Source organism: Zingiber officinale, chromosome 2A (assembly GCF_018446385.1).
Source record: "Zingiber officinale cultivar Zhangliang chromosome 2A, Zo_v1.1, whole genome shotgun sequence".
Classification (NCBI taxonomy): Eukaryota; Viridiplantae; Streptophyta; class Magnoliopsida; order Zingiberales; family Zingiberaceae; genus Zingiber; species Zingiber officinale.
Window position 1 is genome coordinate 174,213,880 of NC_055988.1, and position 71,692 is coordinate 174,285,571.

Here is a 71,692-nt window from a genome sequence, read left to right on the forward strand (position 1 = left end):
TCATATGGCAACACATCATCTGTCGGTTCGGCATCCCCCGTCGACTTATCTCCGATAATGGGCGGCAATTCACGGGAAAGTTGCTCGAAGATTGGTGCAAAAGCTATGGCATCGAGCAACACTTCACGTCCGTAGCATACCCCCAAAGCAATGGTCAAGCTGAAGTAGCTAATCGGGAAATTCTTCGTATTTTGCGCGCTCGGCTCGACCATTTGGGAGGAAGTTGGCCGGATGAAGTGTCGGGCGTCTTATGGGCCATCCGAACGACTCCAAAGGAAGGGACGGGCGTCACGCCGTTCCATTTGGTGTATGGCGGCGAGGCGGTCATTCCGGTTGAAGTCGGCGTTGAGTCCGTCTAGATCCAGAGCTATGATGAGGACAACGCCGAGCGGAGGAACATGGAGCTGGACTTGGTCGAAGAAGAAAGAGCCAAGGCGTCCGTTCGGCTGATGGCGTACCGGCAGCGGATGAAGCAAAACTACAACCGCCGCGTAATCCCCAGATCATTCCAGATCGGCGATCTTGTCTGGAAGAAAGTCAAGCCGGTCGGCGACGTCGGCAAGCTGGAGGCACCATGGGCGGGCCCCTTCAAGGTTATTGAAAAGCTCCGCTCGGGCGCCTATTATCTGGAGGATGAAGACGGACGTCAATTGGACCGGCCGTGGAGCGCGAATCATCTCCAGCCTTATCGGGCTGGGTGAAAGGTGCACTAATGTAACTTATTTTTGCATATATTTTGGTCACCCGTACCCTTGTAATGCAGGAAGCAAAATTAATTCAAAGGATGGCCAAGGGTTCCGCCGATCGACAGTATCGAAGTTAGCCGTAAAGACCGTCGAGCTCCGACGTTAAATATCGAGAGACGAGCCGGCGCCTATAAACGTCCGAGCGGAAGACCGTCGAGCTCCGATGTAAAATATCGAGAGACGAGCCGGCGTCTATAAACGTCCGAGCGGAAGACCGTCGAGCTCCGACGTTAAATATCGAGAGACGAGCCGGCGTCTATAAACGTCCGAGCGGAAGACCGTCGAGCTCCGACGTAAAATATCGAGAGACGAGCCGGCGTCTATAAACGTCCGAGCGGAAGACCGTCGAGCTTCGACGTTAAATATCGAGAGACGAGCCGGCGTCTATAAACGTCCGAGCGGAAGACCGTCGAGCTCCAACGTAAAATATCGAGAGACGAGCCGACGTCTATAAACGTCCGAGCGGAAGAGCGTCGAGCTCCGACGTTAAATATCGAGAGACGAGCCGGCGTCTATAAACGTCCGAGAGGAAGACTGTCGAGCTCCGACGTTAAATATCGAGAGACGAGCCGGCGTCTATAAACGTCCGAGCGGAAGATCGTCGAGCTCCGACGTTAAATATCGAGAGACGAGCCGGCGTCTATAAACGTCCGACCGGGGAATGCCAATAAAAAGAATACAATTGTCCCAGAAACTCGCCCTCAATATCATTAAATCGTCTCTACGTTCCGCTCGGCCCATAGCCAAAAGGTACTTGCTCGGTACATAGCGAAGGACCTCTGCTATCAGAGCAGAAAATTAAGTAGGCGAAGTATTACATGTTTAGTCGAACGGCAGGACAATGCTAGGCACTTAGTAAAAATCCCTTTCGAATACCAGAAGGGTGATAATGGGAGAGCGGATGAACACATATTTTGGTTATGTAAAAAGACAACAAATATAAAGAAAACAGTGCATTAAAGTCAAAGCTTTAGGCCGAGTGGCCTAATTACAAAAAAGGATGGTTCAGTCAAGTGAACAAATTACAGAAACTACTCAATATATTCATTAAGGGTCTTGGGGATGTTATCCAGAAGTGCCACCTGGTCGCCGGCCGGAATAGAAGTGGACTCGGGGAGAAGGCCTTTCGACTTCAGATAAGTCATAGTGGCAGTCATGGCCAAGTCGAAAGCTGTGTACATCCGCTCGCATATTTTCTCCGAGAATTCGGGCGAGCGGATATAGCCCTGTCTTAGAGCTACAACTCGACTCGGCTCGGCCTCCTGGTACTCTTTGAAGGCCAGTTGAGCTGCAGAGAGGGATTCTTGCAAAGCGGTCAGCTCGTCCTTATGCTTGGTTACGTCGGCCGAGCGGCTTACTTTCTCCTGGTCAAGCTGTTCCATCAACTCCTTGACCTTCAGCTCCAGGCCTCGAGCCTCCACATTCTTCTTTTCTAAGTCAGAAATGGTCGTATTCTTCCGAGTGGTGGCCAGAGTAAATTTTTGGTCGAGCGACTTGACTTGTCGCTCGAGCTCGGCCAAATGATGAGCCTGGTCGGTTGTTCTCTTCTGTTCGGCCGCCAGCATATCTTGGGCCTTCTTCAGCTCCTTCTGCAGGTCGAAATATGAAGGGCCCTGAAGGCCGGACGGACCAACCGCAGCCTTCAGTTGTCGCAGCTCTTCATCCACCAAGGCCAAACGATTGGAAACCGCAATTTCTTCTACCCATCTCTGACGAGAAGAATTAGAAGCTGTTAGTGGCCGATCGGGAGGAAGGAAGACAAAACTTGGTAGATTACAAACTTACTCCCGTGGCCTACTGCATATGGCTGTTAGCCAAATTCCCGATGGGGATCAGGGCGACGCGTGCCCGAGCATCGGCCCACATCTCAGCAAGAGGCCCCTTCAGGGTGATAGTGTGCTCGGGCGTAGTCGGTTGATCGGCCTCTGGCAGCAGCTCTTCAGTCGGGAGATGAAGAGTGACCCGAATGGTACGACCATGACCGGGGGTCGTCCGACCGGCTGTCGGGAGGGGATCAGAAGCCGGCACTGAAAACTGCGAATGAATGGTCGAGCGTTGGACTGGTTGACGAGCGGGCGGGAGAGTGCTGACCGGAATAACATCAATTGGCGTGGCCGGCTCGTCCCATTCAGAAGGTGTCCGGTTGGACGAAATGGCTTCAGCCACTGGCGCCTTGCCTCGAGCGGTTGCAGTGTCCCGCTCGGAGGGTTGGACAACTGAGGTAGCCGAGCGCAGGGGAGTCTCCACTCGACGCCTCTTTTGTAAGGGCTGCTCCTCCTCTCGAGCGGAACCTTCCTCGGGGGCAGTTCGTTCTCTTGAGGGGGTGGCTCCGCTAGCCACATTTTGTTGGGAAGCTTGAGCGGCCGACTCAGCCTAAGTCCCTCTCTCTCATTCATGGGATCCGACCGGCTGGATACCCAGTGCTTCCATTTCTTTGGCGGCCGCGGCTTCTAACGCTGTCGCCCTTCTCTTCAAAACGCCGGCCATCACCGAATCCATGACGATGTCCGCTGCAAAAGAAAGAAAAGAAATCAGTTAGCGATCAAAGCAAATGCCCAAGTAAAGTTCTTACCGAAGCCGGTCGGAAGAGGAATCCGTATAGGACTCAGGCCGAAGATGTACATCACTCCTTCATGAAGGAGCTTATTGATGTCGAGTCGCAGACCGGCTAGTATGTTTGCAGCATGGAGGTAGTCCGGTCGGGTCTTGAATTTCTTCAGCTCGGGAGTAGGAGACAAGTTGACTTGCCACTTTGTCAGGAAGGTGGCCTGATCGGGCATATGGATGTAGAAAAAATAATCCTTCCAATGTTTATTAGAAGTAGGAAGTTTGTTGAAGAAGACCAAGCCGGGCCGAGCTTGGAACATAAAGGTGTCCGGCTCGGCTTGCTTGGGGTAGTAGAAATAAAAGAAGACCTCCGGTCGGAGGGGGATGTTATGAATCTTAAATAAAACAACAACACCGCAGAGGAGACGGAAGGTATTGGGTACTAAACTGCCGAGCGACACACCGAAAAAATTACAGACATCTATGATGAAAGGATGTACAGGAAAACGCAGACCGGCGGTAAACTGGTCGCAGGTGCGGCCGAGCGGAAGGACCGGCTAAAAGAAGTTCAAAATCTTCGGGGATGTCGAAATTGTCTGTCAGAATATCAAAATCACGCTGGTCGAATCGGGACTGCATGGTGGTGTACCATGGGCCGAGCGACTGGTCTTCGGGATTGGAAGAGCTAGCCATGGGCCGATCGGAAGGAATCAAAAGGCACAAAGGCAGGAGAAAAACGACAACAAACGAAAGGAGGTTTCAAGGATCGAAACTGAGAAAGAAATGCGGAGGAAACACCGGAAAGGAGGAAGGAAAGATATAAAACCTTACAGCGAGGAAAGGGATCAAGGAAAAGGCGCTGGAGAGCATCGAAGAGCAGAAACAGGATCGTCGGAGCTCCAAAGCGCAGGGGGCAGTGGTTGAAATCGCAGAGGCAAGTGAGGGAGAGAAGGAAACGAAGAATTTATAGGGTGGAGGTCGGGCAGCCTCCACCGTTGGATCCAGGTCATGGGAATCAAAGCATGCATCGAGCCGTCCATTTCGAATCGCTTCGATCACATCAAAACACCATGCCACCGCCGCCGTGCGCCGATGGCAGTGCTCCACGTGGCATTCAATCATTCGGAGCATTTAATGAAAGCATGCTCAACCTTAATGTTTTAGATTGGCGCAGAACACGAGGAGATCCGGTGAATGCCATTGTTGATTCGCTTAAGGCTACCTCTATGGTTGGCCGAGCGGAGGATGCTAGCACGGAGGAGCCGCTCGGCCAGATTCGTAGTCCAGTCAGTCGGACTATTCGCCTCCTTCGACTTGACTTGAAGGGGAGGCAAGTGATCCGGTAGTAAGAACAGGGGACCTCGCCCTGTGTAGTCAACGCCACGTGGAAGTCAAAGTGGCAGTCGTCCATCCGGAGAGGGCCGGGTCCGACCGGACTGCCGGCCGGCCGTCCGGTGGAATCAAACGTCCGGAGAGGGATGGGTCCGATTGGATGGCCTACCGGACGATGTTCGGCTGATGGTTAAAGGCGCCCTGTCGAAATCAGGGTTCCGGCGCTCAGTGGAAAAGGTCGCAGGGCCGAGCGGACTGCACGCTCGGCCAAAGCCATAAGGTAACATACTGCTAATAGTCTCCACAAAGCACGTGATGGAGAATCTTCCCAAGTAAACCATCGCATATGTCCGGCCGGATGTTGAGGGAGCTGTCCGCCCGGACGCCAGATCTGGAGCAAAGGGGAAAAGGACAAGGGACGTCTTTTTCTGACAGCAGTATGTTTCATGTGTAGGCCATGCTCCAAATCTTGTGACAGGGGATTCCGCTGTCCCATCGAGGACATGCTTAGACTGTGGCAGTATGAGCTCACTGACAAGCCCTTACTGGGGTATGGGCCATGGACACGTGTACACCTCGGTAGGTGTACACTCACTCCTTCGCTGCCCTATATAAAGGCCCTCATTCTTCGGCGGAGGTATGTATTCTACGATCTTCGGAGCCACTTTCTCATTAAGCTTCGCCTGACTTGAGCGTCGGAGGGTCGCCGCCGGGAACCCTTCCCGGCCGACTTCTGTGTAGGTTCGCCGGAGATTCGTGCGACCAGACGGAGGCCTACGCCATCGACTAGGAGAGCGTCACGTGCCTAGCGTCCTTTGGTTTGGCGATTCAGACAGGATCAATTAGCGTCAGCTCATGTCCCAACAAAGAATCAAACTATGACATTTCCTTTAGTTCCGCTACGTCTTAACCGCTACGCTATACCCGCTGGGGCAACTTTATTCATGCTTGGGTCATAGTTTCAGTACTGATAAAAGGATTTTCTAGGACTCATTTGAGAGTGCAATTTGAGTTAGGAGTGGCCATCACTCCAAAAAAAATAATCCGCATCGAAGGTACTCGATTTATTATCCACGAATGCGACTTCTATAATATTACCTTCGAAGAAGATGATCATCCGCAATTTCAAGAACCTTGTCCCTAAAGTGAAGCATGCCATCAGATTCTCTATCCAAAATTTAAAATTTAAGGTAGAAGAACTATTTTATTAAATTTAGATATCCACTTTTCATTATATAATATATCAACTTTCTTATAATTTATCATAGTTTTATTATTTTTCTCTATTCTTTATATTTTTTTTATTATTATTTATGAAATGACAAATGTGGAAGTGGAAAGTGATAATGAGAGAGAATAATATTTTAATATTTAGAGAATATATTTTATTCTCCAAATTTTAAAAATACTGGTTATAAAATTTAAATTTAGGGAATATGTAAAGTAGTTGATGTAAAAAAATTTTTATTTAAAATGTAAAATTTAAGATAAATCTTTGTTTAATAAATCTAATGTGGATGCTCTTAAAGCATTCACAGTGTATTCATGACGAGAGCTCTTGAACCCCATTTATTAACATTGGGAGAAACTCCCCAAATACTCCCCATTTGAGGAGCCGTTCAATTATATCATGTTTGAGTTGGCTTGATTGAGTATATCTAGATGTCTTATGATTGCGATAAAAAAACGATTTATTAATTGCAATACATATTTTATGAATGATTTGTAAGAACCCGAAACTTAATATTGCACTCATTCTTTTTAAATTGTATAAAATTTTAATTATATTTTATAAATATATATAAATCTAAATAAATAATATAATAAATGTGCCATCTATTAAAATATAAATAATAAATAAAGAGTGAGATCGTAAAAAAAAATTTATTGGGAGGTTTTTTTTATAATGAAAAAATGAGTTTTGTTACGACATTAACACATGTACGTAGAACTGCCAATTCAATCAAATAACTATAGTTTTGATAAGGAAAATTCAAATGTACTGTTTCATAATTTTATTTTTTTCTCTGTATATTTAAAATTAATTAACTTATGTTTAAATAGGAGTTTTAGTGCAATGATAAAATACTTATAATTTTTTGTTTATAATTAAGACAGTTGGATTTTCAGTCTAATTAATTTTGAAGATGGACGACTCAACTTCACCGACCGGCTATAAATAAATTCGAGAAGCACACATGGAGCCTTACAGGACACTCTAACGTCAAATTTCGCACCCTCGTTGTGAGAAATCATCCATCGTCCTGGTCTAATACTATAGCACTGTGAAGTAGTGCAATGGAAAAGCATCACACCCACAATTCACGTTCGATCGATCACTACTCTTTTAAGCCTTTACGACGATGCAGATGAAAAAGTGGAAGGCTTGGGAATCGGCGACTAGAACAGCTGAATACCAAGTCACAATTCACTCATGGCGTGAGTGATTAAGTTTGTCTTAAAGTTAAAGCAAATTGTCAATGCACCCTTTTTCACATCAGCAAATCTGATCGAATTAGCAAGGGATGCATCGTTCGGCCACTGGCACTTGACTTCTGGAGCAACTTGCCGTTTCTCATTTGGATTGTCAGATTTGAGTCCATTCCATTCTACTTAATGTCACTCTAGCTCTAACTTGTCGCTTTTAAAAAGGACGAACTTACGCTGCCGTCAGTGCGGATGCCAACGTGAAATTTGAAAGCTGAATGATTCGTCCTTGTCTTATTACCATCGATCTGTTGGTGCAATAGAAAAGTACGTACCATGATTAACGCAGAGTCGTACTTGTGTACGAAGGGACCTGAAACGCATACAAAGAAAAATTGACTCTTCTATTGCGATAAATAATAATAAAGATCAATTTACAAATAATATATATATTAAATATATAAATAAATTAAAAATAAATATATTACATCAAAAAATAATAATAAATATTTAAAATAATTATATAAACACTACTTGTATAGCTATTTTAGAGATAAAAATAATTATCAAATCTGCATAATTCAATTATCGAACTCTTTCTTTCTCAATAGATAACATTAGTAGCCCATTTAGTGTATCCTATAATACTGATACCAATGCGGTAGCCACAGGCAGTAGCAAGACGACAAGTAGTAACCACCATACAATTAGGTCGCAGTTCGCACAAGCGACTGAGGTAGCGTGTGACAGCCCCGTGCTATACAATTAAGTCACGCGAACAAAGGCCAACTGCCAACCCGCGTCGAGTGAGATAGCCACTGTGATAATCGACACGATTAGGTCGCACAAACGATCCTTGTTGCATGATTATGTTACAATTAGTGTCACGTGTTGCAAGACGAAGAAGATGGTCGAAGAAGAAGATTATGATTACCTCTTGTTCCGTGGATCTGTTCCTTAGTAGAAAGAATACCGAAGAAGAAATCACGTGCAAAGAAGAGCAACACCGAAGAATAAATTATGTGCAAATAAGAGTCATGCGTCAGTGTGTGCCTCGGAACCGTGAGAATAGGTTTAACGGTCATTTAGGGTCCATATCTCTCATTTTTTTAATAAAAAAATAGGTCCTTCATTGGGCTAGGCCCTAAGGCGATCGCCTCTCTGGCCTCATGGAAGTTACGGCCCTGGATAAACGTTTTAGAAATTAGAATTGCTCGTTGCCACGTGTTAATTAGTGGAACAAAAAATGGATGTAACACATGGAAATCAGTGTACACGTAACACGGACCGTCCACCATGCGACGAATTAAAGCATGTTTGCTTCGTCACCAGATAGGACAATCGCTATTGTGCCTGTTGTCGAACATGGACTCAGAAGAAATAACAGGAAAAAATAGAGTGTACTCTATGATGGTTTGTCGTTCGAAAATAGAAAGAAGAATATTTCATAATCAAGGGAAAGTTCATAAGCGGATTTCAAGTTTTTAGTATCGCCCCCATCGAATTTGGATTTAATGGAAGTGTACCAGAGTCCAAGGATGGAGACAGGGATTGTGAAGAGTTTGCCATCGAAAAATAGAAATTGAAGAAGTGCAACGAAAAGATCCGATTGAAAGGAGGAGGAAATTTACTAGAAGATCGTCGGAGAAATAGAAGGAACGAAACGTCGTCGGAGAACTCGAAGACAAAGGTGCGCGAAGTAAGGAAGAAGGCAACGCACGCGAGGTTTATAAACCTCGCGGCCGATCGACCTGAGCCGTCCTATGCAGATTGTGAAACCCTAGGAGAAGATCCAGCCATTGAATTCGAAAAGTCGCTTGTCACGTCACCAGCAAATATCTGCCTGTCACGTCAAACGTGTGGCGGCATAAAGAGGGACACGTGGCTCTCAGTCACCGGACGACATTAATGAGGCTTAATTAAAAAGCATGACCGCGTACTCGGCCATAATGATTAGTGATTTGCAGTCTCCGAGAAATCTGGATGACATCATGGCATAAGATTTTTCCCCAAGTGTTGCCACACATTACTTGAGCGGCAGGGATAAGCGAGCATCACCGCCGAACAGTGGAAACATAGTCGCTTCAAAGGAATTAGGCCAAGTGGCATTTGTATACCCGGTCAGGCCATGAGAGGCTAAACGGCTAAAGCGTGGGAGTCATCGAAGATTACTGGTCTAGTCAATCGGACTTGCAGCCTCTTTCAACTAGACTCACTACTAGAAATAAGATCTATAAGGACAAACATAAATATCCTTATAGTATACTTTTAGTGACACCAAAGCTATGGTGACATCACCGAAAAGTATATTGAAATGCGATGTTAGCATAGACCCTCTAATATTCCTGACATTTGTTTAATGCCATTATAAAATATCTATGCTAACTACATAAGTGTCTGAAATATAGAAATATACTGACTATGAAAATGTCACGCAAAGTATACTACATAGACATTTATGTATGCCTTATTATTATCTTAATAAGGACAAATATAAATGTCACCAAATTAATTTATATTGACAATTATAAATGTTTTAAAATTTTTATATAAGAACTGTCACGCTCTGGGGGAATCCCTATCAGAAGAAATTTCGACAGCATCTCCCCTGTACCGATGACAATATGAAACTTTAGCACAAGCCCTCAGGACCACACAAACCTCGACCAACACGACTAGAACAATAATAATAAAATATAAGCCTTCCACGCAGTTTATATATTCTGCCTCCGACTGACAGAACTACGTAGTTTATATTAAATGAAAACCTACTCTACTACAATGACGAAAAAAACACATAACACAACAGAGAGGAGCGACGATGGTAAGAGCGGGTTAGGGAGGAAAAAGAGTGAGGAGCAACGACAAAGATGATGAGTGTGGGTGAGAGGAGTGGCGACGATAAGAGCAGGTTAGGGAGGAGAAAGAATTGGTGCTCTTGAGGAGGAACAGCGACGACAATGAGAATTAGGGATTGCACGAGAGAAAGAATCGGTGCTCTTGAGGAGGAACAGTGCTCGGGCAAAAATAACAACGTGACTACGGAAAAAATAAACACGAACTATATGAGGGCAGATCCTCTGGACCACTTTTTGCGATTCAGGAGATGATCCCTAAACATGCATTGGTGGAATACATGTCCCCCACTTATAAAATAGGTAAAGACTATTCATTCCCACCAATACATGTCTAGGGATCATCCCCTAGACCACAAAAAACAGTCTAGAGGATCCGGGCTTGAACTATATAGATTATATAATAACATTATTAAAATTTGTCACCATAAATAGTCTAAAATGATATTTTAATATTTAAAATAATCTTTTTTATTATATGTTATTAAAAATTAGTTATAATGACATTTAAAATTAAATGTCATAAAGAAAATGTCATAATAGATCATATTTCTAGTAATGATTTGGAAGCCTATATGACATGAGGTCAACGACCAGGGTGGAAGTCAAGGTCAAAAGATGGCCGGTCAACGCTTGGATGTCAAAGGGCCGAATGGAGGATAATTACAATGACCGGTCGAGCGGCCAAGCCTCGATTGGACCGGCAGGAGACAGGTCCGAGCTGACCCCAACTCAGGCTCGGGATGATACGCAAGATAACATATGCTTGACGCTCGATACGGAGTGGAAGGACGTCGTATGGGACCTGGCTAGGGGCGCAGCGAAGTCCTGACCGAACGGCTTCCCCGCTCAGTCAAGCAACGAGACCTGGCGAGGGGGTGTAACCCGAACGGAGGATAATTGCAATGGCCGGTCGAGCGGCCAGGCCCTGACCAGCAGGAGACAGGTTCGAGCTGACTCCAACTCAGGCTCGAGATGATACGCAAGACAATCGACGCTCGACGCTCAATACAGAGTGGAAGGACGTCGTATGAGACCTGGCTAGGGGCGTAGCGAAGTCACGGCCGAACGACTTCCCTATTCAGCCAAGCAACGAGACCTGATTAAGGACGTAACAAAGTCCTGGTCGAGCAGCTTCCTCTCTCGACCAAGCAACGAGACCTGACCATGAATGGAGTCGAGTCCCGACCGAATAACTACTCTGATTAATTAAGTAACAGGACCACTATAATATTTCTTGATATTCTTTTTAAGAAATAATATCATTGATATAAGATTATAGATGGATCGTACATCGTTCGGCCACTGGCACTTGACTTCTGGACCAACTTGCCGTTTCTCATTTGAATTATCAGATTTGAGTCTATTCCATTCTACTAAATGTCACTCTCTAACTTGTTGCTTGTAAAAAGGACCAACTTACGCTGCCGTCAGTGCAGATGTCAACGTGAAATTTGAACGCTGAATTATTCGTCCTTGTCTTATTGCCATCGCTCTGTTGGTGCAATGGAAAAGTACGTACCATGATAAACGTTTTAGAAATGCTTGTTGCCACGTGTTAATTAGTGGAATAGAAAATGGATGTATAAATTCTAATGGTAAAAGATAACATCAATTCGTTTCAGGAATAATAGAAAAAAATAAATCATGAATTATTATTAATAAAAACATCTCCAATGTAATTTTTTTAAAAGGTATGTCAAATTTAAAAAGCTTAATAAAAAAATTCTAATGAGTGTGGAAATAAGTTTTAAGATTTTTAGTTCCGTTTGATTTTTTAAATTTATTTTTTTCAAGATGGAGCTATTAATTATTGAAAAAATAATATTTAAATATTTTGTATAATAGTTAAATGATTCATCTTTCTTTTAAAAATAAATATATTGGATAAGTTAAAAAAATACAAATGATTATAATTAAATTAAAATTCATAAATTAATTATTATATATAGAAATTAAATGAAAAATAATAAATAAAGATATGTAATTTGTAATGTAGGAAAAAAAAAAAAAGTGTATGGAGGTTTTTTTTATTAGGAAGAGAATAATAATTTTTTTTTTATTTTTATGTGAGATTGATGTGATATATTAGAAACTTAAAAAAAAAAAACTAAACACATGAAACTCAGTGTACACGTAACACGCTGCGTCCACCGTGCGACGAATTAAAACATGTTAATTTGCTTCGTCACCAGAGAGGACAATCGATGTCCATGGCGGTTGACGCAAACACAATGCAGTCGTACAAGCACGTCTGCGTCGTCGGCGCTGGCGCCTCCGGTCTCGTCTCCGCCCGTGAGCTCCTCAAGGAAGGCCACTCCGTTGTCGTGCTGGAGCAGAACCACGACCTCGGCGGCCAGTGGCTCTACCAAGACGCCGACGCCACTGCCACAGTGCACAGCAGCATCTACGCCTCCTTGCGCCTCAACGGGCCCAGAGCCTCCGTGGAGTTCAGCGACTTCATGTTCACTCCCGTCGATGGAAGAGACACCAGGAACTTCCCCGGACACCACGAGCTCTTCCTCTACCTCAAAGACTTCGCCACGTGTTTCGGGTTAACCGAGCTCATCAGGTTCAACACGGAAGTAGTCCACGTCAGCATGGAGACACCAATTCCCAAATGGATTGTGAGATCAAGGGAGAGGAGAACTGAAGATGGTGAGATCGTGGAAGAGATCTTTGATGCGGTTGTCGTCGCCACCGGCCATTACTCCCTGCCCAGGCTTCCAAAAATCAGGGGTAAAGTATGATCACTAAGCTCTTTACGTGATTTGGCCACTCTGTTACCTTCTCTTCTTCTGTGCTCCTCAGGAATGGAGGAGTGGAAGAGGAAGCAGCTTCACTGCCATGTCTACAGAATCCCGGATCCATTCCAAGATGAGGTTGCTCTTTGATCTATTGCAGATAAATAGTTAATACAGCAGAGGATTAAGAATCATCTTCTTTCTTTAACTCATTTCTCCTCTGAAATTGAATTTTTACAGGTCGTGGTGGTCGTTGGTGGCTCAGTCAGTGGACCAGAGATTGCTCTGGAGCTTGTTCATGTAGCCAAAGAAGTCCATATAAGTACTAAACACGTCGAAATCCCTCATAAATTAGTGAAGCCTGTGGCCAAGTATGCACATCTGCTCTGGCACCAACAGGTAATTCAGGAGATATTGTTGTCTTCGATCGATATCATTAAGACACTGATAATTAGTAAAAGATTAATAGACCAAATTAAATTGAGTGAGGATAATCTATTACCTTTAACAGCAATGGTATGAATCATATATATGAGCTGTGATTTTTGAATGACTGCACTACGTACATATGTTGTAGATTGAGCTGCTTTGTGAAGACGGAACTGTTGTATTTGCTGATGGTTCAAGTGTAGTTGCTGATACTATTCTCTACTGTACTGGGTAACTAAGATCAACACTTTGATTCAGAATTTGATAGGAATTGTTGCATGACTTCTCTTTTGATTGTAGGTATTCATATTCATTCCCATTCCTGGACACCAAAGGAATCATCCATGTGGATGAGAAAATAATTGGACCTTTGTATGAACACACATTTCCTCCATCTCTCGCTCCATCCCTTTCTTTCGTTGGGATTCCATACAAGGTGACAGGTCAATCCGTCAAAATGTCATTTTGTTCGAAGTTGATTGAAGTTGATGTTCTTTGATTATCTGTGCCATGTACAGATGTTATATTAGCTAATCAATGCTGCAGTTTGTCATCTTTCGATTTTTGGAGTCACAAGCGAGATGGATAGCTCAGGTGCTCTCTGGGAAGAGGAAGCTGCCGTCGGTAGACGAGATGATGAAGGCAATTGAAGAAGTCCAGCACCTTCAAGAGCTCCAGGATCCAAAAAATATCATACAAGTAGCTGCTGAAATATTGGAGGTAATGGCTTCCCTATAGTACTTTCAAACAACTCATAGGTGAGACTGAAAACCAGGCAGAGACCAAAAAAGTTGCAAAAACTAGCAAAAGAAGAGTTTTGACACAGGAAATTTACAAAATGATAAGCAATGTCTTGAATTTTGGTAATGTTCTTGTGTTCTTCAATCACTAACCAATTTTCTTGATTTTGCTTTCTTTTCTTTTAATAGTATTACGATAGGTATGGAGATCAATGTGATTTTCCACACTTGGAAGATTGGAGAAAAGAGATCCTTCTGCATCACTTGGAAAATGGCATAAATAACATTGAAACATTCAGGGATGAATAGCAAGGATGATGATAACTAAATTTATATATTATATATTGTACTCTCATACTTGGCGTTTGAATTCTCTCGGATGTTTAAATTCTTATTCATAACATATTTTACAAGCATGGGTTTATCTCGAGTTTTTTGTTTGTAATTTATTCCACATTTATGACATTATATCTAAAATGTGACTTTAGTATTGTAGCGAATTGAAGATGAGCCATGGGACTAGCACTTAAATCCCAAGGCTAGAGTTAAGGAGAGGTCCGTGAAGGAAAATTGTTTTCCTAACCGTATGAATTCTAGAACACAAGAACTTGAATATAGGAAAAAAAAATCCATACCTAGTAACATCGAAATCTATAGCGGAAAGGTAAATACAAAAAGTAAAGACAAAGAAGCTAAATGTAGTGAAATTGTCACCGTCTCTGTAAGCATCGTCCAATAATTCAAATCCCACGGAGAAGAAGAAAATGGAGTAAGTCTTTCATAAAAGTTAGGGTGATGACGTCGTAATCTCCTCACTAAAAAATAGTGAGGGAATATGTCATAATGTCAAAACCTATGAGGATCAAGCCCTATATATAGTGGATCCGAATCCATTGTCAATCCATCAATAATAATAGTATCGGTTAACAGATTCTATATTTGTAAATCCCACATCCAATAATTCTAATTCACAATAACTATTAATTAGATCATTTAGTGGGTTTGATTCTTAATGGTATAAATTTTACGTGGAGAATATTCTTGTGGAGCAATGATATACTCAAGGAAAAAAACTCAAGGGAAAGTTAAAGGATAGACACATAAAATTATAATCCATCATTTTATTTTTTGTGGACCATCTCATCATTTTATGTGTCTATCCTTGAATTTTTCTTTAAAATTTTTTCCTTGAACATATCATTTTTCATTCTTGTCGGCCAAGGCATCCTCTGATAAGGCGTTGGGTAGTTTCGACCGATTAGGTAATGGTTCGATTGGGGGATTGATTCTCTAGATCAATTCATTTGAATGTCTCAGTTAAGATCTTAGCTCAATATACCTATAGACGGCACTAATTTAATTTTACTTGAGAACGCTGACAAACTAACCACCGGTGAGTTTCTCGTTTTTCTCGTTTGGCCTGCGACCTTAAATAAGTCCTTCTCGTTCTACACGCAACGAATTAAAGCACGTCTGCTTCATCATCGGAGCCGACGATCGATGCCCATGGCTTTTGACTCATTGCAGTCGTCTAAGCACGTCTGCGTCGTCGGCGCTGGGCCCACCGGCCTCGTCTCCGCCCGTGAGCTCCTCAGGGAAGGCCACTCCGTCGTCGTGCTGGAGCAGAACCACGACCTCGGCGGCCAGTGGCTCTACCAAGACGTCGGCGCTGGCGCCGCCACAGTCCACAGCAGCGTCTACGCTTCCTTGCGCGTCAACGCGCCCAGAGCCTCCATGGAGTTCACCGACTTCATGTTCTCTCCCGTCGAAGGAAGAGACACCAGGAACTTCCCCGGCCACCGCGAGTTCTTCCTCTACCTCAAAGACTTCGCCCGGTGTTTCGGGCTAACCGAGTTCATCAGATTCAACACGGAAGTAGTCCACGTCAGCATGGCGACACCAATTCACAAATGGATTGTGAGATCAAGGGACAGGAGAACTGACGACGGTGAGTTCGTGGAAGAGATCTTTGATGCGGTTGTCGTCGCCACCGGCCATTACTCCCTGCCCAGGCTTCCAAAAATCAAGGGTATATTATTCATTAAGCTCTTTACGTGATTTCGGCACTCTGTTGTTACCTTCTCTTCTTCTGTGCTCCTCAGGAATGGAGGAGTGGAAGAGGAAGCAGCTTCACAGCCATGTCTACAGAGTCCCAGATCCATTCCAAGATGAGGTGGTTCTTTAACTCATATATATCTCTCCTCTGAAATTGAATTCATAGTTACCCTTTTGCGGCGGGTGTTGCCACAATGAGGTCACGGGGTCGATCCTCGGGATAACTGGAGAATAAATCCCCGATACCCGTATTATACTTTGTCCGTCACATGCTCGTTCGGATGCTATGATTTATCTCCCTTGTGATGGTCTTGAGTCGGGTACGGTGGAGGCGCTGGGGCGAGCGTTTGGTTGCCACAATAGTTACTCTTTTGCTAATTTTTGCAGGTGGTGGTGGTAGTTGGTGGCTCAATCAGTGGATCAGAGATTGCTCTGGAGATTCTTCATGTAGCCAAAGAAGTTCATTTAAGTACCAAAAACGTTGAAATCCCTGAGAAATTAGTGAAGCCTGTGTCCAAGTATGCACATATGCACCGGCACCAAGAGGTAATTGTACAAGTTCCGAATAAAATTTTGTTATCAATTTCAATTGATAACGTTAACGCACGAAGATAATGATTGATGTGTTAGGCAGTTGGCCTCCACTCAAATACGAGACCAAATCTGGTCAAGCCCAGCTCAAGTGCGACCTAACCTCCGACAGGCCCAAATTTGGTCAACTTAAGCCCAACCCAAGTATGACTTAACCAGTGGAAGTCTGACTCCTGGATGCTCAGTGGACTCCTTGATTCAGATTGCTACAGGAAATTGATTGCTAAATCTAGCTCGGATCATGAGATTCTTTTATAAATTTGTTATACCATCAAATGAACCTGTTGTTCGGTTGATTAATCCTTGAAGATATTTGAATTGACATCCAGATTAATGATTTGTCTAGATGGTATCTTCCATGAAATTTACTTGATCGATCGACTGATTCTCTTAGTTAATCGATTGGACATTAGAATCTCCTTTATTATGCAATCTAATCTGATCTGTGTTTACCATATGTATTTGGTCGACTAAACATCTGATTGAATTTTGAAATTTTTTTTGTTAACTGATTCGATCATATCCAATCTCTAGTTACCAAATATATTCGGTTTACTGATCCTCATGATCAGTCGACTAAACCTTTATTTCTTTTTTTGTTGGATTCGAATATGTTCTGTTCTTCTCTTCTTGGATCGGTCGATGGAACCATTATATTCGGTCAACTAAACCCTTTGGTGAATCAACCACTTTGTTTTATGCAAACAGAGTTAGCACAATAATAGCAATAATAATCTCGTAAAATAGATTTAGAAACAAATAAATATGTATGCATTAATCTAACAATATAATTAAAATTGTCTGATTTCGATTTAGAAATCTTCATTGACATATCTACATAGACATAGACATAATATTATTAGAGATTGCATAGTTTCTATATATGTCTATGTTGCAGATTGAGTTGCTTTGTGAAGATGGAACTGTTCTATTTGCTGATGGTTCAAGTGTAGTTGCCGATGCTATTCTCTACTGTACTGGGTAACTAAGATCAACACTTGATTTTGAATTCCATAGGAATTGTTGCCTAACTTCTCTTTTGATTGTAGCTATTCATATTCATTCCCATTCCTGGACATCAAAGGATTCATCAATGTGGATGAGAACAAAATTGGGCCTTTGTATGAACACACATTTCCTCCCTCCCTTGCGCCGTCCCTTTCGTTCGTTGGGATTCCAAACAAGGTGACATTTTTGCTCCAAAGTTAATCAGTCAAAAGATCATTTTGTGTTAGAAGTTGATGGTCTTTGATACTGTGTCTGTGCCATTTTACAGATGTTATATTAACTAATTAATGCTGCAGTTTACCATCTATCGGTTTTTTGAGTCACAAGCGAAATGGATAGCTCAGGTGCTCTCTGGGAAGAGGAAGCTGCTATCGGCAGAGGAGATGATGAAGGCAATCGAAGAAGTCGAGCACCATCAAGAGCTTGAGGAACCAAAAAATTTCATACAAGTAGTTGCTGAAATATTGGAGGTAATGGCTTCCTTATAAATTTCAAACAACTCGTAGGCGATGAACCTAAAAATCAGATAGAGATCTATTAAGCAAAGAGGGATGCAACACCTCTCAGTCCCATTGTCTGACCTAAGACATTTGATCTTTCTATTGGTCTGATTCTCCACTCTAATTTTTCATAGTTTAAACTTTGTAAAAGTTTTCGACTTGTGACACATAAAGTATACACAAATCTTTCATAAATAATCATCAGTAAAACTCATAAAAGACAAATGTCCTCAACGTGATGTTATACTGGTTGGTCCCTAAAGATCTATATGTATGTAATCTAAAATCCCCTCCATCTTGTTTGTTGTCGTCTTGAATTGCACTTTACTTTGTTTTCCAAGAACACAGAATTTGCAGAATTCGAGCTTGCATGTATTGACACCCTTCAATAAATCTCTCTAGTAAAGTTCTAGCATCCCATGTTCACCCATATGCCCTAGCTGTATATGCCAAAAGGCAGTATTGTCTGATTCAGACTCCACCGAGGTGACTCCACCTATAATTGTAGTCCTTATCAACTTATAGATGTTCCCTGCAAACTTTTATTCTTTCATTACCGTCAGAACTCCCTTGTTGACTTTTATCACCTCGCTTACTGATTTATAACTACAACCAAGACCATCTAGTGTGCCTAGCGAGATCAAATTCTTCCTTAGGTCTGGTATATATCTAACATCACAGAGGGTTCTGATCACACCATCATACATCTTGATTTTGATGTTCCCGATATCGATAATTTTGCATGATGTATTGTTTCCCATCAACACTGAACCAAAATCTGCTGCCCTATAAGTGTCAAACCAATCCTTGTTTGGAGTTATGTGATATAAATATGCATAGTCTAAAATCCATGCATCCGTCAACTCCTCCGAACTTGACATAACTAATAGCATATCTCCATCACTGCTCTCTGAATTTTCCTCTTCAACTATATTTGCAGACTTTGTAGAACTACTTTTGTTCTCTGCAACATGTTTTTTTATCTCTGGACAATATATCTTGATATAACCTTTGCCTTCACATTTGTAGCACATGATAACCTTCTTCCTTCTCGATTTAGAACGAGCGTTGTGGTTATTACCTAATCCATGTTGAGAGTTGCTCATATCATGCTTTTGGTTGCTATTTACCACAAGTCCTTCTCCTTGAGAAACTTCATTGCTTGTTTTCATGTGGAGGCCAAGCGCATATCAGGGGTGACCGAATGCTCGCGGGGAGCCCCGAAACATGTCAAGAGTGACCGGATGTAGATACTTACGAGGAGGCCCGGAGCAGGTTAGACTAACCGGATGCTCGCAGGGAGATCCAGAATAGGTCAAGAGTGACTGGATGCTCGCGGGGAGACCCAAACCATAAGAGTAGTGATGGTCCTTCGTTTGAGGGGAGAATTATTTGGATTCAATCAAAGTCTAAAATTAGAAAGATTTGAGAATGATCATGAGTTTAAAAGGATGTATAATATTTCTATTGACATAAGATATTTTGGGTAGAGTTTAAGGGTAAAGTCATAAGAGTTTAGGTTCAAAGTGGACAGTATCATACTACTATTATGGAAATATATAAATATCCTTTGATCACAAGAAGATCAAAAGTTACTGGAACTAGCAAAAGAGAAGTTCTGAAAAAGGAAATTTGCAAACGATATGCATTGGTTTGATCATTGGTCATTCTTCTTGTCTTGAGTTCTTTAATCACTATACAATTTTCATGATTTTTTTTGTCTTTTCTTGTGACAGTATTACGATAGGTATGGAGATCATTGTGATTTTCCCTACATAGAAGATTGGAGAAAAGAGATCATACTCAAGTGTTTGGAAAATTGTTTAAACAATATTGAAACATTCAGGGATTTATAGCAAGGATGGCTTTGCTCAAAGTCATTGTGATCTTCAGTTACTGAATAAAGAACGAACGGAGACGGAGGGTTTTCACAGAGTCGTTATTGGGGACAATATCAGACTAAGCTTGTTGGCTTTTCTCAAACTGCAATTACTGAATAAAGAACGAATCAATCTCCATAAAAGATCCAATGAATGTATACAACAATCACAAGAACAAATGAATCGATCTCCATAAAAGATCGAATGAATGTATGGAACAATCACAGAGTGCATAGGTATCAATTTCAGTATATTATATGAATAAGAATATATATTTTTTTAAAAGCTGAATTGAGCTATTTTAGACCATTATATAACCTTTGCTAGGCTATTTAATAAATTATTTTTTAGTCTTTCTTAAAAAAAACTAATTGAAGGTGAAAATTTTATTATTTTAATGAAAATAGTTCATCTATTTATGAGACTCTAAAGAGCTTATTTTTTATCAAATATTTTAAATAAAACCATTTAGTGCATTAATTTAAACTCTTTAGAATCTCATAAATAGATTTTGGGCCGACCTTGAAGTCTTACGGCGTAGCTCAGGGGTCGGCAGGTCGATTGCTCGATTTTGGGTTCGAAGTTCAAAACTGCACTGGCCAACTGATACAACAAAATCTGCTCTTTGAATCTACTGATTTTCCTCTATTGTTACATGGTGATGCGGTGCTAAAGAGATGGTCTATCATTTCATTTATAAATCATGAAATTCGGAGTATATTTTGCATCGACCGGTTTGCTCTAAGATAAAAATTCAGATTGTGGAAGTATGGGATTTAGAAACATCAAATCGGTCAGCACAATATCATGCCAAAACCATCAACCATTTGGAAGATTTTTCCTCAGGTTGGTAGTATTGCACTTGCGCCTCCCAACAGTGGTATGCCACCCCCTAAACAGTGGCGGATCTAGAAAAAAAAAAGGAAAAGAGTACTCAAAGAAGGGAGCTGTAACATATCTTCCTTCTCACTGCCCTCAGACTGCAGGTGGAATTTTTCAAAAGCAAGGGGGTTCTCAAGCACACCCCCGCTTCCTCCTAGATCCGCCACTGCCTCTAAATCCCACATAAAATCTAAGTTTATTTTCATATGGTTCTTATGAAACAAGTTTCAGAATTTCAATGTGAAGTTTGTAATATTTGTGAAGGAAAATTATAATGATTGAATGAAGCAACAATATAAACCAACAAATTTATCTTGAGATTTTTAATGTGGGATCAAATTCTCATTCACAATGGAGCATCTTTCCTCTCCACCTATTTTTCATTTACTTATATCCAACAATCCTCCATATGAATGGAAAACGGGTATATGATAACATTCAATAGTTGAATCTAGTATAGGATAGGTAGGTTTTATCATTTGAACTTGTTGGAACCCCAAAATTATTTTTGGTGTGATCATCAAGTTAGGTTAGGTTATGTTATGTTTTGATCCCTGTGTCTAAGTGTGCAGGAGCTTATGTTGGTGCAGTGGAGCTGACAAGAGGGGAGGGGTGAATTGCTTGTAAAATAAAAATACCCTCCTCAAAACTTTCAACTCAAGAATAATAACAACAATAATAAGAAGAAAATAAAATAAAGAAAAGCAGAAAGACTTAGCGAGTTGACTTGGTTACAACCAAGAAGGTTGTTAATCCAAGGCGGTTGAAAAAGCACACTACGAATTTCCTTCATTGTAGGCGGAGAAGCCTTTTTACACACTAAGAAAGCATAGAAGTTGCTAGGAATTGAGTACAGAGTTGAATGCTTAATTCCTAGGTCTAGGGGCCTTTATATAGTTTCTGGAAACTCTATCTCGAGTCTTGAGGGCGCCTCTAAAGGGGTTGAGTGCGCCTCCATCCAAGGCTTCGGATAAAACTTTATCCAAAGTCGAAACGATCAAGTAGACTGAGTCGAAGGCGCCTTCAATGGCATTGAGGGCGCCTTCAATGTTGAGGGCACTCTCAATGCTGTTGAAGGCGCCTTCAACCTGCATGGTATCAATAGCTTCCAGCTTCTCTTTTTCTTTTTTCTTCCGAAGCTCCGATCGCTCGGGTGATTTCGGCCAACCGAAATAGGGCTCACCCGAGTCCAATTTTCGGCCTTCTCCTCGAGCAGGCTTCCGACCCAGCTTCTCGTCCCTCAAACGCTACGCACGTTTTTATGGTCCACCGGTGTACTCTTCCGCAGCTCTTTCGTCCTTCGGACATACCGAACCCGTTGGCTCCCTTCCCGTGCCGTCCTTCTCGCTAGCTGCATCTTCCGCTCGACTTCCTGCGCTCCTAAGCTCCTGCACACTTAGACACAAGGATCAAATAACAAACAGGACCTAACCTAACTTGGTTGATCACATCAAAATAACCACAGGGTCCAACAATCTCTCCCTTTTTAATGTGCATCAACCCAAGTTCAAGTTAAGGAAAAAAACAGACAAGTTATTTAAAGAAATTACTAAACTAACATTTTAAGCAAGAGAAATGATATGCATCTCGAAGCTGCTTCTCGAATTCGCGTCTCGACTGATGTGGATTCCTGCGTGGACACTTCCACGTCAGCACTAATTTTTTGGTTTTTTCTCTCCGCGTCCTTCCCTCCGCGCTCATTTCTCGCCGCTTCTCTGCCTCCTTGCCCTAAATCTCTCCACGTCGCTCTTTCTCTCCGCCTCCTTGCCGTCGCCCTTTCTCTCCGCCTCCTTGCCCTAAATCTCTCCGCTCTCTGCTCTCGGCACTCGGTGGACCTGGATTCTTCCTTTCTCTCCACCTCCTTGCCCTAAATCTCTCCGCTCTCTGCTCTCTGCCCCCATCGAACTCCCGGCGAACCTGGTCCTAACTCTCGACGCTCTCTGCTCTTCGCTCTCCGCGCCCATCGAATTTCCGGCAACCCAGGATTCTTCCCTTAGCCCTCCCCTACCCTAAATCTGCCCTGAATACAGGTATGAGGTATTTTCCTTAAATGATTTTATAAATTTTGTGATTTTTTTTGTCCAAATAGACTTTCTTCTATTTAGACCTTAACGTTGCTCGGTTTTCTTCTGTTTAGCTACTCGGCTCGCCCTAGGGTAGCTACTAGACTGTGGCATATACTTTGCAACTTCCAAATAAGGTAATCTATTGACTCAAAGATATTTTAGTTTTGTGGGCATACCTGCCCAAAACTTACCTTATATCTATTCAGATGATTGTTTTAGATGTATGTGATTGAAGCACTGTGCGTGTATGCGATTGTTTTAGCTATTTGGGTTTTGGATTTTGTTTTAGAGTTTTGTGTGTTTGGTTTAGTAAATTTTTAAAATAAAATATGATAGAGGCCAGTACTACATTGACATACATCTCTTATAACTTTTTTTTTAATGTTCTTCTTTACCATCTGGAATGTGGATTTAGCTTAGCAACTTCATTCCCTTTTGCTTCCCTTATTTAAACTATGATCTTCTTTCTTTTCTGGAATTCCTTACTTTTCATTTGGATACTTAACTTTTTAGATCTGTTTTCTATTTTTTAAACAAATAAATGTAGTTGAATACTTGTCTGCCTTCTATTTTTGAATAAATGTAGGTGAAAAATAATCATGGAACAAGGAAAAAGTGATTCAAATGAGGTAAATGATAACAACGACCATGTGAGCACAGACCTATCTCCATCTAGTTTAAATAAAGTCATGATTCCTAAGATTGGAATGACTTTTATATCTGAAGATGAAGTTCGTAATTTTTATAAATCCTATGCTCAGAATGCTGGTTTTGGTATTTCCAAATTAGGTGGTAAAAAGGGAGATGATGGAAAGCAAAAATAATTTTGTTTTGCATGTGCCAAAAGTGGTAAAATAGTATCTCAAGCCAAAAATGCTTTGTATCCTAGACCTTCTACTAAGACAAATTGCAAAACTAAGATTAATGTTGTTATTCAGAATGATGATAACTTTGTGATAAGCAGTGTATCTCTTGAACATAATCACGTCTTGAGTCCGGGAAAGTCACGACATTTTAGATGTAATAAATTATTGGATTCAACTACAAAGAGGAAACTTGAATTAAATGATCAAACAGGAATAACTTTAAGTAAAAGTTTTCATTCATTGGTAGTTGAGGCTGGAGGCTATGAGAATTTGACATTTGATGAGAGAAAGTGTAGGAATTATATTTCAGAAGCTAGAAGGTTGAGGTTAGGGGATGGAGATGCTGAAGCTATTTTTGTCGCATGCAAAGTCGGAACTCTAACTTCTTTTATGTGCTTGATTTAGATGAAAAGTCTCGAATAAGAAATGTTTTTTGGGCAGATGCAAGATGTAGGGCTGTATATGATTACTTTTCTGATGTTGTGACTTTTGATACAACTTATTTGACTAATAGTTATGATATGTCATTTGCTCCTTTTGTTGGGGTGAATCATTATGGTCAATCCATTTTGCTTGGATGTGGATTATTATCAAGTGAAGATTCAGAAATATTCATATGGTTGTTCAAATCTTGGCTGACATGTATGCTCGGACATGCTCCGAAGGCCATAATCACAGACCTGTGTCGTGCCATGACAATTGCTATTGAAGAGATATTTCCGGATTCTCATCATCGTTTGTGTCTTTGGCATATAATGAAAAAATTACCAACAAAATTAGGTGGGTATTCTCAATATAAGCTGATAAAGAAATAATTGAAGAATATTGTTTACAACTCACTTAGTATTGATGAATGTGATGAGAATTGGATGAAAATAATTGAGGATTTTAATTTAGAGAACAATGACTGGTTGAAATCTTTGTATGAACAATGGAATAGATGGATACCTGTGTACGTCAAAGATAAGTTTTGGGCAGGTATGCCCACATCTCAAAGGAGTGAAAGTATGAATTCTTTTTTTGATGAATATGTTCATTCAAAAATTTCTTTGAAGCAATTTGTTGAACAATTTGATAATGCTCTGAAGAAGAATATTGAATTTTTTTTTTTTGGATTTTGATTCTTTTAATTCTACGATACCAATAATTTCTGGTTATCCTATTGAAAGACAATTTCAAGTTTCTACACTAACAACTTATTTAAGTTGTTCCAAGATGAGATAAGAAGGTTGATGTTTTAAAATACCTCACTAGTGAGGCAAGAAGGGGTTGCTTTTATATTTGAAGTGGTAGAAACTTTGTTGGGAAAAAATGAAGACCCTATAAAGATGCTTCCTTCAAGGTACATTATACTGAGTTAGATTGTCAAGTTAAGTGTATATGCCATCTTTTTGATTTTCGTGGAATTTTATGTTGGCATGTGATCTCTATGTTGATACGAATGAAGGTGATTGAGGTTCCTATGAATTATATTATGAATCGATGGCACAAAGATATTAGCGTGGTTATCAAAGTATCACTAACATTTATGATGAATATGTTTGTGATGGAGAAAGACATCGGTATAATATTCTCACTCCATTGATACAAGAGGTTCAACAACTTGGGGCAAATAATGACGACGGTTGTTCTGTTTTGGTGGAAATCTTGAAAGATGCGAAGAAAAAATTAATTGCTATTCATATAGATCATTCAAGAGTGGACCAACTGAAAAAAGCATCTACATCGAGTTCAAAAACAATACACTCTCCATTAAAAGTAAGATCTCGAGGTCGTCCACCCACAAAGAGGAACCAATCTAAGATTGAACAAATTATGAAGAAATTAGTTGCAAAAGTCAGAAGAAAGGTATGAGTTATTATGTTTTAAGTGATAGAGGATTATTGTTCGGTACCTATGAGATAACTTTTATTTTATATACTTCTTTGTAGCCAAATATCTCTATTTACTATTTATAGGGTTCTTTGTTGAATACAATGTCAGGTCATTCATTCTGTGATAACCAGCCAATCAACAACATAATATGCTTTTCTTAAAATTTGATGTCAAAGCAAAGGTTAGTTCCAACATAATTTGTCCAAATTGTTAATAGAGTTTGTATAATATTAAAGTAGTGTGATTTACTTCATCTGTCAAAGATAATATGTTTAGTTTACATGAATGACATTCCATCCCCAATGCTATTCTTCTTTTCACTATTAATATCATGGATCTTCTCCATGTTTATTAGTTATGTTATTCTATAACTATGAAGTGAGAGCAAATAATGACCATCCAATACTAAATATTATTTTGTTTCAATTCTTTTTCATTTCTCAAGAATAAATGTCCTTTTTGCACATGTTTCTCCTGACGATGCTAACGCTCTTGGCAATCTTGTGCACCATCTATCTCTACTTCGCGATCACTTTTGGCGTGGCCATAGATTCGTATTCAGGCTTGTCAGGGGCTAAGAAGGCAGTGTGCCAAGCCAAATCTTTGGAAGTCAAGAAGTTTAAGCCATGATTGGAGCCTACGAGTTCAGATCAGGATGTCTCAAATTTTTTTCCTTGAAACACAATATATGAATCTTGATCTGTATATATGATGCTTGTTTCTTGTGTTTCTAAGTTTGTTCAATGTTGTGTGATGGTTAATTGTAGCTATGCATGCCATTTTAACAAATGCTTTTCTTTCTTTTCAATTTTAACTAATATTTCTTATGTTAACAAATTTTATTCTATCTTTGATTTCACATGATATCTCTGTTGTGGTTACTCTATCTTCGATTTCTACAATTGTATAACAATTTTAAAGCAATTTTGATCAATTTTAAAGCTGTGTGGTGGTTACTCTGTCTTTGATTTCTACAATTGTATGACTATTTTAAAGCAATTTTGATCAAATTAAAATAATTTTAATAAGTTGATAAAGTGTAGCAGTTCCTTGGTACGGATTCACAATCCTAGAGTTCAAGGAGGATGGACAGTGTAGCAGTTGGAAAACAAAAAACACACAACTGAAGTTCATCGCTTTTGAAGTAACACATATATATCAGAAAGAATGATGAGAGCAGGCTACGATCACAACTGGAAGTTCATCGCTGTTGAAGTAACATATATATATATATATCAAAAAGAATGATGAGAGCATGCTACGATCATAACTGGAAGTTCATTGTTGTTGAAGTCCTTTGATCGCTTTCTTCCATTGCCATGGCCACTGTTTCAGGTCCTCAAAAGAACCCACCTTTTTTTGGTTGAAATGATATCACATTACAATCAGGATTTGCGACATATGAACAATGGACAATATGAACAAAGCCTGAGTGAAGAAGCATATGGTGCAGATCTTGAACTCAAGGAACTTGCTGCTTGGACGTTGAGTTCATTGGGGTCGTAGGACCAACTAGTTTTTGTTGGATTGAGACGCGCTATAGGAGGGGGGGGGGTGAATAGCACTTATGACTTTCACTTTTCGTATTCGGAAAATCAACAAGTTAAGCAGCGAAATAAGAAAACAAACACACACAAGATGCCAAGTATTTACTTGGTTCGAAGCCTAGGACGACTCATACTCCAAGGCCCACGTTGGTTGAGTGTTTACTTTGAGCAACAACTATAATAGCGCAAATGTTTACAATGAGAATATTACAATTCAACTTAAACAGTAATTATACCAACAACATAAATGAAGAATCTGAAGCTCCTGGTCGTCGGGGTATAGTTACAGCACTTCTCGAATGTTTCTTGAGCAGCACATGGAAGAAGGATTGCTTGGTTCTTGATTGTTTAATGTGCTGGTCGAATGCTCCATAAAAGGATTGTTGAAGGTGCCTCAAAGCCCCTTGAGGGCGCCTCCATCATAGCCGAGTCAGCCGTACGGATAAGCGTAGAAGAATTCCTCGCCGATCCTCTTGAAGGCGCCTTGATAACCATGATTTTGGCTATATTATTTTGAATCATAATGCATGTTTTTATTGGTTTATTCATAGTTTAATCTCACATTAGCATCATATCTCAATAATGCATTTGATTTTGGACATAATTGCGAATTAGCTAATTTTCATGGTATTTGGTGCTAATATTTGATTCTTATTTTGTAGGCATCAAAAGGGTCATGGACCCGATCAGATCAGGCTACATTTGGGCTCAAATCAAGGGCTAATCAAGTCGATCAAGCCTTGGAGCATTATAGGCCGTTCATCCAAGATTGAGCAGATCTAAGCCATCCGTTGAAGATCCGGCTCATCCAACCTAATGAGGGATAGATCTGAGCCATAGATGAGGATCCAGAGGTTTTGATCCAGATCTGAAGACATCACAGCCGTTGATCAAGTCAGAAACGACCTGGACCGTCCGATCAGTTTTGAGGAGGTTTAAAAACCCCGAGAAGCTACAGTACCCAGTGGACTCGGCTCGCGATTTTCTCCACAATGTCGTCTTCTTCGTCGCGCGACAGCCGCAGTTCCCATTCCTCAATTCAAGATCTGAGAGCATCATTCTTCACCGACGGCGATCTCCAAGCTTCGGCGTTCACCTTCCGAGATCAAAGAGTGGCCGAAGGGAGGTTTCTTCAGCTGCGTTTGGGATTCTGTTTCATCGCCGCGATCCTGGCAGAGGGAGTTTTTCTCGACCAGCGATTTCCGCAATCAACAGATGCTTCAAGGGAGGTTTCTTGACGTTTCTGAGTCCGTTCCGATCTCCATTCCACAGCGAAGCTAAGTAGATCTGATCAATTGAATTAGTTTCGCAATTCACAGGATTTTAGCTTTGTTCTTCGGTTGATGAGATTTCCAGTTTGCGGGAGCTTAAGGGGAGGTTTCCAAGGGCTTTGAGCGTATGCTGGAAATAGATGTGAGCTTGTATATTGTTGTCGGGTGCTTAAGGGGAGGTTTCCAAGAGTATCTCTGTTTCGGTAGAGAGGAGGAAGTTGAGTTCGGAATTTGAGTTGATGAGTGTTTTAGGGTTTTGTTTTCTTCAATTTTGTCTTCGAATTGTCCATGTTCTTGATCAGATCCTCAGATCTGATTCCTTTCTTGCTTTGTTTTGTTTGAGTTTTCTTATGCAATTCTGTTTTGATTTCCTTATCTGAAACCCCAGTTCTGATACTGTTTTTGCCATCCGAATCTTACTGAACTACTCACTTAGATTGCAAATTAGTTTTTGATCAGAAGTTGACAGAAATTCTAATTAGCATTAGTTAGTTTAAGTTGATGACATTTAGTTAGCTTGATTTAGTTATCTGCATTAGATCTGTTGTAATTTAGATCTGTAGTTTTAAGCGTTGAATGCTGGACTTAAGTTTCTGATTGTTACTGCTTTTAACATCACTTTGATTAAGTATGTGAGTTTAATTGTTTCTGTGAAAGTGAATTGGAAATACATGGAATGGAATTACAAGGTTGAATGATGCATTTAGAAATTGAGTTTAATTGTGATTACTTGATGAGAATGAAAAGAAAATTGTTTAGATGAGATTAACTTTCTTATGACTATATTCTGGATTTTATTAGATTAAGACAATTTAAACTCATGAGTCAAATGGAAGTACTTAGTTGACCTTGTTGATATAGTAAATCAATTTGAATCAATTCTTAATTTCATACACATTTACTAGTTAGCCTTGGAAAAATACGACTTGAGACTCGTTACTACAACACTTGTATTAATTTTAATGAGTTTCAATTTTAATTAATTTGATGTGCCACGTGACATGCAAATGGCTAACACCACGCCTCAATGCCCCTTGAAGGCGCCTTCAAGGTTGTCCGAGGCGTCTCAAGCCTCCATAGGGGCGCCTCCAGCCTTGCCGCGTGCACTTCTTCTCCTTTGCACCCGAGGTGCCTCCAAGCTCCATGAGGGCGCCTCGGGTACTGTTCATCCGAGGCATACTTTGCTTTTTAGTCCCTGCAAAATATGTTAGTCCACAAAATACCAACATATCCTGCAAAACAAAGTTAGCACATAATAAACACAATAACATAAATATTTTGACAGTCTTCGGACTGTCCGATTCTGACTTCGGATTTTCGACCGGAAACTCTAGGTCGAAACGACGCCTACTGTTCCCTCCGCGGGGAGCGCGTCCTCACCTACTCCACTTAAGAGAAGTTACCTTTTGCCAGTTTGATCCTCCAGACCGACTGGGCTTTTGCTCAACGCTCGAGTCTTCCGGTCTTCATGCTGGACGCTCACTCCATGACCCGTCCAGACTTCCACCTGGTTCGCAACACTAGGATTTCCACCTAGGGTTACCACCCTCTAGGATTTTTGCCCGAAGCTTTGATCCGTCAAGACTTTCCGCCTAGGGTTACCACCTCTTAGTACCTAGGGTTACCGCCCCCTAGGGTTTTTCCTTTGCCTAACCGAAGTTAGGACTTTTCTTCACCTAGGGTTACCACCCCCTAGGACCTAGGATTACCACCCCCTAGGACCTAGGATTACCACCCCATAGGGTTTTCCATTTGCCTAACCGCAGCTAGGACTTTTGCTTAAGTAACCTTAGGACTTTCCTGCAATCTCATTCACACACATTAGATAACAAACTAACTTAACTTAACCCTTTGACATAATCAAAATACTGGTTCAATAGTCAGATGCTTCTCGCACTAACAGTTTTTGCAGTCATTCTGGATGGATCCACAGAAAGCAACCTGGGACTGCCAGTAAGGATGAGCTACACTTTCTTATGAGTCAATCTTCAAATTTTCTTCAACTTTGAGGTCATGACAATAGCCTCGTCGGGCTACTAAAACTCTTGTCTGACACGATCACAATTTTTAGAAACTTTCTACAACACAAAAAAATAATAACATAAACAACAAAGCATAAATTGGATCGATAAGAGATTTTCATAAAAAATATGAATGCGACAGGAGATAATTACTTCATGAGAACTGGATTGAGCATGTTATGTGGAATGCAAAATAAAAAATTCTATACAATCGATATTTGTGGGTAGATATTGTTGATGATAATAAATAATTAATGAGTACTAGTAAGAACAAGTCCCGAAAGAAGAACAACGCAGAATAAATCATTACAAAATGATCAAACCATTATATAACATATTCTACATTATCCATCTTAACTAAAAACAAATTATCCTATCACATTACAACACCAACATTAGTCAACACTAATTAACCACCTGAACTAATAAACCAATTAGCCTTCAGCTGGTTATTACAAACATTTAATCTGTCATATTACAACAACATTACTCAACACTAATTAATAAGACCGAACTAATAAAGTAATAAGGTATACAACCAAAAGAGTTAAATTTACTATAACTAATATCCAGACCGCTAATGGTACATTCTAATTTCCTAGATTATGCCCACGAGAAGTAATGTATTCACTTCCTAACCTTGACTCTATTCTTACTAACCTTCCATGACATATTTCACTTCTGTCTTTATTAGACAAAGTATTAGCTACCACCCACTTTTGCCAGCCATGTTGCGCACATCCATAATACCTCCTTCCGTGATTTTTGCTCGATCTAGAAACACATTCCAATGTCCTTCGTCCGCAATCTCTACATGGTACATGTTCAAATTTCGTATTGTCGATGGAGCTATAACTTGATGATGCCATCAAATAACAACCTATTAAGCAAACAAGAATTACTTAGATTGAAATATTTTTTAATGCTCATAGATTGTATACTAAATCAATTCAAAAATAGGAAATAAGCTATTTTGCGTTATTGTATAAATCAACAATAAGTTGTTGGATCGAGACGCGCTAGAAGGGCGGGGGGGGGGGGGGAATAGCGCTCGCGGCTATTTTTGTCGTATCGGAAACGTAAAACTACCAAAGTAAATATACGCAGCGGAAGTAAAGAATGCAAGCACACAGAGACAGGAGGATTTTACTTCGTTCGGAGCCTTGATCGACTCCTACTCGAAGGCCCGCGATCCTTGATCGCTTCCGGTGGGCAACAACTATAAGCTCGATAATGATTACAATTTCAAGTACAATAAATGACAACAATTAATTATACCGACGACAATATCGTAATCTGAAAATTCGGAGCTCCGGGTCGTCGGTGTCTCGTAGCAGCACTTCGGAATCGTCTCGTGAGCAGCTTGTAGCAGAAAGATCGCTTGTCAGTTATTCATTGAAGAAGCTGCTCGAAGTCCCCTTATAAAGGGCATCCAAGGCGCCTTGAAAGCCATCCAAGGCGCCTCCACCGCTCCGATTCCATCGTGCAGATAAGCGCTGACCATTCTGCACTTATCACAGTTGAAGGCGCCTCCATCACCACTCAAGGCGCCTTCAACAGGTCCAAGGCGCCTCCATCACCACTCAAGGCGCCTTGAACACTGTTTCGCAGCCAGCTCTTCCTTTGTACCCGAGGCGCCTCCAAGCTCCATGGAGGCGCCTTGGACACTGTTCATCCGAGGCTTTAAGGTGCTCCTTTGTACCTGCAAGATACGTTAGTCCCAAACACTATCCTGCAGCACAAAGTTAGCACATAATACAATAGATATTATAAATGAAGTATTAACAGTCTCCGAGTCTGACTTCGGGTTTCCAACCGGAAACCCTAGGTCGACCGGACGCCTACTGTTCCCTCTGCGGGGAACGCGTCCTCACCTACTCCACTCAGGAGATTTACCTGTTGCCAGTCTGGCCCTCCAGACCGACTGGACTTTCCGCCTAGGGTTACCACCCCTAGGACCTAGGGTTACCGCCCCCTAGGGTTTTTCTCCACCTAGGGTTACCGCCCCCTAGGACCTAAGGTTACCCCCCTTAGGATTTTCCTTCACCTAGGGTTACCACCCCCTAGGACCTAAGGTTACCGCCCCTTAGGTTTTTCCTTCACCTAGGGTTACCACCCCCTAGGACCTAAGGTTACCGCCCCTTAGGGTTTTTCTCCACCTAGGGTTACCACCCCCTAGGATTTTCCTTCACCTAGGGTTACCACCCCCTAGGACCTAAGGTTGCCGCCCCTTAGGGTTTTCCTCCACCTAGGGTTACCGCCCCCTAGGACCTAAGGTTACCCCCCCTTAGGATTTTCCTTCACCTAACCGCAGTTAGGACTTTCCTGAAACCTTATTTAACCACGTTAGATAACAGAGAATCTTAACTTTGAATCCCTTTGTCATTATCAAAACTTAGGTTCAATCGTCGGATGCTTCCTGCACCAACAATCTCCCCCTTTTTGATTATGGCAACAAAAATTCAAAGTTAAGAAAATAATGCCATTAAAAGATAAGCATGAAAATACAAGCATAATGATAGTTAAGTGCAGAGCTCCCCCTTAATGTAAAGACTCCCCCTTAAAATTTGAATTTCTTTTAATTTTCTTTAATTCTGAATTTCTTTCAATTTTCTTTAATTCTTTGAATTTTCTTCTACTCTCCCCCTTTGCCATATATCAAAAATCAGTTGAAAGCAAAAACAATCTTTTTTGAGAGAAGGAAGAAGAAGGCTTGTGAAACTTAGTTAAACGGAATATTTTTCACCTAAGTTTAAAAGGCTAATATATGGATTATTTCGAATGATGTCTTTAGCCACTTTTGAGACTTAGTTGTTTTTAGAAAGACATACCTAACTAAAGTTAGAAAAACATAGCTAGATTTAAATTTTGGAGCCAAGTTGTTTGTAAAGAAATTTAATGTCTCAATTTACTTAGCAAAAATCTTTTGAAAGCCATGAGTTAAATGCTTTTTAATACTTTTAACTTAGAAAAGTATTTTATCATTTAGAGTTAAAATTTATAAGGTGGCTAAGTTTGAGAAAGTTTGAAGGTTGCTATATGAGTCACTTTAGCTAAGCCTTTTGCAAACAATGAATTTTGAGAATGTAGGTTCAGTTTAAAAAGGTACTTAGCTTAAAGGCTTAAGTTTGAAAAATAGGACTAAGATCTTGTTAATTTTTAGGATGAAGAGGGAGTAGCTAAATGTTTAATTTAGGTTATTTATTTTAGTTGGTCTTTAAGTCCAAGCATGATGTTTAATAGATTTTAAGTTATCCAGATTGTTTTGTTGAGGTATCAGCGCCCTAAAGTATGAGCATGCTCAAACTTCAAATCTCCATTTCCTTCAGGGCTAATTCCATATTCTTGTAAGTCTAGTAAATTTAGAGGAGCAAGATTTTCAAGTTAGTTTTTTCAAGTATTTTTCAAAGGATTTAGTTTTTCAATGATTTTTCAAAGGTTTTTGAAATTGATTTTCAAAGGATTTTGAAATAAGTTTTTCAAAGATTTTTCAAGGATTTTGAAATAAGTTTTTCAAAGGATTTTGAAATAAGTTTTTCAAAGGATTTTAAAATAAGTTTTTCAAATATTTTTCAAAGGATTTTGAAATTGATTTTCAAATATTTTTCAAAGGATTTTGAAATAAGTTTTTCAAAGGATTTTGAAATAAGTTTTTCAAAGGATTTTAAAATAAGTTTTTCAAATATTTTTCAAAGGATTTTGAAATTGATTTTCAAATATTTTTCAAAGGAATTTGAAATAAGTTTTTCAAAGGATTTTGAAATTGATTTTCAAATATTTTTCAAAGGATTTTGAAATTGATTTTCAAATATTTTTCAAAGGATTTTGAAATAAGTTTTTCAAACATTTTTCAATGAATTTTGAAATAAGTTTTTCAAAGGTTTTTCAAAGGATTTTGAAATTGATTTTCAAATATTTTTCAAAGGATTTTGAAATATGTTTTTCAAACATTTTTCAAAGAATTTTGAAATTAAGTTTTAAATGATTTTGAAGTGGTTTTTCAAAGATTTTGGAATTAAGTTTTATATGATTTTGAAATTAATTTTTAATGATTTTGAAATTAAGTTTTAAAAGATTTTGAAATGATTTTTCAAATAATTTTGAAGTTGATTTTGAAAGATTTTTCAAATATTTTGGCATTCAGTTTTAAATGATTTTGAAGGATTTTTCAATAATTTTGAAAATAATTTTGAAAAGATTTTTAAATAATTTTGAAATTGATTTTGAAAGTTTTTTAAATAATTTTGAAATTGATTTTGAAAGATTTTTCAATAATTTTGAAAATAATTTTGAAAAGATTTTTAAATAATTTTGAAATTGATTTTGAAAGTTTTTTAAATAATTTTGAAATTGATTTTGAAAGTTTTTTTAAATAATTTTGAAATTGATTTTGAAAGTTTTTTTTCAATAATTTTGAAAATAATTTTGAAAAGATTTTTAAATAATTTTGAAATTGATTTTGAAAGTTTTTTAAATAATTTTGAAATTGATTTTGAAAGATTTTTCAAATAATTTTGAAATTGATTTTGAAAGTTTTTTCAATAATTTTGAAATTGATTTTGAAAGATTTTTCAATAATTTTGAAAATAATTTTGAAAGATTTTTCAAATAATGAAATTAAGTGTTATTTGAAAAAGTAATATTAATTATGAATCTATTTTTGAATTAATTATAGTTACGAGTTTAATTCTGAATTTGAATTTTAAATTCCTTAGTCATCTCACCCGATCTAAATATTCAATCAGGTAATCCTACGATTGTTGTGAGATGAATTGAGGTTCAATTTACAGGTTTAGTTTAACTTTGTGTTAGATTCAGGTTTAGCTTTGGGTTCAACAAGTAAGCATTCTTTGGATAAACTTCTGGGCTATGGTGAGTCACAAGGAACTCATTAAAGTAACCATGCCTTCGAGGTTTTCCAAATAGTCCTACCCATTGAACTTAATACTAAACCTTGGTCTAACTAGTTAGGATCCATTTAAGGGTAGCTTCGGTCAGTTCCAAATGCACCAGGTCGAAGCCATATCTTCCTAGACATGCGATGCCCAAGCTTCCCTAACGTACTATCATCCAAAAACTTCACCAGTACCGTTGGTTAAGTTAAGCTTAATCCATTTTAATCTAACCTAAATTACCCTGCCGGGTAATCTACTCTTGTTTACCCTTATCGGGTGGATTAATTTCGGAGGTGCCAGCTATTCTGGAGCCTCCTCCTATGTTATTGATTTACGTTTTATTAAGTTAAGTAAATAAAAGGTACTTGATTATAACTTGGTTTGTACTGTTTAAGTTTTACTTTAGATTTATAACCCAAGTCTAGATTTCGTGATTTGACTAAATTATTAACAATCTTCTCTAATTTATCAACTTTATCTTTTAAAATATTATTTTGTATTTCTACTTTTCTAAGAGTTAATTTCTTATTTTTATTTGAATTAATTTTATTCATTACATTATTAGCATGTATATATAATTTTGAAGAGAAATCTATACTAGAGCAAGTAGGATTAGTTAAGCTAGTGCGATCATGTGTTGCAAAAACTGGATTTTCATATAATGTAAATGTACTAACCTTGATTTCTCCCTCTGGATTCTTGGGTCTTCTTTCTGGGCATTGTCTTTTGCAGTGACCCATTAGTTTGCATTTGGAGCATTTGATGTATTTCTTCCCTCTCCTGATCATTTTCTCCTTCTCCTCCGATTGTGTCGGTCGAGTCTTACGAGTGGGGCAGTCGTTTCTATAGTGCCCTCTCTCCCTACACTTAAAACAGATTATGAGAGATTTACAATTCGAATTTACAATTTTACCTTTTAGATCCGTGATAGGATCCTCCCCCTTGACTGTTGCTATTTCAAATTCTGACTCAGATTCAAATATCTCGTCTTTGGCCATCAGTGCTATGATATCGGTTTGCTCTGATTTTTCTGAGTCTGGTTCGGAGGTTGACTCTGAGGATTCAATTTCAAATTCGGACTCAGGTTCTATTCGATCTTCTAACTCTGAAGGGATCTCATAAAGCTTGAGCACTTTCTCCCAAAGCTCCTTAGCATTGTTGAACTTTCCAACTCGATCAAGATCTGAATTTGTTAGTCCGCATAGGAGAATGTAAGTTGCTTTTGCATTTGCCTCGAATGTCCTTATTGTTTGTGCATCCCACTTGTCACAGGTGATGGGTACACCTGCTTTAGTGGGAAGAGTGAATCCAATATGGACTATGGTCCATATTTCTGCTTCGGTCTTTAATTGATGCTCCACCTGGTCTTTCCAGTATCTGAGGTTCTCGTTAGACAGCAGTGGTAGGCATGTTGAGTTGTACCCATCTTCGTAGGCCATTAGAAGGAATCTTGCAAAATAAACACAATAAAATTTGTTCCAAGACTTGGTCTTGGATTAGTAGTGCGGGAGAGAAATAAAAATAGTAATTCAGGAATTTCGAGAGAAAATAATAAAATATTATTAAAATATTATTAAAATATTATAAAAAAAATATTACTACAAATTTTTGAAAACACGATATTTCACTAATTCCAATCAATGGTGAAAATTTGAAAATGGATTTTTTGAAAACAGTTTTGGAGGGGAAAAAAAAAACGAAAGGCGTAAGGTTATATTTTCAACCTATACAAGCGACAAAGCCACGAAAAATGCTTGAATGGTGGTTGCATCAGTTCAAAGCGACCCCGCTCTGATACCAATTGTTGGATCGAGACGCGCTAGAAGGGGGGGGGGGGTGAATAGCGCTCGCGGCTATTTTTGTCGTATCGGAAACGTAAAACTACCAAAGTAAATATACGCAGCGGAAGTAAAGAATGCAAGCACACAGAGACAGGAGGATTTTACTTCGTTCGGAGCCTTGATCGACTCCTACTCGAAGGCCCGCGATCCTTGATCGCTTCCGGTGGGCAACAACTATAAGCTCGATAATGATTACAATTTCAAGTACAATAAATGACAACAATTAATTATACCGACGACAATATCGTAATCTGAAAATTCGGAGCTCCGGGTCGTCGGTGTCTCGTAGCAGCACTTCGGAATCGTCTCGTGAGCAGCTTGTAGCAGAAAGATCGCTTGTCAGTTATTCATTGAAGAAGCTGCTCGAAGTCCCCTTATAAAGGGCATCCAAGGCGCCTTGAAAGCCATCCAAGGCGCCTCCACCGCTCCGATTCCATCGTGCAGATAAGCGCTGACCATTCTGCACTTATCACAGTTGAAGGCGCCTCTATCACCACTCAAGGCGCCTTCAACAGGTCCAAGGCGCCTCCATCACCACTCAAGGCGCCTTGAACACTGTTTCGCAGCCAGCTCTTCCTTTGTACCCGAGGCGCCTCCAAGCTCCATGGAGGCGCCTTGGACACTGTTCATCCGAGGCTTTAAGGTGCTCCTTTGTACCTGCAAGATACGTTAGTCCCAAACACTATCCTGCAGCACAAAGTTAGCACATAATACAATAGATATTATAAATGAAGTATTAACAGTCTCCGGACTGTCCGAGTCTGACTTCGGGTTTCCAACCGGAAACCCTAGGTCGACCGGACGCCTACTGTTCCCGGAACGCGCCCTCACCTACTCCACTCGTGAGATTTACTTGCTGTCCCTCTACGGGAATCGGACTTTCCGCCTAGGGTTACCACCCCCTAGGACCTAGGGTTACCGCCCCCTAGGGTTTTTCTCCACCTAGGGTTACCACCCCCTAGGACCTAAGGTTGCCGCCCCTTAGGGTTTTCCTCCACCTAGGGTTACCGCCCCCTAGGACTTAAGGTTACCCCCCTTAGGATTTTCCTTCACGTAGGGTTACCACCCCCTAGGACCTAAGGTTACCGCCCCTTAGGGTTTTTCTCCACCTAGGGTTACCACCCCCTAGGATTTTCCTTCACCTAGGGTTACCACCCCCTAGGACCTAAGGTTGCCGCCCCTTAGGGTTTTCCTCCACCTAGGGTTACCGCCCCCTAGGACCTAAGGTTACCCCCCCTTAGGATTTTCCTTCACCTAACCGCAGTTAGGACTTTCCTGAAACCTTATTTAACCACGTTAGATAACAGAGAATCTTAACTTTGAATCCCTTTGTCATTATCAAAACTTAGGTTCAATCGTCGGATGCTTCCTGCACCAACATAAGTATCACATAAATTATCTCAATTTGATAATAACCACTAAGTAAAACATAAACTTATTGCTTCAAGCTATCTCATGCTCGATTTTCATATCTAAGAAACTCATCTAACAACTAACAACTTATTTAATTGGATATAAAATACAACAAACCAACTATCAATTTCTTGAGAGACAAGAATGAGGGTTCACTTCATGGAAAGAAAAAAATTGATAGAGAAAGAACATAGAAAAACATATCTAAAAAGAATATGCTTAGAAAAAAAATTCGCTAGCAGTGATGAGAAGACCATAGTTTAAATAAGGGAAGCAAAAGGGAATGGAGTTGCTAAGCTAAATCCACATTCCAGATGGTAAGGAAGAACATAAACAAAAAAGTTATAAGAGATGTCTGTCAGCGCAGTACTGGCCTCTATCATATTTTATTTTAAAATTTACTAAACCAAACACACAAAACACTAAAACAAAAACCAAAATCCAAAACCCAAATAGCTAAAACAATCACATACACGCACAGTGCTTCAATCACATACATCCAAAACAATCATCTGAATAGATATAAGGTAAGTTTTGGGCAGGTATGCCCACAAAACTAAAATATCTTTGAGTCAATAGATTACCTTATTTGGAAGTTGCAAAGTATATGCCACAGTCTAGCAGCTACCCTAGGGCGAGCCGAGTAGCTAAACAGAAGAAAACCGAGCAACGTTAAAGTCTAAATAGAAGAAAGTCTATTTGGACAAAAAAAATCACAAAATTTATAAAATCATTTAAGGAAAATACCTCATACTTGTATTCAGGGCAAATTTAGGGTAGGGGAGGGCTAGGGGAAGAATCCTGGGTTGCCGGAAATTCGATGGGCGCGGAGAGCGGAGAGCAGAGAGCGTCGAGAGTTAGGACCAGGTTCGCGGGAGTTCGATGGGGGCAGAGAGCAGAGAGCGGAGAGATTTAGGGCAAGGAGGTGGAGAGAAAGGAAGAATCCAGGTCCACCGAGTGCCGAGAGCAGAGAGCGGAGAGATTTAGGGCAAGGAGGCGAAGAGAAAGGGCGACGACAAGGAGGCGGAGAGAAAGAGCGACGTGGAGAGATTTAGGGCAAGGAGGCAGAGAAGCGGCGAGAAATGAGCGCGGAGGGAAGGACGCAGAGAGAAAAAACCAAAAACTTGGTGCTGACGTGGAAGTGTCCACGCAGGAATCCACATCAGTCGAGACGCGAATTCGAGAAGCGGCTTCGAGATGCATATCATCTCTTTAAGCAAAAAGGTTGCAATAAAGGAATTTGCAATACTGACTAAATTTAAAAAATAAAAAAATATTAACTCCCCTAAAACTCTCCTCAAACTTGTACTTATCTCTCCCCCTTTGATCACATCAAAAAAATGGGGTAATAATTTTCAAGTAAAAATATTCTAAGTAAAAGTTATTCAAGTTTTAAAATAAATTTAAAAAAAATTCTTAAGTTTTTGCAAACACAAATATTTTAGAAAATTAGAAAAAAATTTTAAGCAGGAAAATTTTCTAAATAAAATAAAAATTCTAACTTAGGCAATTTTTAGAAAAAAAATTGAGAAATTTTCAAAAAAATTGTTTAAAGTATTTTATAATTTCTATTTTCATGCTTTATCAGTAAGTTAATTAAACATTTTATTTCAATATTTTAGCTTCCAGGTAGTGGCGAGACACTAAGCCTTCTTGGTTATTGGAGCAACAACCACTTTCTTAAACAAAACCTCAAAAGAAATTAACTGTTTAATTTTTCTTGCTGAAAGCGCTAACTTATAAAAATTTAATCTAGAAAGGTTTTTGGAACCCAGTATAGGTTCCTTCCTACCGGATTAATAAAAAACTTAGGGGGTATATAACTTTTGGAAACTTTTCTAAGATGTCCTTGATGTCTTCTAATATACCAATTCAACATTTTCATAAATTCTAAGTTTTGATTTTGGAAATTTATTTAAGCATGCATTATTTTTCAATTTCAATTTTCATTTTTTCATTTTCTGATTTCAGATTATCGTACATCTCAAGAGGACATGCCTTTGCTAAGTTTAATTTTAGCATATCATTTTTCTTTTTTGATTTAACTAAATCTTTTGTAAGCACTTTAATAAACTGAAAGGATTGCTTGGGAGTTAGAGAACGTACCTTACTTACCTCTATTTCTGATGCTCCCCCTTCATTGCAGCTTTCTTCTTCTGATGATCCTTCTCCTTCATCTATGCTGATTGAGTCATTTCTGAGCTGGACTCATCTTCTTCTATTTGATAGTTGGTCATTAGTGCTAGTCCTGAGAAGGTTTCGACTTCATATTCGGAGGATGACGATTTATCCCATGTAGCCTTCAGACTTTTGCGCTTCGAGGACGTCAGCCTTTTTGAGACTTCTCCTTGTCCCTTTTCTTTAGTTTTGAGAAGTCATCCTTGATGTGCCCTTCCTCATTACAGTTGTAGCATCAGACCATCCTTCTATTGCGTTGATGCTTTCTTGACTGCGATCTAAATTTATTAGTCTTAATAAACTTATTTAGTTTTCTTACCAATAGCGCTGCTTTAGTTTCATCGATCGACGCTTCGGAGTCGGGATCGTCCATTTTGGCTTGTAGGGCAACATTGAGATCTGATTTCTCTATTTATTTCGGCTCTGTAATTCAAGACTCGTGAAGTTCGAAAGTAGAAAATAAATTTTCTAAAGTACTTACTTCAAAGTCCTTAGAGATGTAGTAAGCATCTACTAAGGACGCCCACTCTGGTGTTCTTGGGAAGACGTTGAGCGCATACCGGATAGAATCTCGGTTCGTTATTGATTCTTCGAGATTGGTCGGTTGAGTTATCAACTCCTTAATTCTTGCTTAGAGTTGCGCTACCTTTTCGCCGTTGTTCATCCGGAGATTTGTCAGCTGAGTTCTGAGGATGTAGTGCCTTGCTAATTTCGCTTCTGAGGTGCCTTCGTGGAGCTCCAGGAATTTTTCCCAGAGGTCTTTGGTAGAGTCGTAGTTTTCGATCCGACTTACCTCTTAGGGCGGCAACACGCTGAGCAGATGAAACTCTGTCTTTCTGTTGGCCACGAAATTGGCTTGCTCCTTCTTCATCCATTAGTATTCTTCTTTATCTTTTGGAGCTGTAAAACCATATTTCATAGTTATAAGAATATCGAAATCCGTTTTAAAAAATACCTCCATTCGTCGTCTCCACGTAGCGAAGCCTCCGTCGAATTTCGAGGGATGAATACTTGCACCGGCCATTGTCTTGATCTTTGTTGCTTCAGTCGGCGGTCAGTCCTTTTGAGACAGTCTGGCTCTGATACCACTTGTTGGTGCAACAAGGCTGGCAAGAGGGGAGGGGTGAATTGCCTGTAAAATAAAAATACCCTCCTCAAAACTTTTAACTCAAGAATAATAACAACAATAATAATAAGAAAATAAAATAAAGAAAAGCAAGAAGACTCAGCGAGTTGACTTGGTTACAACCAAGAAGGTTGTTAATCCAAGATGGTTGAAAAAATGCACTACGAATCTCCTTCACTATAGACGGAGAAACCTTTTTACACACTAAGAAAGCACATAAGTTGCTAAGAATGGAGTACAGAGTTGAATGCTTAATTCCTAGGTCTAGGGGCCTTTATATTGTTCCTGGAAACTCTATCTCGAGTCTTGAGGGCGTCTCCAAAGGGGTTGAGGGCGCCTCCATCCAAAGCTTCAGATAAAACTTTATCCAAAGTCGAAACGGTCAAGTAAACTGGATCAGAGGCGCCTTCAATGGCATTGAGGGCGCCTTCAATGTTGAGGGCGCCCTCAATTCTGTTGAGGGTGCCTTCAATGTTGAGGGCACCCTCAATGATGTTGAGGGCGCCTTCAACCTGCATGGTATAAATAGCTTTCAACTTCTTTTTTTCTTCTTCTTCCAAAGCTCCGATCGCTTGGGTGATTTCGGCTAATCGAAATAGGACTCACTCAAACCCAATTTCTGGCTTTCTTCTCGAGCAGACTTTCGACCCGACTTCTCATCCCTCGAATGCTGCGCATGTTCTTCTCGTCCATCGGTGTACTCTTCTGTAGATCTTTCGTCCTTCGGACGCACCAAGCTTGTCGGCTCTTTTCCCGTGCCATCCTTCTCGCTAGCTGCGTCTTCTGTTCGACTTCCTGCACTCCTAAGCTCCTGCACACTTAGACACAAGGATCAAATAATAAAGAGGACCTAACCTAACTTGGTTGATCACATCAAAACAACCACGGGGTCCAACAGCTTAGGAGTACAGGAAGTCGAGCGGAAGATGCGGCTAGCGAGAAGGATGGCACGAGAGAGAGTCGACGGGCTCGGTGCGTCCGAGGGACGAGACGCTGTGAAAGAGTACACTAGTGGACAAGAAGGATGTGCGCGACGTTCGTGGGACTAGAAGTCGGAGCAGAAGCCTGCTCGAGGAGAAGGTCGAAAATTGGGTTCGGGTGAGCCCTATTCCGTTAGCCGAAATCACCTAGGCGATCGGAGCAGTGAAAGAGCTCAAGTGGAGTTATGGAGTTGCTAGAGGTGCCTTCAACTTTAGTTGAAGGTGCCTCCTAGACCTTCAGGCAGAAGACGCCTTCAATGGCTGAAGGCGCCTTCAACCAGCCATGGAGGGTGCCTTCCATGGCTATGGAAGGTGCCTTTGACCAGGCAATCTGGCCGTTAGCGGAAAGGATAAAGTTTTATCATTTGCCTCGGTAGAAGCGCCTTCCAGCCCTATGGAAGGTGCCTTTAGCCCGAGGATAAATTTTTCTAGGGCCTATAAAAAATCGTTGGACCTAGGAAAGAAATAACAACTTCTATATTGATTTCTTAGCAATAGTCTGAGCTATTAACGAGTGTAAAAGGCTTTTCCACCTTCAGTGAAGGAGACTTTTTAAAAGCTTCTATTTGGCTTGGATTAACAACCAGTTAGGTTGTAACCAAGTAAATTCTGGTGCCTTTTACTGATTTTATTTAAGTTGTTATTTCTGTATTATTTTATTTGCTATTGTTGCTAACCTAAGTTGAAAGATCGAGAAAGGTATTTTAGTCTTTCAGGCAACTTAACCCTCTCCAGTCGGCCGACCTGGACCAACAAGTGGTATCAGAGCCTAACAACTTCAGGAGAACTAACCGTCGAACGAAGCACATGAGATGGCTAGATCAAGCATCGACCCACCAAAGTTCGAGGGGGGCTTCGCCAATTGAAAAAAAAGAAGATGGAGGTATTTTTCAAGACTGATTTCGATTTATTTTTAATAATGGAGTTTGGTTTTGTAGTACCCGAGGGTAAAGATAAATACCACTATACCAAAAAGGAGCAAGCTGATTTTGTGGCAAACGGCAAAGTAGAGTTCCATCTACTAAGCATTCTACAGCCATAAGAAGTCAATCAGATCGAATCCTACGAGTCTGCGAAGGAGCTCTAGGAGAAGTTCCTAGAACTACATGAAGGAACGTCGGAGGCGAAAGATGGGATCTGCTCAGAAACCATATCAGCAACATCAAACTGGAACAAGGTGAAACAGTTGCAGCACACCTTCATTCAAGGATCAAAGAGCTCATCACTGGACTCACAAATCTCAGAGAAAAGGTAAGTAACCGAGATTTGCTAAGGTACGCACTTAACATATTCCCTAGAAGTACTAAATGAGCATCATTAGTAGATGCCTAGTACATATCTAAGGATTTAGATTCAACTACGTTAGAAGAATTATTTTCTACCTTTAAAGACCACGAAATAAGATGTACAGATCCGAAAGAGCCGAAGCACAATATCGCTCTTAAGGCAAAGATGGACGAACACACTTCAGAATCCTCTCTCAACGACAACAAAATGGTAATGATGGTAAGATAGTTTAAGAAATTATTTAAAACTCGAAAATCTAACCATCTGCAGGGTAGAAAGAAAAGGACAATCATATGCTACCACTATACCAAAAAGGAGCAAGCTGATTTTGTGGCAAACGGCAAAGTAGAGTTCCATCTACTAAGCATTCTACAGCCATAAGAAGTCAATCAGATCGAATCCTACGAGTCTGCGAAGGAGCTCTAGGAGAAGTTCCTAGAACTACATGAAGGAACGTCGGAGGCGAAAGATGGGATCTGCTCAGAAACCATATCAGCAACATCAAACTGGAACAAGGTGAAACAGTTGCAGCACACCTTCATTCAAGGATCAAAGAGCTCATCACTGGACTCACAAATCTCAGAGAAAAGGTAAGTAACCGAGATTTGCTAAGGTACGCACTTAACATATTCCCTAGAAGTACTAAATGAGCATCATTAGTAGATGCCTAGTACATATCTAAGGATTTAGATTCAACTACGTTAGAAGAATTATTTTCTACCTTTAAAGACCACGAAATAAGATGTGCAGATCCGAAAGAGCCGAAGCACAATATCGCTCTTAAGGCAAAGATGGACAAACACACTTCAGAATCCTCTCTCAACGACAACAAAATGGTAATGATGGTAAGATAGTTTAAGAAATTATTTAAAACTCGAAAATCTAACCATCTGCAGGGTAGAAAGAAAAGGACAATCATATGCTACCACTATAATGAAGAAGGGCGCGTTAAAGACAACTGTCCTAAGTTAAAGATCAATGAGAAGGACAAAGACAAGAACAAGAAGCCCGTTCAAAAGAACAAATACAAGACTCTAAAGGCGACATGGGATGAAACGTCGTCTGAATCAGAGTTCAACACCTTTTATGGACTTGCGTTGATGGCAAGTCATCAAGAAGATGAACACGAAGAAAGCTCTTCCGAAATGAGCATCGAGAGCATCGATGAAGGGGAGCTACATCAGAAGAAAGTAGTAGTTCAGGGGGAGCTAAAGATGACGGGATCGATAAGGTAAGTTAGGTACGATCTCTTCCACTTGATAAGCTATTTAAATTTGTTAAGTTCTTATCAAAAAATTGTTGCAAGTTAGAAAAATAAAACTTAGATTTGAAAATACAATTGTCCAAAGCATGTCCACTAGATTTATATGATAATTTGAAAATTGAAAATGACAAATTGAAAACAGAGATCGAATATCTGAAAAATAGTACATGCTCATATAATAAAAATATTAGAAAATATAAAAATCTGAACTGGTATCTTAGATTTTGCAGGGGTCAAATCAGAAAAATATCCAAAAGTTACGTACTCCCGAACTTTTTAATTAACCCAGTTGAAAGGAACCTATATTGGGTTCCAAAGACTTGTCTAACTTAAAGTTTAATTAGACTTAGGACTTTTAGAAAGTACATTAAATATTTGAATTCTTTAAGATGCTTTGTCTAGAAGTGGTTGATGATCCAATAACCAAGAAAATCTAGTGCCTCACCACAGTCTGGAAGCTAATTACTAAATTGAATATTTAATTGACAAACTGATAAACATGAAATAGTTAGTTAAAATAATGCTTTCAATTTTTGTCAATTTCATAACTTAGATTTTTTTTTTTCAAAACTTAAAGTTTCAAAAATTGTTGTAATTTTTCTAAGTGATTTCAAAATAATTTTCAAAAATTTTCAAAAACTTACTTTTTTGTTTTGGAAAGTTACCCTTAACTTTATTGTGTCACCCCAATTTTTTTATGTGATCAAAGGGGGAGATGGAAAGATTAAGTCTAGGGGGAGATAGTAGTTAAAATTTTAAAATTTAAATTTTAAATTTAATTTTAAAATCTTTTTACATTTTATTGCATACTTGTAATTTTATTACTTTAATCTTATATTTGTTTACCCTAACTTAACTTAGGTTGGTCACATCTAAAAAGGGGGAGATTGTTGGAATCCCAAGGTTATTTTTGGTGTGATCAACCAAGTTAGGTTAGGTTCTGTTATGTTCTAATCCCTGTGTCTAAGTGTGTAGGAACTTAGGAGCACAGGAAGTCGAGCGGAAGACGCGACTAGCAAGAAGGACGACACGGGAGAGAGCCGACGGGCTCGGTGCGTCCGAGGGGCGAGACGCTGTGGAAGAGTACGCCGGTGGATGAGAAGGACGTGTGCAACGTTCAAGGGACGAGAAGCCAGAGTGGAATTCTGCTCGAGGAGAAGGTTGTAAATTGGGTTCGGGTGAGCCCTATTCTGTTGGCCGAAATCACCCAGACGGTTGGAGCAGTGGAAGAGCTCAAGTGGAGTTATGGAGTTGCTAGAGGCGCCTTCAACAAGAGTTGAAGGTGCCTTCGCGACCTTCAAACTGAAGGCGCCTTCGTGACCTTCAGGCTAAAGGTGCGTCAACCATCCATGGAAAGCACCTTCCATGGCTATGGAAGGCGCTTCAACCAAGCAATCTGGCCATTGGTGGAAAGGATAAAGTTGTATCCTTTACCTCATTGGAGGTGCCTTCCAGCCCTATGGAAAGCGCCTTCAGCCTGAGGATAAGTTTTTCCAGAGGATATAAAAAGACCCCTGGACTTAGGAAAGAAATAACAACTTCTGTATTGATTTCCTAGCAATAGTCTGAGCTATTAACGAGTATAAAAAGCTTCTCCGCCTTCAGTGAAGGAGACTTTTTAAGAGCTTCCATTTGTCTTGGATTAACAACCAGGTAGATTGTAACCAAGTAAATTCTGGTGCCTTTTACTGATTTTATTTAAGTTATTATTTCTGTATTATTTTACTTGCTATTGCTGCTAACCTAAGTTGAAAGATTGAGAAAGGTATTTTAGTCTTTCAGGCAACTCAACCCTCTCCAGCCGGCCAACCCGGACCAACAGAACTTTCTCTTTGTGAAGATCTATTTGCTTACTGGCTGACAATATACACGATGTTCTTGAATTATTCTGTAGTCTGTGTAAGCATTGATATATCTCATCTAAGACTCTCCCTGATACAACTAAGTTCTCATGAGTGTGTTCATTTTTGGTCATGAACACATATGGTTCTGTGAGAAGTTTTAAGAATTATTTCTCCAATTCTCTTCAAAACGGTTCTACTTCTTTCTTACATAGGTGATCTCTTAACAATATTCCACATTACTCCACTAAATTATTAAAAGTCGTATGCTTAACCTCAATCATTTTATTGGATAGTTCCCCTACTTAGTCGATACAATTAGGTTGTCCTATTGAATCTAATTCTTGGGATCTCTAGTTTACATAGATTGGATTTTTTTTGCACCAATATTTTCCATCAGTATCAATCTCATCTCTCGCGATGAGCTTACAACTAACTCTTGATTTAACCCTTTGGTTAGCGGATCCACTAGGTTATTATTTGAATTCACATTGTCGACGGTGATAACTTATGTTGAGAATAGTTATCTAATGGTATTATTTTTAAGACAAATATGTCTAGACTTACCATTATACAGATGACTCTGTGCCTGACCAATTGTAATATATGCAAATTGTGGAGCATGTTCCGGCCATCTAAGAACACTTCTAAGAATCATTGTAGCCATTCAGCCTCTTTACCGTATTTGTCAAAAACGATAAACTAATATTCTATCATGAATCTAGTTATTATGGTTTACTTAGAAGATTTCTACAAAATGGATGCACCCTTTAAAGTGAATACATATCCACTCGTAGACTTCGAGTCTTTCATGTTAGATATCAAATTCACATCATTATATCATTCAATTATAACAAGATATCTCATATAGTGCAGTCCATATTCATGAATATACCTTAAGTACCTAAGTAGTCATGTTATCCTTTTCTAGTGCTCAGCACTAGGATTTCTCATGTATCTATTCAATTTACTTGCTATGTAGGCAAAGTCTGGTTGTATACAACTCATCAAGTATATCAAACTTTCAATCACTCGAGAGTACTCTATCTAGAGATACTTTCTCCTCGATTCTTTGATAAATGTTGACTCATATCTATTGACGTTCGTGCCAATGCAATATCACACTTAGTGAATTTTTCAAAAATCTTGTCCACATAATAAGATTAACTAAGAACAAGTTTTTTTACTGTCCTAAGATTTTTATATTCCTAGAATCACATCAGGTAGGCACATATGCTTCATGTTAAATTTTAAGTTCAACATGTCTTTAATAGATTTGATTATTTTATCATTACTTCTAATGATAAGTATGTCATATATACATAAGATGACATAATCATTTTCTGTGACTTTTATATAGACCTATTTATCATATTCATTGATCTTAAATTCACTTTCCTTCATTACATTATTAAATTTTTTATTCCACTATTTTGTTGCTTATTTCAAGCTGTATAACGGCTTCACCAATCTACAAATCTTATTTTTTCTATCATGATATAGAAAATCCTTCAGGTTACTTCATGTAGATTTTCTCTTTACATCTATATGATGTATTTCTAGATTTCATAGAGTGGTTATTTCCAATAACACTTTAATAAAAGTTATTCTTAACATTAGAGAATACATATTAAAGTAATTAAAACATTCTCATTGTCAATAATCTTTAATTACCAAGCCTTGTATTTATCAATTGTGTCATCTGATTTAATTTTTCTTCTTGAAGATCTACTTGTAACCTAGTGGTTTACTTTCTTAAGGAAGATCCATAAGTTTCCAACAGTGATTTTACAAGATAGAATTTATGTCAGATATAATGACCTCTTTCCAGTGAGGTCTATCAGAAGAACTTACTATTTCTAAGTAACTTTGGAGCTTACTTTTCAATACGAAAGTGATAAAATTCATTCTGTAAAATTTTCCACCCAAGCTCTTTTCTTCGTCTGAGCTTAACCTCAATTGTTTCATCATTTTCTTCTTCCTCTTGGGTTTCAAATGTCTATTTTAAGGAATTGCTTCCTCTCGGGTCTTATATGGAAACACATGCTGGAAGAATAAGGTATTTTTCGATTCTATTACCGAGTTCTTGTGTATATTTGGTATTTATTACTCATATATAAAAAATCGATATGCACTGTTATTATATGCATGTCCAAGAAATATGCAATCAATGATTTTTTGGTCATATCTTATTCCTTTTTGAATCAGGCACCAAAACTTTGACAAAATAACCCCACATCTGTAAATATTTGTAGGAGGTTGTCTTTCATTCCATAGCTCATATGAGCTCTTATCTATTTCCTTACAAAATACCTTATTCAAAAGACAATTAGCTATTAACATAGTTTCCTCCCACATGAACTCTAGTAGTCTAGAGCTCAATAGAAGAGCATTTATCACCTCCTTTAGAATGTGATTATTTCGCTAGCAATACCATTTTATCGAGGAGTATAAGGAGTTATTGTTTTGTGTCTGATCCCATGTTCAACACACGATTCAGTGAACAATGATACATATTCACTACCTCGATTACTTCAAATCATCTTAATATTTTATTAAGTTAATTTTCAACCTTATTCTAATAGAGAATAAATTTCTCTATAACTTCATTCTTACTTTTAAGAAGATACATATAACAGTATTTTATGTTATCATCTATAAAAGTGATGAAGTACTTATTCCCACCATGTGCCGATGTATCTTTTAGGTCGCATACATCAATGTGAACTCGGTCAAGTGATTCGTTGCTTCTTTCAACATGTTGAAAGAATGACCTTGACATTTTCGCTTCAACACAAATATTGTTGGATCGTGATAGACGAGAGAGAGGGGGTGAATCTCATTCGTTTGAAATCTTTTCTTTTTTGTTATAATAAAAATGAATCAAAGTATAGTTTGCAGCAGAATAAAAAGAGATAAAAACTCAGAGATACAATAATTTTTTACTTGGTTCATAGTCCAATGACTACTACTTTAAGGCCCGCGATCTTTGATCGCTTTCGGTGACAATTTTAATATAGTTCTTCCAAAGGAATCCAAATCGTATAGTATTAAAAGATGATAGTAACAATCCTACTATCTCCAATGTATAAATGCAACTATGAACAAAATTTACCAACAACACAAGTATGAGGATTTAGCAAAGTTGTTGGAGAACTTTTCGAAGTAGAGGTATCATCACTTGCATGAATAGTATAGTAGAGACAGAATGAATCGAAGAGAAAAGTTGTGTTAAGCTCGTACCTCAAGACCTTCTTTTATAGGGATGGTTTAATTGACTGAACCCTCGTTAGGTCGACTGATTCTTACGATTGACTTATCCTCCTATTAGTCGACTGAATCCCATGCCTTCCTTCTTTACTCTGATTTTATCCATGAAATCTTATGATTTTTGGTATTTAGTCGACTGATCATGCTTATCAATCAATCAAACCTCTAAGTTGTCATTCACGTGATGATTCGATCTGATTTTCTGTTGTTTCCTTTTATGGCTCAGTCGATTGATAGGTCTGTGATACCAAATTTGTGAGATTCGCTCTAATCATCTTATTCTACCTTGATTGATCGACTGAACATCTAGTTCGGTAGACCGAATCATTTGTTAACCCAGAATTTTGATTTATCTATAAAACAGAGTTAGCACAGTAATAATCCTACAAAGACAGAGTTCAAATGAATGAATAAGACAGTACGAATTGTCTTGATATTAACTTAGAAATCTTCATTAGTTTTTTTGGTTGGATCAGTGCCTAAAGTTTATCCTTATCAGGGCACGACCTTACTACACTCTCTCCAAGAACTTACCTCAACACACCTGCCAAATATTGGGTCATCTAGACCTATTTGGACTTAATTGCTCAGCATCATATCGACTGTCAAGGCTTCCACTTGACTCGATATCGGGTCCTCTAGACCTATCAAGTCCACCTGCTAAATGTCATGTCCACTTAATCCATCTAGACTTCCTGCTTAGTTCCACGATCTACTGAGACTTTCCTTACCTAATATCGAGTTCAGTTGACCTACTAGGGCTTTCTATGTTGAGTATCTTGCACACTAGATTAATTCATCTGATAATAACAAGACTTAACTTGAGCCTTTGACAATTTCAAAATATTGGTTCGATTATGGTGCTCTCTGCACCAACAAATATCACACTTATGTTTCAGGTCAAGGTGGAATATAGATATGCTCTGCATGTTAATTAATATACGCAACATATCATAGTAACATGCCATAGTCTATCATGCCATAAACACGAAGACTCGATCATATACATGGAAGAGTTTTCAATTTTATTAACCTTAGGCCTAATAACCATTACACTGAGTTTGAATAGTCCATCAGTTACATATCTCTTTCCTAAAACCACTACATTTTAGATCGTACAACTCTATCAGACTTAGAAATAATGCGAAAGTTATGCTTGCTTAATAGTAATCTGGACATTAGATTGTTTTGAATCTCTAGAACATACATTACATTGTTAAGAGTCAACTCCTAGCTCGAGGTTATCTTCAGCTCCACCTTGGCCCATGATGTCCGAGATTGTAAAGTTTCTCATAAACAATTTTTTCCCATCTTTGATTTCTTCAAAGTTATGAAGCAATTCCCTGTTGTAACATATATGTTTGGTAGCACCTATATTTACCCACCATTGTTGCTAGTTTGAACCCACCAGGTTCAGTTCAGAGACTATAGAGCAGAGGTAGTCCATTTCTAGTCCCTCGTTCAGGTCGGTCTCCTACTTTTTCTTTGACTTTCTACACTCTGAAGATTTGTGACCGACTAGTCACAGTTGAAGTACTTTTAAGAGGATTTCTTCTTACTTATACCTCTCTAGTTCCCATCTTGGAAGCTTTGGGATTTTTTTCATTTTGAGTTTTGGTCATACTAGACCACGTTTGCTTTTATAGTAGCTTGAGAGAATAACTGTCTCTCGGAACTCTTATTTTCTTCTTCAATGCAAAGTCTAACAATGAGTTGTCCATGTTTATCTCTTTCCGCTTGTTCAGGTAGTTCTTGAAGTTCTTCTATCTGGAAGGCAACTTTTGAATAATAGCAGCCACCTGGAAGGTTTCATTCAGAACCATACCTTTTGAGTGAATCTCGTGTAGGATCACTTGAAGCTCCTAGATTTGGTTGATCATCGTCTTGGAGTCAACCATCTTATAGTCCAGGAATCGGCTCACGATAGACGTTGTCCCCGCATCCTCCATCTTGTACTTTTTGTCCAAGGACTCTCACAGCTTGTTTGTCGTTCGTTCTCTTTATGTAATACACAGCATATAGCGAGTTGACAAGATAGTTGAGAATATAATTTTCTTAGTTTATGCCTCCACTGCACTAAAGGTACATCAATATCATCGTTAACATACTTGGGAGGGTTCTTGGTTAAGAACCGAGCCAAATTAAGCGTGGTCAAGTAGAAGAGCATCTTTTGCTGCCACCTCTTGAAGTTCAACCCAATGAACTTCTTTGGATTTTCCCTATAGTTGATTGGAACATTTTTAATCGGGGCGGAGGGGGTCGTCACGTGTTGAGTATGTTGCACCTCAACACTCTTCATGACATCTCAACATAAATGAATCTGTTTTAAGATCGTTGGACAATCTTTGTTGCCGGAGATACAAGGAGTGTGGTCTGAATTGAAATTACAAATTAAATTAGACTCATCTGTTGAGTAGTTTGAGCTAATAATCTCAAGTTGTTATCCTTGAAGGTTAGGTTGAGTTGCTAGGTTGTCTGGAATATAGATGCCTTGTATCACCAAATCCGATTCCCAGCCAAGTCCTAGTGGCAGTCGAGTTTGAGTATCAAGTCGAGTCGGTTGAATGCTTTTATTGTCGAGTTTGTAAAGTCGCCCAAGTAGATGTTGAGTACAGCTGAGTGAGGGCGTAGGAGATGCAGAGTACTCAGGAAATAATCTCGAGTCGATGTCACAGTCGAGTCGGGAATGAGATCGCCCAACTGCCTGAATTAGAAAAAATGCCACCGAGACCTGCGTATGATGCAGTGCCCTTAAAACAAATTCGTCTCCCTCCTGCAGTGCTTCAATGTTGTGATGGATGTATGTTTACCAAGATACAACGGGAAGACCACGTCGACAACCACGTACTAATTGTTCTTGGAGAATGATCCCGTCCGGAAGCTGAGTCAGACGGACCGTCGGGTGAGGTGGATGAAATATTGACTGAGTCGCGACGTCCCAGAGGGGGGGTGTGCTGAAATGACTTCTGTGTTGACCAAGTCTTCAGAAGTCTTTGGTCAACGCTACCTGCATCCAGCGACCGGATTGACCCGGCCCCCGGTACCCCGATGCTCGAGGCAGATCCAACGAATATATGAGTACAAGACTAAGCCCTAAAATAATGAAATGCGTATGAAATATGAACGGAAAACGTACCCTGGCCCAGGGGGCGCTCTCGGATGGGACGCGGCTCGATTTGTCGCGACCCGAAAGAATAGACGGCTCCCGATCAGGATGAAGAGCTGGATCTGACGATGCGAAGCAGGACATGACACGGGGCCGGAAGACAAGCTACAGGTCGGGAGATGATAGTGGCACGCAGGCCGGGAACTAATATCGGTACGCAGACCGGGCACTAATATCGGCACGCAGGCCGGGAACTAACATCAGCGCGCAGATCGGGCACTAATATCGGTACGCAGACCGGGCACTAATATCGATATGCAGATCGGGCACTAATATCGGTACGTAAACCGGGATACGACACCGGCACGCAGGCCGGGACCCGAGATAGGCACGCGGGCTGGGAAACTAGATCGGCGCGCAGGCCGGGAAATAATTGCAACCCCAAGGCTAGACCCAACGCACATAGTTCAAGACACGATCGCGGCTCGAAGGCCGGAACATAATGACGACATGAATCAGAGGGGCATGAGTCAATGAGAATGGTCCCGAGGACACTGTCAGCAACCGGAAACGTTGTGGCCCGGCTGTTGATGGCGTCGACCAGCGGTGTCGGCCGGTCATGAGCAGCATCAGCCGGTGGCGGCAGTATCGGCCAGCAGCATCATGAGGAGGGAGAGACACGAGACTGTGTGACCTGCTGGAAGGAGGCTAACCGGATGAGAGGGTTACGAAGTGAACGATTCTGCTGTGGCAGCGCTGCACCCACGCTAGCCAGTGTCAATCGAAGGAGAACATGCTAGCGGCAGGTGGCTACGAGTGCCGGAAGGGAGAGGAAGACGGCGTGCGAGTATAGGAGGTGAATGCTGCGGCGCGAGAGGGAGAAGGGGACGGCTCTGGGGAGGCTCCGACAAGATGATGCGGCCCCAGCGAGAGGAGAGGACGAAGAAGAGGATCTTCCTCTCGGTTCTGTTGGCGTCGGAGAGAAAGAAATGGAGAGGGAGGAGTGGTGGAGGCCGACAGCGCCGACGTCGGCGCCGACGAGGGTGTCGCGAGAGCATGAGGAAGAAGACCTTTTTCCCCTGTTGGCGGCGGCAGCCTCTCAACACACAAACCCAGCCTCCCCTTTTTTGTTTCTGTGAACAGTGCCCTAAAAGGACTTCTCCCATCCCATTGACCAAAGTACCCCTCCCCTCTCCTCTTATTTCCTCTATGCCCTTATTTATATATCCACATCAGAGAACTATGTGAGTATCTAAATGCTATCACTAGAAGACTGTCGAGCGAAATGAATCGACAAAAGAAAGACGGGAAATGAAGGTGGAGGATTCTCTTTTTGATCTTACATCATCTTGCTCTCAAGGTCATGGCCTCCTTTTATAGGAGCTACATGGCTCCACTGTATTTAATGATCAAATAATGACCATTCAATATCTTCAGTCGCTCGGTCATCAATAGTAACCATTTTGAATCGACGATTATAGATTATGTATTAATCATTGATTAATACATCCGTTACATTATTTGAGCAGCAAATGATTCAGATGGTAAAATATTGGTTGTTCCACTTGAATAAAATTTTTCTTGACCGGTCTGCTATTGATCAAAATCGTAGTTGAACATGAGTCAACTTGATACAGTATAAATTCATACCCTCTACACACCCACTTATAAGATATTCTCTCTCCATGCATTGTTCACGGCTACCATGCTTATAATATAATATAAACCAACAAACTTACTTCAAAATCACAATGGAGCCCCTTTTATCTGCATCGCTTTTTCATTCACTTATATCTGACAACATTTTTGCTCCAAAGTTATTCCATCAAAAGAGTATTGTGTTTGAAGTTGATGCACTGATTCATGCTGCAGTTTGTCATGTTTCGATTTTTGAGTCACAAGCACAAGATTGATAACTCAGGTGCTCTCTGGGAAGAAGAAGCTGCCATGCATCGGCAGATGATATGATGAAGGCTATCGAAGAAGTCAAACAACCTCAAGAGCTCGAGGAACGTAACCGAAAAATATCATACAAATAGTTTCTGAAATATTGGAAATAATGGCTTCCTTATAAATTTTTGAAACATGATAAGCATTGAGTTTGAATTTTGGTAATGCTCTTCTTGAGTTCTTCAATCACTATACAATTTTCTTGATTTTGTTTTCTTTTTCTTGTGCAAATTGGAAAACCTAATTAGCCATCTCTGTGAATTTTTCATGTACTTTTGTTATTGACATTGTCTTATTGATCAATAAAGTGATAATAAAATAATAGATAATGATCCCTTTTGATTCCTTAGCTATTTATTATTTGGCTATTGTTATGGGATATTTCCCGATTATATCCTCTGTAAAAAGATAATTTTACTAAAAAGAAAACGTAAAAAAAGTAATTGAACAAAAACGAGTAAACATGGAAATAATAAACTTATTGATTGCATTGGTCTGTCTATAAACAGACAATTTATAGACAAGAAATAGTTAATAGATCTTATTTTAATTATAGCACCCATCACCACCTACCACTACCTGAATTCCATTATAGCTAGCAATTAATAGAACAAGGAGAAGAAAACATCACAAAAATAAGAATAAACTAGATTGAACAGTAGGATTCCATTACATCATCATCATTATCTAACATTGTCCAACTGCTACATATGACACTTTTAAAAGATAGTTTATGAATGATGAAATTCAAAACATATTTTGCATAAGATAAATTGTAGCATAACATGATTATTTTCATTTTATATGTTCTTTATAATTCGTTCAAAGATGGAAAAAAATTTTCCTTGACAGCTCTAAGATAAAGATTAACTTGCGGAGATATGGGATTCAGAAATATCAAGTCTGTCAATTTTACTTCCTAGTCTTCAATCTTCCTTTGACTGCTATGTTTTTTCAGGAGACATCTGGGAATGCAATGTGGAAATCCCACGCATGCAGCAAATTAAAGGACGTCTGCTAGCTCAGGCAAATCAAAGCACGTTTGCTTCGTCATCGGAGCAGACGATCGATCGTAGCGCATGGCTTTTGACTCAGTGCTGTCGTCTAAGCACGTCTGCGTCGTCGGCGCTGGGCCCACCGGCCTCGTCTCCGCCCGTGAGCTCCTCAGGGAAGGCCACTCCGTCGTCGTGCTAGAGCAGAACCACGACCTCGGCGGCCAGTGGCTCTACCAAGCCGCCTCCGCCACGGCCACAGTCCACAGCAGCGTCTACGCTTCCTTGCGCCTCAACGCCCCTAGAATTTACATGGAGTTCACCGACTTCATGTTCACTCCCGTCGAAGGAAGAGACACCAGGAACTTCCCCGGCCACCGCGAGCTCTTCCTCTACCTCAAAGACTTCGCCCGATGTTTCGGGTTGACCGAGCTCATCAGGCTCAACACGGAAGTAGTCCACGTCGGCATGGCGGCAGAAACTGGCAAATGGATTGTGAGATCAAGGGACAGGAGAACTGATGACGGTGAGTTCATGGAAGAGATCTTTGATGCGGTTGTCATCGCCACCGGCCATTTCTCCCTACCCAGGCTCCCAAAAATCAGGGGTAAAGTATGATCACTAATCTCTTTACGTGATTTCGCCACTCTGTTGTTACCTTCTCTTCTTCTGTGCTCCTCAGGAATGGAGGAGTGGAAGAGGAAGCAGCTTCACAGCCATGTCTACAGAGTCCCAGAGCCATTCCAAGATGAGGTTGTTCTTTGATCTATTGCAGCCACAAAGAAATAGTTAAAACAACAGAGGATTAAGTACAATCTCCTTTTTTTTTTGCAGGTGGTGGTGGTCGTTGGTGGTTCACTCAGTGGATCAGAGATTGCTCTGGAGCTTGTTCATGTAGCCAAAGAAGTCCATATAAGTACTAAACACTCCGAAATCCCTCAAAAATTTGTGAAGCCTGTGGCCAAGTATGCACATCTGCTCTGGCATCAACAGGTAATTGTAGGAGTTCAGGAGATATTGTTGTCTTCGATCGATATCATTAAGACACTGATAATTGGTTAAAGATTATCAGACTAAATTGAGTGAGGATAATCTATTACCTTTAACAGCAATGGTATGGATCATATCAGCTGTGATTTTGTTTCAGATTTTTGAATGACTGCACTACATATGTTGCAGATTGAGTTGCTTTGTGAAGATGGAACTGTTCTATTTGCTGATGGTTCAAGTGTAGTTGCTGATACTATTCTCTACTGCACTGGGTAAATTAAGATCAACGCTTGGTGTGGAATTTCGATCGGAATTATTGCATAACTTCTCTTTTGATTGTAGGTATTCATATTCATTCCCATTCCTGGACACCAAAGGAGTCATCCATGTGGATGAGAACAGAATTGGACCTTTGTATGAACACACATTTCCTCCCTCTCTCGCTCCATCCCTTTCTTTTGTTGGGATTCCAAACAAGGTGACGTTTTTGCTCCAAAGTTCATCCATCAAAAGATCATTTTGTATCTTGAAGTTGATGTTCTTTGATACTGTATCTGTGCCATTTACAGATGTTATATTAACTAATTAATGCTGCAGTTTATCATCTTTCGATTTTTTGAGTCACAAGGGAGATGGATAGCTCAGGTGCTCTCTGGGAAGAGGAAGCTGCCTTCGGCAGATGAGATGATGAAGGCAATCGAAGAAGTCGAACGCCATCAAGAGCTTGAGGAACCAAAAAATTTCATACAAGTAATTGCTGAATTATTGGAGGTAATGGCTTCCTTACAAGTTTCAAACAACTCATAGGTGAAACTAAAAACAAGATAGGGATCAGGAGTTTTAAGAACTAGCAAAAGAAAAGTTTTGGAAAAGGGAAATTTGCAAATGATAAGCATTGAATTTGAATATTGCTAATGTTCTTCTTGTGTTCTCAATCCCTATACAACTTTCTTGATTTTCTTTTCTTTTCTTGTGATAGTACTATGATAGGTATGGAGATCAATGTGATTTTCCACACTTGGAAGATTGGAGAAAAGAGATCAGTCTGAAGTTCTTCGAAAATAGCATAAACAATATTGAAACATTCAGGGATGAATAGTAAGGATGCTAATTCAACAGCGGTATGATCTAAGTTTATTTTCATATGGTTCTTATGAAACAAGTTTCAGAATTTGAATGCGAAATTTGTAATATTTATGGAGCATTATAGCGATTGAATTGTTTTGCCTAGTTGCATAAGCTCAGTGGAGGGATACCATAAATAGTTAGGTCAAACACTAATCACTATCTATCTTCGTTGGGAATCTTGAGATAGTTCATTATCTCAACTATTATATTAGAGGTCGAGTCTCGACAAAACCGAGAAAAATGTCCTTCTCTGCCAATTCTAGTTTCCCAATTTACCTTTTCACAAATAACAATGGGGTCGACTGTGTGAGATCATTGAGATGACAAATTCCATCTTTTTTCTATAATAATTTCACAAATCTATCTAGATGATCAAATCTGTAACTAATACATGCAACATTGGCTTGGCTTATTAGAAGGGACCATTGTGATCTATTTTTATTGTTGTGAACTCAGACCTTTATTGATTTACTTGTCTTCCTTTGACTGCTGTGTCTTTTCAGGAGATATCTGGGAAGCCAATCCTACTTCTTCTGAGTGGCCATCGCTACAAAATCCACATCGAAGACACTCGATTCATCGAGTCAAATGTGGCTGCTATAATATTCCCTTCGAAGAAGATTGTATGTGATACCGATAAGGTGACACAGTGCTAGAACAAATGTCTTTCAATTTATTTTCTCCAGGTCTTTCATGATTTATTTTCTTCCAGAGAGTATAGGGGTAACTTTAAGAAACTGTTGAGATGACGACTTCATTTTTTTTACTTTGATAATCTTGTCTCCAAAACGAAGCATACCTAGGTCTTTTTTTAGAAAAGATCATATCCTTTCTCTCAAGATTCTCATATCTTCGTATCCCCTCGTTGATCAGACGGATTAAATTATATTTCAAAAATGTAGCGTATATTATGGGAATGTCATGACTATCTAATAGCTAAAAAAACACGGGAATATGAAAATTTTGGGACAGAAAATCTGATTTCCTCTTAGAAATATGGGAAGTTTGGACTTTAGAGGGAAGTTCACATTCCCTTGATATATAGAGCTGTCCATTCTACGAATAACTTAAATGTATGGTCTTGTAATTTTCCTTTTTTCTCTATATATCTAAAAATTCTAAACCTTTTAGATAGATCTGCTCGTAGGCTGGGTTTGGACCTGACCTAGGCTCGTAATCGGTTTAACGGGTCAATTACCTATTGATCCGATTTTTGGTTCGGTTGGAGATTCAATGGTCCAATTAATCATGAGCACTAAGTTAACACGTGATTCAACTTTTTTTTCTTTACAGATGTATTTTTTTATAAATTAAAAAGAATTATGTTGGTGGAGGACTTGAGCACTGGTCTTCTGAGTCAAATAACTAGACTACAATTAAATTAATATTCATATATATTAGTTAATTATTTAATAATTAATATTCATGAATAAAAAAAATTAAAGGTTTGCAGCAAATTAAACTGTTATTTGTTCAGGTGGAGATCACACGCATGCAGCAAATTAAAGGTTTGCGTCGTCATCGGAGCAGACGATCGATCGATGCCCATGGCTGTTGACTCATTGCAGTCGTCTAAGCAGGTCTGCGTCGTCGGCGCTGGCCCCTCTGGTCTCATCTCTGCCCGTGAGCTCCTCAAGGAAGGCCACTCCGTCGTCGTGCTGGAGCAGAACCACGACCTTGGCGGCCAGTGGCTCTACCAAGATGCCGACGCCACTGCCACAGTCCACAGCAGCGTCTACGCCTCCTTGCGCGTCAACGCGCCCAGAACCTCCATGGAGTTCACCGACTTCATGTTCACTCCCGTCGAAGGAAGAGACGCCAGGAATTTCCCCGGCCACCGTGAGCTCTTCCTCTACCTCAAAGACTTCGCCCGGTGTTTCGGGTTGACCGAACTCATCAGGTTCAACGCAGAAGTAGTCCATGTCGGCTTGGCGACACCAACTCACAAATGGATTGTGAGATCAAGGGACAGGAGAACTGATGGTGGTGAGTTCGCGGAAGAGATCTTCGATGCTGTTGTCGTCGCCACTGGCCCTTTCTCCCTGCCCAGGCTTCCAAAAATCAGGGGTAAAGCATGATCACTAAGCTCTTTACGTGATTTCGCCACTCTGTTGTTACCTTCTCTTCTTCTGTGCTCCTCAGGAATGGAGGAGTGGAAGAGGAAGCAGCTTCACTGCCATGTCTACAGAATCCCAGATCCCTTCCAAGATGAGGTGGTTCTTTGATCTTTTTCAAAGAAATAGTTAAAACTGCAGAGGATTGAGAATAACCCCCCTTTTTTGTAACAAATTTCTTCTCTGAAATTTAATTCATTACTTGTTTGTAAATTTTTGCAGGTGGTGGTGGTCGTTGGTGGTTCAATCAGTGGACCAGAGATAGCTCTGGAGCTTGTTCATGTAGCCAAAGAAGTTCATATAAGTACGAAAAACGTTGAAATCCCCGAGAAACTAGTGAAGCCTGTGGCCAAGCATGAACATCTGCACTGGCACCAAGAGGTAATTGTTGGAGTTCGGGAGAAATAATTGTTGTCTTTGATCATTATCATGAAGACAATGATAATTAGTACAAATAAAGAATACGAAGATGAGATCATCATGTTAAGGGAAATCTGACGAAATTGAGTAAGGATAATCTAGTTCCTCCAACACTAATGGTATGAATCATATCAGTTGTGATTTTGTTTCAGATTTTTGAATGACTGTGTTACATATGTTGCAGATTGAGTTGCTTTGTGAAGATGGAACTGTTCTATTTGCTGATGGTTCAAGTGTAGTTGCCGATACTATTCTATACTGTACTGGGTAATTAAGATCAACACTCGATTCAGAATTTGATAGCAATTGTTGCCTAACTTCTCTTTCGATCGTAGGTATTCATATTCATTTCCATTCCTGGACACCAAAGGAATCATCCATGTGGATGAGAACAGAATTGGGCCTTTGTATGAACACACATTTCCTCCCTCCCTTGCGCCGTCCCTTTCTTTTGTTGGGATTCCAAACAAGGTGATATACTTTTGATCCAAAGTTGTCAAAAGATCATTTTGTGTATTGAAGTTGATGTTCTTTTATACTGTATATGTGCCATTTACAGACGCTATATTAACTAATTAATGCTGCAGTTTATCATCTTTCGATTTCTTGAGTCACAAGCGAGATGGATAGCTCAGGTGCTCTCTGGAAAGAGGAAGCTGCCATCGGCAGATGAGCTGATGAAAGCAATTGAAGAAGTCGAACGCCTTCAAGAGCTTGAGGAACCAAAAACTTTCATACAACTAGCTGCTGAATTATTGGAGGTAATGGCTTCCTTACCATCAAACAACTCATATGTGAAACAATAAAACTAGACGGGATCAAAAGTTACAAGAACACCAAAACAAAAGTTTTGAAAAAGGGAAATTGCAAAAGATAAGCATTAGTTTGATTATCGGTAGTGTTCTTCTTGTGTTCTTCAATCATTATACAGTTGATTTTGTTTTCTTTTCTTGTGATAGTATTACGATAGGTACGGAGATCAATGTGATTTTCCACACTTAGAAGATTGGAGAAGAGAGATCATATTGAAGGACTTGGAAAATTGTTTAAACAATATTGAAACATTCAGGGATGAATAGCAAGGATGGTAATTTGTCTCTCTGAATTTTTCTTGTACTTTTGGTATTTAGTTTGTCATTGATCGATGAACTAAGAATAAAATATAGATAATGATGCCTTTTGAGTCTTTTTGTATTTATAACTGGGCTATTCTTTATGTGATATTTTTTGTTATTTTTATTTTTTTACTTGATTATGTATATGTATTTATATTTCATCTTTGATTTCTTGCAAAGGTGGGTATGTTTCCCACTTAAACCTAAACTTCTTCATTTTTGTCATACATCAAAAAGAGCTCCAACAATATCTCAATTATTGGACTCTTTGACGTCTAATGACCATAAATATCATGTATTAATCATCCATAAGATTACATACATATTCACTGCTCTTTTAATCATTTTCTAATGTTGAAAAATATTTTCAGATTGTATCAGTTGACTGCCATAAGTCCCAGTCGACTGACATCATCAAAACGAGCTTACAAAGACATTCTGTGCTCATGAACAGTGTTACCAGTCGATTGGTATAAATTCAGTCGACTGCCCTCGTCAAAATGAGCTCACAGAGACCTTCTGTGCTCAAAAATACTATTACCAGTCGACTGGTAATTGTACCAGTCGACTGGTACACTATTTTAGTAAAAATCAACTTTTTTGACCCAACTTCAGAAATGCACCAAAAATTTCACAGATCTCCAAAAATTCTCAAATTTTAAGGAGAGGTATGTTTTACCAATGTTTATTTGAGAAAAATATATACAAAAATATATTTATCACGGATTCTAAGATTAACACAAAATCCAAGACTATCTAAATAGTTCAATTGAACATTGACCTAAAGCTCTAGTTTTAGCTTCCTCTTGATGTATCTGCCTATACTAAACCATAATGCATCTCTTGCATTAGTTTATATGACATCTATACATCAAAAATTAATTTTCATGCAATATGAACCCAATTCATATTTTCATGCATGAAACTTAACCCAATTGTGCCAACTAACTACTATAGAGATTCAAATCCATCTCTAATCCCTTTGGAACATATTGGTTCACTTGAGATCATTTATCATATGTCCCAAAGACTCTTTGAGCTTCCTCTTGAGCTCTTAATCTTATTCACCTCCCTAGGTGACTCATTTACTATGGCTAGGCCACTTCGGTGCACCTTGAGTAATACTTGGCCTACAAAACTCACCTTCTTAACCTTAGAAATCTTGTCTTTGGTTAGTTTCTTATTTTCTTTAATCTTGGACACCTCATCCTTGCCATAATTATATGCCACCCTAACATATTCCTTCTTGTTGGCTTTGGATGACTCTCCTTTGTCCTTGGTCACACCTCCCTTACCAATGACATGTGCTATCTTAGCACTTGACCTCCTTTTAGTCTTGGAGGGACCTAATTTGATATTTTTTAGTCTTTGACCACCCAAATACATGTCAAGTCCTTTAGGTCCAATAATGAACCTCTCTAGGACTTTCTCCATTTCCTCAAGCTTTTCCTTCAAGGCTTGATTTTCCAACTCTAGGGTTCTAACCCTAGAGTCAACATGTCCACCTTGGACATCCCTAGACCTACCCACCTTCCTAGGCATATGTCTCCCTTTCTTGGGATTAATGCTTAGATTTTCATCTACTTTCCTTCCCTTTGACAAAGTGGTTTGAGTCTTATTAAGTCTACTCTTGCTAGATTTAGCATGAATAGATCTCCTAGGGTTATCTCTTATATTAACCCTATTCCTATCATTATATCTAAATCCATGATTATGCTTGGGTAAATAATAAAAATTATTTCTAGAATGCATAGAAGAATTTAAATTTGAACTTGAATTCAAGTTAGGGTTTACCTCCCTTACCCTTGAAGCTCTCTTCTTCTCCCACTTCATCATGCGCGCCAATTTCATGAGCTCTCCTGCACTTAGTGTGGTAGTGACCATGTTGGAGCAATCTTGGTACCCTAAGTTTTGATGTTTGGGTAAAGGTTTAAGTTAGGTTTATTATTGTATTTGATATGCATTGTGAGTGTGCAGGATACAAGTACAACAAGGAAATCCCAGGTGTGATCTTGGTAAAGGAGGAAAGTCTAAGGATGAGTCTTGGCGGTGTAAGTCCAAGCATGTAATCTTGGCAACGTAAGTCCAAGTGTGCCTTGGCAATGGATGAAGTCCCGGAGGCGCGACCTCTTGGCAAAGGAAGACCCGACAACAATGACAAAGCCGATGGAAGCTCCAGAAGGCAAGACTTGAAGGATGGGGAGGCATCCGAGGGACGCAAAGCTGATAGAGGAGGCTAGAAGGCTAGGTCTAGGTTGGTCGGGCGAGAATGAGTGTTGAGTGAATGTACTCGCGGTAAAATTATAGAATTAGGGTTCATTGTAGCAGCACTATAGCGTTACTGTAGCGTTACTATAGTAGTACTATAGCAGTAGACTGGTGGTTTCATCAGTCGACTGAGAGCGAACAGAGGGTTGGTATCGAGCTGTTGGGCTGCAACGGTCGAATTTCCACGAAGGGCAGTCGACTGCATGTTTTGGCAGTCGACTGGTAGGCGAGATTTTTCAACTCGTGGCCTATATAACCAAGTATTGGAAGCTTGGTTAAAGTTGACGAAATAGAGGTGGTTAACCCCTATTAGTAGTCTACCAGTGCCTTAGCTTCTCAAGAGTCCTTGGTGAGAGTTTGTGGCGAGGTTTCTCCACCCACAAGGAGCTACACGAGTTAGCCGGAGGTTTTCCAGGGAGTCATCCACCGACGGATCGGGATCGTCCACCTTACGAACAGCCGTGGAGTAGGAGCTTCATCTCCGAACCACGTTAAACAACGTGTCATTGGGTTTCCTTCTTGTTTATTATTTTCTAGGGTTAGCTTTGCTTTTGTTTGTTAGTATTTTTGTTTTCGCTGTGCACTAACAAGCGTAGGAAGCGACGATTTGGGTAAGACACTATTCACCCCCCTCTAGCGAACGTCAAGGTCCCAACAAGTGGTATCAGAGCTAGGTGAGCTCTTGTTGGACTAATCGCCAAGAGAGCAGCTAGAGGAAGAAGATGGAGTTGGAGGGACATCTCGGATGGGACATCCGAATCTCACCTCCATACGAGCACGAGGACTTCTACTATTGGAGGAAGCGCATGGAGATGTGGTTCCAAATGAATTGGAACCAATGGATTGCGTTAGAGGAACCGTTTAAAGCTCCAACGGACAAGAAGGGAAAGAGTCTCCGACGTCGATATTGGACTGATGAGCAAAGGGAGCAATCGGAGACGGACAAGGAGGTAACTAGAATTTTAATTAATTTATTACCTCCTAATACGATATTGAATGTAGGTGAATACGAGAATGCAAGTGACCTTTGGAAAAAGGTAATTACGCTTCATGAGAGTCCTACACAAATCCAAGAAGAGAAGGAACCCAAGGAGAAGGACTCATTGGTCCAAGAAGAGAAGGACCAATCGAATGTTGACACGAACTCAACATCCGAGGAGGGGAAGGAAGATGAGGAGGTATCATCCACATCTTCAAGGGAGGAAGAAGTGAAATCGTCCACATCTTCAAGTGAAGAGGAAGAAGAGCAATCCAAGGAAGAGGAGATCTTGGAAGCTCAACCCTCCACCTCAACTACCAAGAAGAGCACAAAGGATTATATCAAATGCTTTGAGTGTGGTAAGATGGGGCACTACAAGAGTAGGTATCCTTCGCTCAATAAGGTAAAGGAGGTAAACCCTAAACTCACTAAAGTTAATTTAGAAACTAATGTGAGTTGCAGGAAGAAGAAGGAGAAGAAGCACATTAGGTGCTTTACATGTGGTGAGTGGGGTCACTGCCACACAAAGTGCTCAAGGAGAGGAGAGCTCAAGAAATTAGCGCACTTGAAGAAATGGGAAAAGAAGAGGAGCACAAGTCAAGGGGGAGCTTCAAAGGTAAAAGGGAAGGTAATCCCTATTTTGAAGTTTAATCTAATCTCCAATTCTTATATGCTTGTTAGAAATAATTTAGATTATTTACCTAAGCATAATCATGGATTTAGGTATAATGATAGAAATAGGGTTAACATAGTAGATAACCCTAAGAAATCATACACTAAGGGTAGACCTAATAAGACCCAAACCACTTTGCCTAAGGGAAGGAATTGTTGGATCGAGACGCGCTAGATGGGGGGTGAATAGCGCTCGTGGCTATAATCGTTCAATTATCGGAATCGTAAAACGTAAGAGTTACTGCAGCGGAATAAAATGACACAGAGAGACAAGGGATTTTTACTTCGTTCGGAGCCTGTGACGACTCCTATTCGAAGGCCCGCGATCCTTGATCGCTTTCCGTGGGCAACAACTATAAGCTCGACAAGAGTACAAGTATTACAGTTAAGTATTGAAAAGAATACAGTTATACCGACGACAATATAGTAATCTGAAGATTCAGGGCTCCGGGTCGTCGATGTCTCGCAACAGCACTTCGGAATCGTCTCGTGAGCAGCTTGTAGCAGTGAGATCACTTGAAAGTTGTGTTTTGAAGCTGCTGGTCGAGACCCCTTATAAAGGGGGTTCAAGGCGCCTTATACTGTTCACCAAGGCGCCTTGAACGAGCCGAGTCACCCGCGTGGATCAGCACGGACCTGGTCGAACTCTATCTGGTTCAAGGCGCCTTCAGCCTATCCAGGGTGCCTTCAACCTCCGGTCCAAGGCGCCTTCAACTCCATTCAAGGCGCCTCCAGTCTGCTGCGCTGGCCTTTTCCTGACTCGCACCCGAGGTGCCTCCAAGCTCCATGGAGGCGCCTCGGCACTGTTCATCCGAGGTCTTTTTTGTACTTTGGTCCCTGCAAGATATGTTAATCCCAAAAATACCCTGCAGCACAAAGTTAGCACAAAACAATGATATAACTATTGAAATATTTAACAGTCTCTTGACTGTCCGAGTCTGACTTCAAGTTTCCTACCGGAACCCTAGGTCGACCCGACGCCTACTGTTCCCTCTACGGGGAACGCGTCCTCACCTACTCCACTCAGGAGATTTACCTGTTGCCAGTACGATCCTCCAGATTGACTGGACTTTTGCTCGACACTCGATGCTTCCGGACTTTCTGCTTAACATCCGCTTCACCGGCCAGTTCAGACTTTCACCTGGTTCGCGACACCAGGGCTTTCCACCTAGGGTTACCACCCCCTAGGACTTTTGCCTTAAGCCATCGACCTGCCAAGACTTTCCGCATAGGGTTACCACCCCCTATGACATAGGGTTACCACCCCCTAGGGTTTTACCTTGCCTAACCGCAGTTAGGACTTTCCTGAAACACTCAGCAAAATCTGTCAGATAACAAAGCACCTTAACTTTGAATCCTTTGCCATTATCAAAACTTAGGTTCGATCGTCGGATGCTTCCCGCACCAACAATCTCCCCCTTTTTGATTATGGCAATACGTAATTCAAAGTTAAGAAAAACAACATATGCATAAAGTTAACCAAGCTTAAGTAAATAAACTTCAAATGCAATAACAGTTAAGTTGGAAACTTTTAACTTGGTAATATTAGACTCCCCCTTAATAAAAGCCCTCCTTTTATTAAATACTTTGAATTTTCTTTTAACTTTAATTTACCTACTCTCCCCCTTTGCCATATATCAAAAATAAACTAGTTTGAAAGTGGATTTGTATTTTTCTGAAGGAAAATTTTCAAAGAGGGATAACAATAAATTTTCTTCTTAGATTGCCAAATTTGAAAATACTTAGCTATATATTTAGCTTCGAAATGATTTGTATTGAGAAAATATTTTGCCAAATAGCTAAGTTTAGAGTACAATCTAACTAAGTCTAGTTAAAATAGTGTTAAAATTAACTAAGTTTGAAAATATGAGTATTTGAATTTTCAATAAAGGGATTTGCTTAGAAGTTATAAAATATGAGGTCACTTGAAAAACTTTAAAACGTTATAAAAAGTTGACTAGATTTGAAAATATTTGAATACTCAATTACATGGACAAGTTTTGAAAAACTGTAATTAAGTTTTGAATATGTATTTTGAAGAAACTTTGATATTAAAAAATATTTAGTTTTAGGACACAGGGAGTAGCAGTAGTTTGTTTTCTAGTCCAAGCATGAGTCAAATTAAATTACTGAGTTTAATTTGATTAAGTATCAGAGCCTTAAAATACAGGTAATCTTAATCTTAATATTTCCATTTCCTTTAGTTTGAGAGATACTTTTAGCTAAGATAAGGTTATTTTTGTCTTTAACAAGTGACTCAGTAAATTTTTGTGATATCACAACACTTTAAATACTTTAAATTTTAAGAATGTTTTGGAAAATACTTAGCATATTCAGCGAAACTTAGCATTTGAAAACAATTGCTTTGAGAGACTCTTAGCTAAATTCCCTTTTTGTCTTTAAAAAACTTTAAAAAGCACTTAGCTAAATTTGAAAATACTTAGCTATATATTCAGCTTAAAAATGATTGTCTTGAGAAAACTTCTTGCCAAATAGATAAGTTTAGAGTATAATCTAACTAAGCTTAGTTAAAGAAGATTTGATTAAGTACTTAGCTTAAAGAGGTTTTACGTAAAGGCTTAGCTTTGAAAACATTCTAAAAGAGTTGTAATTTAACAGCCAGGTCATAAATAATTTTAGTTTTAAAGTTAAGTTAAAAATAACCTGAATTTTTGAAGATAAGTAAAAATAGTTTTTAATTTTGAGGTCAAGTTAAAAATTTTAAAGAAAAACTAATTTTCAAACCGACTCAAAATCACTCCCCCTTAATTAATGCCTTAATAAATTTTTGAGTTCAGGAGTCCAAGCATGAGAGGTAAAAAAAATATTTTCCTATCTTTCCATCTCACTCATTCTAGATTAACAAGCATGTTTAGCATATGAGTGAGCGTGAGATGGAGTTGTCTTTGCAAAACATAAGTTTTGAATTTCAAATAATTTTGAAATGAAGTTTTAACAGATTTTAAGATGATTTTTGAAATTTAGTTTTGAAAAGATTTTTAAAGTAATTTTTGAAATTTAGTTTTGAAATTTTAAAATGATTTTGAAAAGATTTTGAAATTAAGTTTTGAAAAGATTTTAAAATGATTTTTGAAATTTAGTTTTGAAAAGATTTTTAAAGTAATTTTTGAAATTTAGTTTTGAAAAGATTTTAAAATAATTTTGAAATTAATTTTGAAAGATTTTTAAAATAATTTTGAAATGAATTTTCAAAAGAATTTTGAAAGATTTTTAAAATAATTTTGAAATGAATTCTTTTAAAGATTTTTAAAATAATTTTGAAATGAATTTAAAAGATTTTTGAAATAATTTTGAAATTGAGTTTAAAAGAATTTTCAAATAATTTTGAAGTTAAGTTTAAAAGATTTTTGAAATAATTTTGAAATTAAGTTTAAAAGATTTTTTCAAATAATTTTGAAGTTAAGTTTAAAAGATTTTTGAAATAATTTTGAAATTGAGTTTAAAAGATTTTTGAAATAATTTTGAAATTGAGTTTAAAAGAATTTTGAAATAATTTTGAAATTAAGTTTAAAAGATTTTTCAAATAATTTTGAAATTGAGTTTAAAAGAATTTTCAAATAATTTTGAAATTGAGTTTAAAAGATTTTTGAAATAATTTTGAAATTGAGTTTAAAAGATTTTTGAAATAATTTTGAAATTGAGTTTAAAAGAATTTTCAAATAATTTTGAAGTTAAGTTTAAAAGATTTTTGAAATAATTTTGAAATTAAGTTTAAAAGATTTTTGAAATAATTTTGAAATTAAGTTTAAAAGATTTTTTCAAATAATTTTGAAGTTAAGTTTAAAAGATTTTTGAAATAATTTTGAAATTGAGTTTAAAAGAATTTTCAAATAATTTTGAAGTTAAGTTTAAAAGATTTTTGAAATAATTTTGAAATTAAGTTTAAAAATTAAGTTTAAAAGATTTTGAAATAATTTTGAAATTAAGTTTAAAAGATTTTTGAAATAATTTTGAAATTGAGTTTAAAAGAATTTTGAAATAATTTTGAAATTAAGTTTAAAAGATTTTTGAAATAATTTTGAAATTGAGTTTAAAATAATTTTGAAATAATTTAGTTGAATTAACTAGTCATCTCACTCGATCTAAATTTTCAATCAGGGAACCCTATAATTGTTGTGAGATGAATTATGGTTGAATTTAAGGGTCTGGTTTAACTTTGTGTTAGATTCAGGTTTAGGTTTGGGTTCAACAAGTAAGCATTCTTTGGATAAACTTCTGGACTATGGTGAGTCACAAGGTACTCTTTAAAGTAACCATGCCTTCGAGGTTTCCCAAATAGTCCTACCCATTGAACTTAATACTAATCCTTGGTCTAACTAGTTAGGATCCATTTAAGGGTAGCTTCGGTCAGTTCCACTTGGCCAAATGCACCAGGTCGAAACCATATCTTCCTAGACATGCGATGCCCAAGCTTCCCTAACGTACTATCATCCAAAAACTTCACCAGTACTGTGGGTCAAGTTAAACCTAGTCCATTTTACTCTAACCTTAATTACTCTGCCGAGTAATCTACTCTTGTTTTACCCATTTCGGGTAGATTAGGTTCAGTTACCCTATCTGGTAGTTCAGTTGGAGGTGCCAGCTAGTTTGGATCCTCCATCTAATTTTCAATTTTTTAATTTAATTTCGAATTTAAATTTAATTTTAAATTTCAAATTTTGAATTTTGAATTTTGAATTTGTAATTTAATTTCGAATTTTAAATTTAATTTTAAATTTCAAATTTTGAATTTTGAATTTTGAATTTGTTTTTTAATTTCAATTTCGAAGTTGATTTTAATTTTGAGTTTAATTTTTAATTTCAATTTCGAATTTTGAATTTTGAATTTAATTTTGAATTTTGAATTTTAAATTTTTAGGATTGTTTTTCTTTTTGCTCCCCCTGGATCATGGCCTTGATATGGTCTATCGAGGTAGTATATTTGATCCTTCGGAACCCAGTATTGGCCAAGTCCAACTTGATTGACCAAGTTAGACTTGGAGACCCATGCTTGGACTGATTTAATACTTTGTTTGTTTATTAATGATAAATAAGATCTATATTTACTTTTGTATCCCAGCCCAGTTCTGTTGTAGACGGCTCTTTGTGTCCCAAGAATCAAGTTCAAATTCTTGGAGCCCAAAGTAAACCGTTCTAAGGTATTTTCTAAATCTTTAACCTGATTTGTTAGACTTGAATTTTCTTCCTCAAGTTTTTGAACTTGAGTTGGAAATTCAGTCTGACTCTGGTCAGGTAAGCGTTTGGTGTTAGCCACTTCTTTAAGGACACTTACTTCCTTTAGAAGTGACTTAATTTTCAGGTTTGACTTAGCTAATTTGCGCAATAAATAGCTAACTAAAATGTTCAACCGGGAGATACTTACAGCGGGGTCTGGTTCTTCAAAAACGGATACGGATCTGTGGCTTTGCTCGGACTTTGCCTCAGACTCGCTCTCGCATCCATATTCGACGACTTGGTCCC

At 39.2% G+C, this 71,692-nt stretch overlaps 3 protein-coding genes across 6 annotated transcripts; all 3 read left to right on the forward strand.

Moving 5' to 3' along the window:
- Nucleotides 1-12,076: 12,076 nt before the first annotated feature.
- On the forward strand, nt 12,077-14,232 carry LOC122043387 (flavin-containing monooxygenase FMO GS-OX-like 9). Its single transcript, XM_042603973.1, has 7 exons — nt 12,077-12,646; nt 12,719-12,789; nt 12,892-13,050; nt 13,229-13,311; nt 13,381-13,516; nt 13,627-13,800; nt 14,010-14,232. The coding sequence occupies exons 1-7, from the start codon at nt 12,115-12,117 to the stop codon at nt 14,127-14,129; spliced, it is 1,275 nt and encodes a 424-aa protein (XP_042459907.1). The 5' UTR covers nt 12,077-12,114; the 3' UTR covers nt 14,130-14,232.
- Nucleotides 14,233-15,298: 1,066 nt separating this feature from the next.
- On the forward strand, nt 15,299-16,505 carry LOC122043392 (flavin-containing monooxygenase FMO GS-OX-like 8). The gene is made up of 3 exons (XM_042603980.1): nt 15,299-15,849; nt 15,923-15,993; nt 16,263-16,505. Exons 1-3 carry the CDS (start codon nt 15,321-15,323, stop codon nt 16,488-16,490), a joined length of 828 nt encoding a protein of 275 aa, XP_042459914.1. The 5' UTR covers nt 15,299-15,320; the 3' UTR covers nt 16,491-16,505.
- A 39,717-nt stretch (nt 16,506-56,222) lies between these two features.
- Nucleotides 56,223-62,375, forward strand: LOC122043390 (flavin-containing monooxygenase FMO GS-OX-like 8). Of its 4 annotated transcripts, XR_006129499.1 has the most exons (10): nt 56,242-56,434; nt 56,492-57,132; nt 57,208-57,278; nt 57,360-57,518; nt 57,705-57,787; nt 57,858-57,993; nt 58,113-58,286; nt 58,495-58,636; nt 59,147-59,284; nt 60,121-60,340. XR_006129499.1 is itself a non-coding variant. In XM_042603977.1 (8 exons), the coding sequence occupies exons 2-8, from the start codon at nt 56,613-56,615 to the stop codon at nt 62,254-62,256; spliced, it is 1,263 nt and encodes a 420-aa protein (XP_042459911.1). In that variant the 5' UTR covers nt 56,223-56,434; nt 56,492-56,612; the 3' UTR covers nt 62,257-62,375. The 4 variants fall into 4 exon arrangements, 2 of the variants coding, with proteins under 2 accessions (XP_042459911.1, XP_042459910.1); XR_006129500.1 differs by having other exon boundaries at nt 56,242-57,132; XM_042603977.1 differs by lacking the exons at nt 57,360-57,518; nt 57,705-57,787; nt 57,858-57,993; ... (2 more) ...; nt 59,147-59,284; nt 60,121-60,340 and adding exons at nt 60,980-61,138; nt 61,362-61,444; nt 61,513-61,648; nt 61,765-61,938; nt 62,137-62,375 and having other exon boundaries at nt 56,223-56,434.
- Nucleotides 62,376-71,692: the final 9,317 nt, after the last annotated feature.

What these genes read in the sequence shown, in the direction of transcription:
- LOC122043387 (XM_042603973.1), top strand. Translation starts at nt 12,115, where the DNA reads ATGTCCATGGCGGTTGACGCAAACACAATGCAGTCGTACAAGCACGTC. An exon ending in ATCTGCTCTGGCACCAACAG is followed by an intron (nt 13,051 to 13,228) that starts GTAATTCAGGAG and finishes CATATGTTGTAG; the next exon opens with ATTGAGCTGCTTTGTGAAGA. An exon ending in TCGTTGGGATTCCATACAAG is followed by an intron (nt 13,517 to 13,626) that starts GTGACAGGTCAA and finishes TCAATGCTGCAG; the next exon opens with TTTGTCATCTTTCGATTTTT.
- LOC122043390 (XM_042603976.1), top strand. Translation starts at nt 60,185, where the DNA reads ATGCCCATGGCTGTTGACTCATTGCAGTCGTCTAAGCAGGTCTGCGTC. An exon ending in CAGGCTTCCAAAAATCAGGG is followed by an intron (nt 60,711 to 60,785) that starts GTAAAGCATGAT and finishes TGTGCTCCTCAG; the next exon opens with GAATGGAGGAGTGGAAGAGG. An exon ending in ATCTGCACTGGCACCAAGAG is followed by an intron (nt 61,139 to 61,361) that starts GTAATTGTTGGA and finishes CATATGTTGCAG; the next exon opens with ATTGAGTTGCTTTGTGAAGA.
- LOC122043392 (XM_042603980.1), top strand. Translation starts at nt 15,321, where the DNA reads ATGCCCATGGCTTTTGACTCATTGCAGTCGTCTAAGCACGTCTGCGTC. An exon ending in CAGGCTTCCAAAAATCAAGG is followed by an intron (nt 15,850 to 15,922) that starts GTATATTATTCA and finishes TGTGCTCCTCAG; the next exon opens with GAATGGAGGAGTGGAAGAGG. An exon ending in CAGATCCATTCCAAGATGAG is followed by an intron (nt 15,994 to 16,262) that starts GTGGTTCTTTAA and finishes TAATTTTTGCAG; the next exon opens with GTGGTGGTGGTAGTTGGTGG.